Source organism: Nerophis lumbriciformis, linkage group LG25 (genome assembly GCF_033978685.3).
Source record: "Nerophis lumbriciformis linkage group LG25, RoL_Nlum_v2.1, whole genome shotgun sequence".
NCBI lineage: Eukaryota > Metazoa > Chordata > Actinopteri > Syngnathiformes > Syngnathidae > Nerophis > Nerophis lumbriciformis.
The window spans coordinates 30881572-30953660 of record NC_084572.2 but is presented as its reverse complement, the minus strand read 5'-3'; the positions used below and the strand labels follow the sequence as shown (position 1 = coordinate 30953660).

Below are 72089 nucleotides of genomic sequence, written 5' to 3'. Positions count from 1 at the left end.
CTGAAGCCGCATATAACATGTGACTGTTTGTATGATGAAAAAGCGAATGCGTCAAGAGGACGCTAAAGGTAGAGGCATCATGGCACGCCCTCAATATTGTTGTCCGGGTGAAAATCGGGAGAAATTCGGGAGAATGGTTGCTCCGGGAGATTTTCGGGAGGGGCACTGAAATTCGGGAGTCTCCTGGGAAAATCGTGAGGGTTGGCAAGTATGACACACTCACACACACACATACTGGTTATCATTTGCAATGGGGACCAAGTTTTTGATCATGACTTGTGGGGACCACCCTTTCTACAGGTTGTGGCGGCATAACAAAAATGGTGTAAAATGGCCACTGCCCAGTTAGCTCATACACGTCTTTAAATCTCTGGATTGATGAAGTAATGTGCTGGTCATTCTTACTGGGGACCCTGGGGAAAAAGAGTTAATATGGTTCATGGGGACCAAATTTAAATAATTTTGCATAATTCACACAAATGTGTACGTGACTACTGAGGACCATTTAAAAAAAAGCAGCGAGTGCAGTACCAGCGACAGCCCGATGAGGGGGCTGCTGTGCAAATGTCTCACACTCAAACTAACCAGTAAACATGTTTAATGGGCCGAAGCTTAAAAATCACTTAGGCATCTTCAGAATGGATCATTTAAAAAGGTTTCCCTTTAGGGGACCTGTTTTTTTGTCCCCATACCGTCAGAGGTCCCCTAAAGGTGACTGTGTAAACAGAGCCATGTCCCCATTAAGTAAGCATTGCCAGAAAACACACACACACACACACGCTCTAATTCACACAGAATGTTCCTACAAAGGCAAACAAAGTCAGAAGCTTTTTAGTGTGGATGCACATGAAAGGACCTGAACTTGCATTATTGTGTGTGTGTGTGTGTACATAGTTCAGAGTGGGACAGTGGCGTCTCTTCCTGAACAGACGCCAACTTCCTGTGTCCAACTGCGATACAAGCTGCCTACACACACACACACACACACGCACGCACACACACACTTATATAAGGCAGCAATAAAGAGTGAAAGTCAGCAGAAGAAGCGCGCGCACACGCACACGCACACGCACGCACACACACACACACACACACACAGACACCAAATTAAGCGTACAAGGACCCTAAATTATGCGCCTCATTAATATGCACGTGTAAGGCCGCGTTATTGGTTCCTGTGGGCTCGTTAAGAGTCTAATTAGAGACGATCACGTGACACGGCTATGGAGAAGAAGGCCAGCAATCATCTTCTGTATCATGCAGGAGGAGAAGATGGTGGGAAGAGAAGAAGAAGTCACGGGAAGTGAGCAAACTCAGGCTTAAAGGCCGGCCGATAGAATAGGAAGGGGTTAATTAAGTCATAAATCCTCTAGGACAGGGGTGCTCACACTTTTTCTGCAGGCGAGCTACTTTTCAATTGATCAAGTCGTGGGGATCTACCTCATTCAAATATATAATTTATATTTACTTATTTATGAAATATATGTTTTTGTTAACAAGTTAAAGGTGTTTAATGATAATACAAGCATGTTTAATACATATAGTTAATATTGTTAACAAGTTAAAGGTGTTTAAAGATAATGCAAGCATGTTTAACACATATAGTTAATATTGTTAACAAGTTAAAGGTGGTTAAAAATAATACAAGCATGTTTAACACAAATAGTTAATATTGTTAACAACTTAAAGGTGGTTAAAGATAAAACAAGCATGTTTAACACATATAGTTAATATTGTTAACAACTTAAAAGGTGGTTAAAGACAATACAAGCATGTTTAACACATATAGTTAATATTGTTAACAAGTTAAAGGTGGTTAAAGATAATACAAGCATGTTTAACACATATAGATTCCTTTCTTTCATGAAGACAAGAATATAAGTTGGTGTATTACCTGATTCTGATGACTTGCATTGATAGGAATCAGACAGTGGTGATGATAACGTCCGCATTTTCGAATGGAGGAGAAAAAAAGTCCTCCTTTCTGTCCAATACCACATGAAAGTGGTTGGTTTTTGGCATCTTATTTGTCCAGCTTCCGTACTCCTTTGTATACACTTTACAAGAAATACATTGTCGGCAAACTCCGTAGCTTGCTAGCTTGTGCACGCCAGCTTTCTGAGACTCTTATTTTGGTAGCGCAGGCAGGATGAAGCAGAGCTTTTATTGTGCAACTGTGCAGTCGGTCTTTGGAGTTTTGACGACAGGTACGGCGCCAGAGTCTGTTGAAATAAAGTGTTTCTCGCCTTCCAGTCGGTAATTTTAATGAGCTGGCAGAAGCCAGCGTCATCTCAGAAGACCCTCGGGTGCCGTGAATGTCAATCAAGTGACAAAAGTGACGTCATAGTGAAGATTTATGATCGCTCATTTTTAGGACTATTTTTTTAATGCCTGGCTGGTGATCGACTGACACACCCTCCGAGATCGACCGGTAGATCGCGATCGACGTAATGAGCACCCCTGCTCTAGGATGGCCGCAGTTTGACTCTGGAACAGATGAATCAAAGCAAAGTCAACATGGACTCACTTCTTCTTGCACTTGCATGCTAAGTTATAATAGTGACAGTTTTGACCCCGGAACAGACCATCGATGTCACAGCAACGAGGGACTGCATTTGCAAAGTTGAGGCTGAAGTTATTGTGCAAGACATGGTCGCGACAGAAGAAGCAGGCGGTTTGTTTACGTTTTGTCTTGCACGAGTGGAGAGGAGAGGGATAATAATTCCATTATGATTAGGATCTGTAGTTTATGGTTCATTTCCCTGGAATTAAACTACTACACTGTTCTGTGTAAGTGTGTGTGTGTGTGTGTGTGTGTGTGTGTGTGTGTGTGTGTGTGTGTGTGTCGGCCACCGACTCAAACGTTGTGCTCCGAATGCTATAAATAGCCGCCATTCATTTTGTGCACTGGATGAGGCGTACCCTCGCTTGTTGAAGACATCATGAATGAAACATCAGCAGCTTGAGGCGTGGCACTACCATCCACACTCCTGCCTCCTCTCCCCCCGCCCCAGGTGGTCTCTTTAATGGCCATGAATGATGCATCACGGCTGATATCCGACCAGGAGAGGACAGAAGGCGGCGGATGATCGAACAGGAAGCGATGAATAAATAAAAAAGGTGAAAGAGGTACGCTGTAAAGCCACCTTTTCACATACTAATAGATATTAAATGTGCATTATACAATTATTAAAACATCTAATTAATTATAATAAATAATAAAGAATTATCAAAAAAATACCATAAATGTAATTTATATTATGTAAATGATATAAATATATTCAAATTAGAGGGGAACATTATCACAATTTCAGAATTGTTAAAACCATTAAAAATCAGTTCCCAGTGGCTTATTATATTTTTCGAAGTTTTTTTTCAAAATTTTACCCATCACGCAATATCCCTAAAAAAAGCTTCAAAGTGCCTGATTTTAACCACCCGTCCATTTTCCTGTGACGTCACATAGTGAAGCCAACACAAACAAACATGGCGCATAGAACAGCAAGCTATAGCGACATTAGCTCGGATTCAGACTCGGATTTCAGCGGCTTAAGCGATTCAACAGATTACGCATGTATTGAAACGGATGGTTGTAGTGTGGAGGCAGGTAGCGAAAAGGAAATTGAAGAAGAAACTGAAGCTATTGAGCCATATCGGTTTGAACCGTATGCAAGCGAAACCGACGAAAACGACACGACAACCAGCGACACGGGAGAAAGCGAGGACGAATTCGGCGATCGCCTTCTAACCAACGATTGGTATGTGTTTGTTTGGCATTAAAGGAAACTAACAACTATGAACTAGGTTTACAGCATATGAAATACATTTGGCAACAACATGCACTTTGAGAGTGCAGACAGCCCAATTTTCATCAATTAATATATTCTGTAGACATACCCTCATCCGCGCTCTTTTCCTGAAAGCTGATCTGTCCAGTTTTGGAGTTGATGTCAGCAGGCCAGGGAAGCTAGGGTCGATATTCTTCTCTTGATCATCTTCGGTGGCATACGGGACGGTGTGAGCCAAGACATCCAGGGGGTTTAGCTCGCTCGTCTGCGGGAACAAACTGCCGCCATTGCTTGCCGTGCTACCGAGGTCCTTTGTCCCTGAATTGCTCACACACTCCGGCAGATTCAATGGGGGTCTGGCGGCAGATTTCTTTGACTTTATCGTTGGAAAAGCATCTGCTTTGAGTGTCGCAGGATATCCACACATTCTTGCCATCTCTGTCGTAACATAGCTTTCGTCGGTAAAGTGTGCGGAACAAACGTCCAATTTCTTGCCACTTTCGCATCTTTGGGCCACTGGTGCAACTTGAATCCGTCCCTGTTCGTGTTGTTACACCCTCCGACAACACACCGACGAGGCATGATGTCTCCAAGGTACGGAAAACAGTCGAAAAAAACGGAAAATAACAGAGCTGATTTGACTCGGTGTTTGAGAAAATGGCGGATTGCTTCCCGATTTGACGCCACGTTGTGACGTCATCGCTCCGAGAGCGAATATTAGAAAGGCGTTTAATTCGCCAAAATTCACCCATTTAGAGTTCGGAAATCGGTTAAAAAAATATATGGTCTTTTTTCCGCAACATCAAGGTATATATTGACACTTACATAGGTCTGGTGATAATCTTCTCCTTTAATCATCCATTCATCAAAAGTGTGTTGCATTTTCCCATCATGCTTTGTAATGGATTAAATGGGTGTAAATCAGATTTTTTTTTACATTTTTTTATAGGGTGCATGGAAATTTTTTCGAATATCCACAAATAGTGTTGTATTGTGTTATGTGCAGTGTTGGGTTAGTTACTGAAAACCAGTAACTAGCTACAGTTACTTGTTACTTTATTTCAAAAGTAACTGTTACTTACACCAAAAAGTAATGCGTTACTGTGAAAAGTAACTAGTTACTTTTTTTTTTTTTTTTTAAGGCTCCCATTAATGCCCTTTTAGCCTTCATTTCAGTACTGTTATTGCACTGGAGAATAATACAATGTGTTGATCAACTTGACATGCATTTGCATCACTGAACTCTGCTAAGCAATGTGGTCTACATACAACACACGAAGACAAAGATATGTTTCAAAGGGCCAATTTTTTTCAGCCCAGAACAAATTGACAAAACTATTTCAAATAGCTGCAACATAACATACCTAAGTAACAAACCGCATAATAACAACATAGCTGTAAAGCTGGCTTCACCCAAGGAAGGCACACATGACATACACAAAGCCTAACCAGGCATTTTTTTTCTCTCAAGGAATTGTGAAATAAAATCATGTATTGAGGAGATCAACACTGTACTGAAGCCCAGAAGACTCTACACATTTCCCCACTTTTAGTTTAGAGAAAAGGAAAGATTGGTCTGGCCCACTAGGATTCCTCTTTATGTTTGTGAACTTTATAGTCTATACATTTAGAGTGATGTGATAATCAAACACTCTATAAGTCTAGAATGAAAGAGTATAAGAGAATTGACAGAGTGTGTGTACCTTCAGTGCTGAATGATGAGCAGAGGCAGAGTTTGGAGTGTTTTCTTTAGCTTGCTTTCCATTTTTATGTACTCACTGTCCACTCTGTCCAGGTACTTGGAACATGTTTTCCGTGCCATTTGCTGTTTGACGCCGCTATCATGCTAATTAGCTGCCTGAAAGCGGGCGACTCCACTGTAGAGAAAGCCTGCATGTCTTCTAGCACATACGCTGCAATGGCTCTATCAATGTTGTCCTGGCTAGCAGTCCCTCTGTTAAAATTCTTAAGTGGAGCTGTAGTGGCATCGGAGTCTGTGTCCCTCTTTACTAGCTTCGTCGAAGCATGTTGCTTTTATAGCTGTTTCAGCAGATTTGAATTGCTGTTTTGGGCAGTAGATGGGATCTTTGATCCAAGACACAACTTACATTTAACTAAAATGTTATTTTCTTTGTGCTCGACAAAAGAAAAGTAGTGAGAATATCTCCATGTTAAGAAACTCGACTTCTGGCTCCGCCATGATGTCTTGTTAGTAAATACAGACAAGCCCCCCCGCGCCCCCCGCACCCACCCACGCAAAGCGCGCCTCTTTCCTTCTTTGTGGCACAGAAGGACGACACCGCAGCGCTCAAATAAAACACACTCAGATCTTCTCAGTTTCTAGCCGATACTACATAACAAATTACGTAAAATAACGCAGTAACGCATCATGTAGTAACGGTAGTTACTGAATATAAAAAACAACATGTTAGACTACTAGTTACCGCAAAAAATAACGGCTTTGTAACGCGTTAGTCCCAACACTGGTTATGTGTGACCATGTCTGTTGGCATTTTTTATTGGTTCGATTTATTTTATTGCACCATGACTAGGGGAGGTTGTTTGCATTGGGTCATATAACAAAATGTTGCCCTTTTAAGCATGATAATCGGTCCTAGTCCTAATTTAGTCATGTTGCCCACAAAATAGTGATAAAGCAGCGGCATATAATCTGACTTTTAAAGTGAATTGCGGCCTGATTCCTTATTAAACTCCCGACGCCGCCCGCACATGCTGTAGTTTGGACACCCCTGGTTTATGTTAAGTAAATAATAATATTTGTGATTAAAACATGGTTCTATATTGTTTGAAAATGTTGTAACCTGTAGCGAGGTTATATATAATTATTGAATTTAAAAAAAACGAAGACTAAGATTACTGATTCAGTGTTTATATTTGAGTGGGTGTAGTGGAAAATTTGGTCAAAAAGGTTTAGAACCCTTTATCTAGGCTTTGTGGGTAGAAGAACCACTCCTGTTCCGTCATGTTGATAAGCAGTCTGTGATGCCAACAACAATATTTCTGGAGATAGATGGCAAGATGGAGGCGGAGACGATGCCAAATAAAGAGAGGAGCGATCTGGAGATTAGTCAGTGAGAGTGTTTGCAGTGGTAATGTTGGGAAGGAAATCCAACCCTGTGACAGGAAATGTTCGGCGTGTGCCAGCTTGTTATTATGCAACATGTCTCCGAGGGACACCATCCTTGGAAAAACACCCAAAAGCAAAGGTTGCTTTGAGTTTGAGGCCACACTGTCACTTACGTACGCCATGTTTGCTCCACGTTTAAGGCGGCAGCGTTGATTCATCAACACCACTTTGGGCTTCTTTTGTGTTCCACTGTCAAACACAAACAAGTCGGCTCAAGGCCAGAAGGAAATAGAGAAGAGTGAGTAAGAAAAGAAGCCAAGGTGACAAATGACTGCGATCTGATTGGCTGACATGTAAGGAAGTTAAAAAGCTTTTACCTTTACTGCCTTGAGTGTCAATATAGCGGGCTAATATCCGATTAAAGCGAGCAATTGATCTCAATAACGACAACATTAACACTCGTCAGGCTTATTGGTGCTTCGATCAATAAGCACCAGCAAACACGTCGTTAAACAAATAAAGCTGGCAAGCAGGATCCGGAAAAGCCGCTGTTAAGACTTCTGAATGCAAAATCGACAAAAAAAGAACTCTGTTTACAATGTGCTAACAACTCCTACAAATACTAGAATGTTAGAATAATTATGTACAGGTAAAAGCCAGTAAATTAGAATATTTTGAAAAACTTGATTTATTTCAGTAATTGCATTCAAAAGGTGTAACTTGTACATTATATTTATTCATTGCACACAGACTGATGCATTCAAATGTTTGTTTCATTTAATTTTGATGATTTGAAGTGGCAACAAATGAAAATCCAAAATTCCGTGTGTCACAAAATTAGAATATTACTTAAGGCTAATACAAAAAAGGGATTTTTAGAAATGTTGGCCAACTGAAAAGTATGAAAATGAAAAATATGAGCATGTACAATACTCAATACTTGGTTGGAGCTCCTTTTGCCTCAATTACTGCGTTAATGCGGCGTGGCATGGAGTCGATGAGTTTCTGGCACTGCTCAGGTGTTATGAGAGCCCAGGTTGCTCTGATAGTGACCTTCAACTCTTCTGCGTTTTTGGGTCTGGCATTCTGCATCTTCCTTTTCACAATACCCCACAGATTTTCTATGGGGCTAAGGTCAGGGGAGTTGGCGGGCCAATTTAGAACAGAAATACCATGGTCCGTAAACCAGGCACAGGTAGATTTTGCGCTGTGTGCAGGCGCCAAGTCCTGTTGGAACTTGAAATCTCCATCTCCATAGAGCAGGTCAGCAGCAGGAAGCATGAAGTGCTCTAAAACTTGCTGGTAGACGGCTGCGTTGACCCTGGATCTCAGGAAACAGAGTGGACCGACACCAGCAGATGACATGGCACCCCAAACCATCACCCAACCATGCAAATTTTGCATTTCCTTTGGAAATCGAGGTCCCAGAGTCTGGAGGAAGACAGGAGAGGCACAGGATCCACGTTGCCTGAAGTCTAGTGTAAAGTTTCCACCATCAGTGATGGTTTGGGGTGCCATGTCATCTGCTGGTGTCGGTCCACTCTGTTTCCTGAGATCCAGGGTCAACGCAGCCGTCTACCAGCAAGTTTTAGAGCACTTCATGCTTCCTGCTGCTGACCTGCTCTATGGAGATGGGGATTTCAAGTTCCAACAGGACTTGGCGTCTGCACACAGCGCAAAATCTACCCGTGCCTGGTTTACGGACCATGGTATTTCTGTTCTAAATTGGCCCGCCAACTCCCCTGACCTTAGCCCCATAGAAAATCTGTGGGGTATTGTGAAAAGGAAGATGCAGAATGCCAGACCCAAAAACGCAGAAGAGTTGAAGGCCACTATCAGAGCAAGCTGGGATCTCATAACACCTGAGCAGTGCCAGAAACTCATCGACTCCATGCCACGCCGCATTAACGCAGTAATTGAGGCAAAAGGAGCTCCAACCAAGTATTGAGTATTGTACATGCTCATATTTTTCATTTTCATACTTTTCAGTTGGCCAACATTTCTAAAAATCCCTTTTTTGTATTAGCCTTACACAATATTCTAATTTTGTGACACACGGAATTTTGGATTTTCATTTGTTGCCACTTCAAATCATCAAAATTAAATGAAATAAACATTTGAATGCATCAGTCTGTGTGCAATGAATAAATATAATGTACAAGTTACACCTTTTGAATGCAATTACTGAAATAAATCAAGTTTTTCAAAATATTCTAATTTACTGGCTTTTACCTGTACATTATCACACAACTCTTGTGCTTAAGGGCCGTTGCTCTAGTTATTATCAATTGTGCTGAAGTTGGTATTTTTCTATCTGTGCAAAGCAGTGACGTGCGGTGAGGTTGATGGCTGGTGAGGCACTGACTTCATCACAGTCAGATTTACAAACATATGAACCCTAAAGAGTATCTTATTCACCATTTGATTGGCAGCAGTTAACGGGTTATGTTTAAAAGCTCATACCAGCATTATTCCCTGCTTGGCACTCAGCATCAAGAGTTGGAATTGGGGGTTATTAAATCACCAAAAATTATTGCCGGGCGCGGCGCCGCTGCTGCCCATTGCTCCCCTCACCTCCCAGGGGGTGATCAAGGGGATGGGTCAAATGCAGAGGACAAATTTCATTACACCTAGTGTGTGTGTGACAATCATTGGTACTTTAACTTAACTTTAACTTTACACATACAAACTGTAGCACACAAAAAAGCACATTTAATTAAAAAAAACGTTATTATGGTCTTACCTTTACTTATAAAATAAGTCCATGAGCCGCTGTTGTGCTGGATTAATGCACCCCCTGACGAGTGTTATATCAACTAAAGCCCTCACTTAAACTTTCCACGTGCAAGATTGAATCTATTTAAAAAAGTGTAACCGAGGGTTTATAAATGTCGCCTATACTGTATGAAACTACAAAATAAACACGGAGGCTCCAGTTTACACGAGGACCACTTTATTTACCTTCTTTCAAAAACTTCCGCTCCACTCCAACGTGTCATCACTTCCGCTCTTAGCGCCTTCAAAATAAGAGCTCAAGGCATATACTGTATAACAGCGCATAACAGGAACTTAACATCACAAAGAGGAAAGCCCATAAAAATAGGTTATAAAATTTATTTAATAAGAAGCCAAAAAGTGCAAAAACAATAATGTTCGTGTTGGAGGAGTTGTGAATTAGGTACACCTGCAGTCTGCAGGTGTACCTAATGTTGTGGCCCTGCAGTCATTCACAACTCCTCCAACACGAACATTATTGTTTTTGCACTTTTTGGCTTCTTATGAAATAACTTTTTTAAATAGATTCAATCTTGCACGTGGAAAGTTTAAGTGCGGGCTTTAGTTGATATAACACTCCCGTCAGGGGTTGCCGTGCATTCTACGGCGGGGGTGCAGGAGGCGAGCCTCAGCCAGTGCGTCTTTTGCAGCCGTTTTATGATCGCTCAGCACAAGAAATACTTTACACACATACAGTTGTTGACAAAATACACTGTACATTATATACCTCAGCTAACTAAACTATGGAAATGTATAATATAATTCATATAGCAATACGGTCTCACTGCACAGCAGGCCAGCAGTCAGCCGAGTCCGCAATCCATTGTGAGGCACAACTGAGTGACGTGCCTCAACTGGCTGCTGTTCACCGCACCGTCTCTTCTCAGTATTTGAACGGCAAATGTGAAAATTCAGCGATTTTGAATAAAAATAATCTAAAACTGGTGAAGTTAAATGGAAAATAACTTTATAGTATAATCACTGGATACATATAACAATTTAATAAAAATGTTTTGTTTTTTTTACTTTTTTTTTCTTTCCATGATGGCAGGTGCGGCCCCGCCTCACCTGCCTCTAGTGACCGCACGTCACTGGTGCAAAGCCAGTCTGGTATCAGTGCTTGTTTCCAGAATCGGCCTGCTGACTGCCAAGGCCGAACATCGAGTGCCGTGACGCAGACAGAGCAGAGACAGGGCGATACCACGAGTATCAACACATTTGCATTTCATTAATAATCATATATTGTGTTTAACTGGAGCTGTCGAGATTACCCCCTTCCCTCAGCGACAGCTTCAGTGATGTAACCAGGGACCTCCCAAATAAATAGAGGAAGCACGTGGGCCGGACTTTAGAGCGTAGTCTGGATCTGTAACTAGAGTACAGCCCAAATAACGTCTCCCCTCAATTGAGCAAAATTTTACTCTGTCTCTGCATGATTCCTTGCTTCTCGTCTGTTTAATAGATGTCATCAGTGTTTGAACCTGACATAAAGTTGGCCTGTTTCAAATCTGTGGTTAACAACACTCATAGAGGGTTATAAGTTATAACCAGTGTTCGGAATATTAATTTTAAAGGGTAATTCATTATAGTTACTTTACCAAAAAAGTATTTCAGGGGAATTACTCTTTATTGACAGTAATTAACGCGTTACTTCAAAAAAATAACTTCAAATATCTGGCATAAGCAGTTGAGTGACGTTTCCTGAAAGCAGAGTGTGTGTGCCTTTCAAAGGTTGCCAAGTGATGTGTGACGTCAGCGTGAGCGCACTTAGAGAGAGCAGGATTTTAGCTCAGCTGTGTTTGTTAGCTTAGCAGCAGCAGTTTCACAACACTGACGGCAGCTCTGGATTGAGTTACCTCTGGTCAATAAAAAGATTGAATTTGCTTCCATGGCTGTAGTCTCCTTGTCCACAAACAGGGTATTGACGTTTTGCAAGCTTGTCACCTCAATCATTGTTGTTCATTACTCCCTCGTAGTGGAAGTAATGTTTGCTGTGTGATGTTGCCTCCTTCGAATTTGATATCAAGTTCATCTCAGTGTTTTGCTGCTTGTTGCTTCCTGCATTGAAATTTCTGTGCTTCTGACGCAGTCTTGTTGACATACAACCGCGTCAAAGGTAGCGGGCCACGTTACAGTACACTCAAGAAATTAATTAGATTACTCATTGCTAGTAAAAGTAGCAAAAGTAATGCCGTTATTATGAACACTGCTTGTAATGCGCTAACAACTTTGATACATGCTTAGCCAGTTCTCCTGACGTCCACCTGTTACTATTTTTGGCTAACAATTCAGATAAACATTACAGTTAACCAACTATAATTATAGCGCTTGTTAACTTTTAATAATCTGCGGCTGACAATTTCGATATATAATACAAGTAAACGTAAAAAGTGAGGTTGGGCGGGGTAGGGGGTAGCGGGGGGTGTATATCATTGCGTCCCGGAAGAGTTAGTGCTGCAAGGGGTTCTGGGTATTTGTTCTGTTGTGTTTATGTTGTTACAATGCGGATGTTCTCCCGAAATGTGTTTGTCATCCTTGTTTGGTGTGGGTTCGCAGTGTGGCGCATATTTGTAACAGTGTTAAAGTTGTTTATACGGCCACTCTCAGTGTGACCTGTATGGCTGTTGACCAAGAATGCCTTGCATTCACTTGTGTGTGTGAAAGGCCGAAGGTATTATGCGACTGGGCCGGCACGCAAAGGCGCTCTGTACTTCTCCCTACGTCCGTGTACACAGCGGCGTTTTCAAAAGTCATCAACTTAACTTTTTGAAACCGATACCGACAATTTTGAAACCGATAATTTCCGATATTACATTTTAAAGCATTTATCGGCAGGCCGATATTATCGGACATCTCTCGTTAGAATTATAGCATGTGAAGGGAAGATAACTTCTCCTACAGCGTGTTCATTTAACCTCTAATGATCCTGTAAAATGTGCCAAAAACAGACAAAATGCAAGCTGCAAATGGCCCACGGGCCACACTTTGGACACCCCTGATGATTGCTAATGTTAACCTGTCACAACAATCCGCTCAGGCATGAATACATGCTAACCACGAGAGATGTCCAATAATGGCTTTTTTGCCGATATCCGATATTGTCCAACTCTTAATTATCGATTCCGATATCAACCGATACCGATATATACAGTCGTGGAATTAACACATTATTATGCCTAATTTTGTTGTGATGCCCCGCTGGATGCATTAAACAATGTAACAAGGTTTTCCAAAATAAATCAACTCAAGGTTTGGAAAAAAATGCCAACATGGCACTGCCATATTTATTATTGAAGTCACAAAGTGCATTATTTTTTTTAACATGCCTCAAAACAGCAGCTTGGAATTTGGGACATGCTCTCCCTGAGAGAGCATGAGGAGGTTGAGGTGGGCGGGGGTAGCGGGGGGTGTATATTGTAGCGTGACAGACTAGTTAGTGCTGCAAGGGGTTCTGGGTATTTGTTCTGTTGTGTTACGGTGCGGATGTTCTCCCGAAATGTGTTTGTCATTCTTGTTTGATGTGGGTTCACAGTGTGGTGCATATTTGTAACAGTGTTAAAGTTGTTTATACGGCCACCCTCAGTGTGACATGTATGGCTGTTGACCAAGTATGTTTGCATTCACTCGTGTGTGTGATAGGGCCGGCACGCAAAGGCAGTGCCTTTCAGGTTTATTGGCGCTCTGTACTTCTCCCTACGTCTGTGTACACAGCGGCGTTTTAAAAAGTCATACATTTTACCGATAATTTCCGATATCACATTTTAAAGCATTTATCGGCCGATAATATCGGCAGTCCGATATTATCGGACATCTCTACTAAAAATTAGCAATCTAGCCCGCTAAAGTTAACTTGCACGTACGGCAAACAGTTATTCCAGTTAACCTGCAGCTACGATCTGTCGACTCACATCGCACGGATGCTAATGCTGACGCTAATGTTACCTGGATGTGAGTCTTTTATTCTCTTACAAGGGGCGGACATTTTCCTCAGCCTGACTGTGGGACCTTGTGAGCGAGGCGAACGTCTCTGAAAAAGAAGAAGAGAGTCGTGAAGTTTAGTGGAGTTTATTGAAAGAAAACAACCATGCTGACTGAACACGATCACATGACAAACCCGAAGTTTAAAAGGCGTTCGGCCGCTTTGTTGTCGCTCAACGCTCAGACACGAGTGGGGGGGGGGTTAAATAGAATATGGATGAGCTCAGGGGGCCCGACTTTGTTCTCATGGCGTCCTCGCTGTGGCGGCGGCGCTCTGCGGTGACTCTTCAGAGCGACGCGTTAGCGCGCTGAGCCGCCACTCGGCGGGCAGACGGTGCTGCGGTCGAAGCGAGAGGCGGCCTAGCCGTCGGTGCGTATGACGTGGAATAGTGTGACGTTGTAGAGCACCTGGTGTCCGTTGTTCCAGGTGTAGAGCGCCCTCTCGCGGGGGTTGTAGTCCATCATGCTGATGTGCGAGTAGAGGTTGTGGAAGGGCACGTCCGTGTATTCGTACGTGGACGTGTTGGTGTTGTAGGCGTAGTGCACCTTGGCGCCCGCCAGGTGGGAGTTGGTGACGTAGAGGACGCCGCAGATCATGAAGGCCTCGCCCGCGCTGCGCTTGGGGAAGCCCGTGTCCCAGCTGCGCAGGACGTCCAGCGAGCGGGGGTCCAAGCGACTCACCTGCAGGGCCGGGAAGACATCACGACATATCATAGCAACTGACCCTTTTTTAAACCATTTTATCGCCACATTTTTTCTTGTTTTTCTTTCTTTCTTTTTTTTTTTTTAAAATTAAATCAACATAGAAAAAAAACACACGATACACTTTCAACTAGTGAATCAACCCAAAAAAAACAACCCTCCCTCCCCCATTCACACTCATACACACCCACTCACACAAAAGGGGTTGTTTCTTTCTGCTATCAATATTCTGGTTCCCACAACATGGACAACATTTCTGCAAGGGACACAACACAGTCCCTGAAGCACACTTGATTGTTTGTGCTGCTGGTCCACTAACATTTTCATTTAATTACTATTTTTTCTTTCTTTTTTCTCCCTTATGTAATTATTTTTATATTGTTTTACTTTCCCTTTTATCCAAGAAAATATTTATTTATCTTATCTATAAAAAAAAAAAAAAGGAAAGAAAGGACCTTATCTTCTTTCTTTCTTTCTTTAGTTTATTTCGAACATGAACACACTTACAGTATAATACATCACACAATTTCATATCATTCACTTTACATCATGTCCGAAAAGGAGTAGGAAGAAGCAAAGCTTATTTTGGGGCGGCATAGCTCGGTTGGTAGAGCGGCCGTGCCAGCAACTTGAGGGTTGCAGGTTCGATCCCCGCTTCCGCCATCCTAGTCACCGCCGTTGTGTCCTTGGGCAAGACACTTTACCCACCTGCTCCCAGTGCCACCCACACTGGTTTAAATGTAACTTAGATATTGGGTTTCACTATGTAAAGCGCTTTGAGTCACTTGAGAAAAAGCGCTATATAAATGTAATTCACTTCACTTTTAATCCTACTCCTTTCCCACTTCAGAGCGTTTACAAATATATACATCATTTACTGACCTTTGTATAATAGAATGACATCTATGAATTAGTGTATTTTAATATACTAATATTTTAATTATTACATTTGAGTAAACCCGAGGTTCAACCTCGATTTCAAACTATTGGCATTAAGAACATTACGCGTGACTTTGGCAAATCTCATGAGACTTCAGCTCAGTGAATATCTAAGATCAGTGGTGTCCAAACCACGGCCGGGCCTCTTCATTTTGGCCCGCTAGATGTGGCGCTTTCAAAATAATCTTAAACACCAGGCGGTCACTGAATGCTGCATATTTGCTGCCATCTTGTGGACAATGTGAGTAAATCAGATCAATGACCCTTGAAAATACTTGAACCTAAAGGCCTTAGTGGCCACATGCATGGATAGCACCTTTTAGCTCTTGTTTCAAAAATTTTGTACACTACTGAATTGGGGTCTTATAGTCGCTTATGTGGATAATTATACTGCCATCTGGTGGTGTCAGAAGAGTATAACACAATGGAATTTGGAAAGAAAAGTGTAACAATAAAAATTAGCATGTCACTACACATGAAGTACATGTTTGTGAACTTATGAACTAAGAACATCATATCAAAAGATGATTTTTAGTTTTTATTCTATTTAGGGTCCAATAAGACCAAATAGCAAAGAGCAATAAAAAAAAGCATGTAAACAAACAGCTTGGGCCTTAAGAGGTTAAGATAACAGCACAGCATTCACTTATACGACACAATCCAAACAACCTTCCCTAGTCATGGTGAAAAAAAATGCAACTAACACAAAGGTTAATTAATATACATGGTCACACATGAACATTGTGGATATTATGATATATTATGAAAAACGTACAAAAAAAATTTAAAATTCAAAATTCTAAATTAGACCCATTTAAATCCATTAGAGTGCATGATGGGAAACATTTAAAACACTCTCCACACTTATCCATGTTTGGCGCGTTTTAACGGCTTTGATATTTCTGATTGATTACAAAACTTTAAGAAGTAAACAAGGTAGGAGTCCACCTTTCAAATACTCTTAATATCCAATTGTATTAATTATATAGCCATTATATTAATTATATATCCAATTATATTAATGATATATCCATTATATTAATACCTAATGGGTTGACCTCCCTATGGACTGGACTCTCACATTATTAACCGTATCCACATCCATTGTACCGGTCCTTTCCAAGGTTTCTCATTGTTCGCATTGGGTTGAGTTTTTCTCTTGCCCTGATGTGGGATCGTAGTGGTTTGCACAGCCCTTTGAGACATTTGTGAATAAGGGCTATATAAAAAAAAATGTTAATTCTCACACACACACACACACACACACACACACACACACACACACACACACACACACACACACACACACACACACACACACACACACACACTTACTTTCCGTGCAGTTGGCTTTGGGCCCCCGGCCAAATTTTTTTTAGCTCAATGCGGCCAAAGAGTTTGGAAACCCTGATATAAGATCCATCCATCCATTTTCTACCGCTTGTCCCGTTCGGGGTCGCGGGGGTGCTGGAGCCTATCTCAGCTACAATCGGGCGGAAGGCGGGGTACACCCTGGACAAGTCGCCACCTCATCACAGGGCCAACACAGATAGACAGACAACATTCACATTCACACATTAGGGTCAATTTTACTGTTGCCAAGATGAATAACTTTAACCTCAAATGTTTGATTTTTACTTTTTTGTGCGTAAGGACAACGCAGAAGGAAACCAGTGTTAGCTAAAGACGAAGAAAGTGTGACGATAACCATAGAACAGGAAACAGAACTTCCTGCTAATTATGATAATAAATTTAACATGAATGACATACACTGACAAAGTACAATACACTTATTAGTGTCGAACTAGCTATACAACAACTTCCTGTTTCTTCTTCATTACGTCATTCAAGTGTCCTCAAACAGTGACTAGTTTTACTTTATTTCAGTTGCATTATATAGTAGGGCTGTGAATCTTTGGGCACCAAAAGGGTAACGATTCGAGTCAGAATTGATTCTTGATTTAAAAACCATGCTTTTTTAAAATAATATTGGGTGCCAGTTCTATGATTAACTACAGTCCTCCATAGAATTGATAAACAGCTCTGATACATTTCTATATTACTTAAAAGAAAACTGGTTTTGTTTAATAAAATTCTACCCAAACATTTAATAAAGTGGCTGGACAGGAAAAAAAAAAAGAAGAAAAAAAAGCTTTAATTATTTTTCGAATTGATTAAGAATCTTTACAAATAAGAATCACGATTCAATAAAAAACATATATTTTTGACAACCCTATGGTATAGTACACTTCTTTCACTTGTATGACAGATAAGAACACTCAAATGCGATTTTTGTTTTTTTTAGTTTGCCCCTGGAACAGATTAATTCCCTGTCGACTGTTACATTTAATGAGTGCTTAAATAAGTAGTACAGTGAAACCTCCATTTATGAGCCCCTTTTCGATTTACACACTTTTAGATGGAGCCGAACATGCCTCCGTATGTGAACCATGTCTCTGTACGAACGCTTCATTCATTCATTCATTTTGTGTCGCGCCTGCAGGCAAAAAGCAGGGCACAGCATTATAGGGGAGGCGGACTTGCTGTGCAGTGCACTATAGTCCCTTCTCAGTGTGCCTTTTCTGTGTTTTTTGACAATTTTTGTCCATTTTGCTAACTAAATAAGAGTCCTAAAAAGACAACAGACCAGCGTGAAAAAATGGAGGGAATTGCTGGAGAGTTAAAAAAAAGTCTATTTGCAAGGAGTACATTAACGGCGCTTGCAACTACGGAAAAATCGAGAAAGCAGGCTTTGTACAAAAGCAGGTTTTAATTGTGATGAAAACGGACTTTACTGGGAAAAGATGCCAAAACAGACTTATTTCACTGCGGAGAAAAAGACTACCTCTGCAAGGTTTCTCATAGTCATTCACATCGACGTCCCATTGGGTTGAGTTTTTCCTTGCCCTTATGTGGGCTCTGTACCGAGGATGTCGTTGTGGCTTGTGCAGCCCTTTGAGACACTTGTGATTTAGGGCTATATCAATAATCACTTCCTTGTTATGTATTTTTGATATATAGGTGTAGCACTTTATATTATGTTCAGTCTACAAACCTTCACTAAAATATGGACTTTTGTCAGAGCTGGAACCCATTATTCATATTTACTGTCATGATCTGGCAGCTCTTCTGCCGCTGGTCTGTTTTTTGTTGCAGTGCCTGCTTTCTGGGTCATTAGGCAGAGCCACATGCGCGCTCACTTCATACCCATTTCCTCCTGACAACTTAAGCTCTCCAGTCCATTCACTCGGCGCCAGTAGATTCCTGATGGTTCAACCTTCCAGTAGTCCTCTGCTTTGGCTCCACTCACGCTTCTCCTTCCTGTGGCTCAGCCCCGGCGCTGCCATGTAGTGCTATCAGTTTCCTCTCTACACCTTTTGTGTGTTTAGTTATTTTCCCTCACTCCTTTTTGAGTGCTCTTTTTGTTATTATTCTTATTATTATATCAGTGGCCTAGTGGTTAGAGTGTCCACCCTGAGATCGGTAGGTTGTGAGTTCAAACCCCGGCCGAGTCATACCAAAGACTTTAAAAATGGGACCCATTACCTCCCTGCTTGGCACTCAGCATCAAGGGTTGGAATTGGGGGTTAAATCACCAAAAATGATTACCGGGCGCGGCACCGCTGCTGCCCACTCCTCCCCTCACCTCCCAGGGGGTGATCAAGGGGATGGGTCAAATGCAGAAGATACATTTCACCACACCTAGTGTGTGTGTGACAATCATTGGGACTTTAACTTTAACTTAACTTAATTTCTTCTCTGCGTTGGGGTCCTACTCCGGCTGAAGCCCAGCGTAACATTTACATAGTTTTTTTTAATGGAAAAATGAGCTTCACTATACAAACTTTTTGATTTACGAACCTTACTGAAGAACCAATTAAGTTCGTAAATGGAGGTTCCACTGTGTAATTATTAGGGTGCTAAAAAAAATTGATTCATATCCCAATTGCGATTTTTATTTATTCCGATTCTAAATCGACTCATAATTTTCAAGAAATTATTTAAAAAAAATTGTTGAGCATTTTTTTCAAAGAGAATCAGTTTTTGGATTTAAAGCTTTAAACAACCATTATTTATATTATTATTATTATGATTGAGTCTTGTTCACGAGTGAGGGAAGAGTGGATCGTGAGATCGACAGGCGGATCGGTGCGGCGTCTTCAGTAATGCGGACGCTGTATCGATCCGTTGTGGTGAAGAAGGAGCTGAGCCGGAAGGCAAAGCTCTCGATTTACCGGTCGATCTACGTTCCCATCCTCACCTATGGTCATGAGCTTTGGGTCATGACCGAAAGGACAAGATCACGGGTACAAGCGGCCGAAATTAGTTTCCTCCGCCGGGTGGCGGGGCTCTCCCTTAGAGATAGGGTGAGAAGCTCTGCCATCCGGGAGGAACTCAAAGTAAAGCCGCTGCTCCTCCACATCGAGAGGAGCCAGATGAGGTGGTTCGGGCATCTGGTCAGGATGCCACCCGAACACCTCCCTAGGGAGGTGTTTAGGGCACGTCCGACCGGTAGGAGGCCACGGGGAAGACCCAGGACACGTTGGGAAGACTATATATCCCGGCTGGCCTGGGAACGCCTCGGGATCCCCAGGGAGGAGCTGGACGAAGTGGCTGGGGAGAGGGAAGTCTGGGCTTCCGTGCTTAGGCTGCTGCCCCCGCGACCCGACCTCGGATAAGCGGAAGAAGATGGATGGATGATGATTGAAACTCTTTCTTTTATCAATTTTTTGGTTTTCCTTTTTTCCGTATTGTATTTGTATGTATTCTCAATTGCTTTGTACAATTCTATTTCAATTGCGTTGGAGTTGCTCTATGTTCTTTTATTAGATTGACATAATATAATAGACATAATATAATATAGCTGTATATATATATATAATACTGTACACATATTATGTATATATTCGTATATATGTTATATTTTATATCGCTATATTTAGTCTATTTATACCTGCATTGTCCTTTCCATCCTTACACTTTCCATCATTGTAACTGAGCTACTGTATTGAACAATTTCCCTTGTGGATCATTAAAGTCTAAGTCTAAGATTGATCAACATTGTAGGATTTTTGTAAATAATAATAAAAAAATAAGTTTTTTACACCAACACTGTACAGATAAGTTGTATGTTAAGTTAAAGTACCAATGATTGTCACACACACTAGGTGTGGCGAAATTATTCTCTGCATTTGACCCATCACCCTTGATCACCACCTGGGAGGTGAGGGGAGCAGTGAGCAGCAGCGGTGGCCGCGCCCGGGAATAATTTTTGGTGATTTAACCCCCAATTCCAACCCTTGATGCTGAGTGCCAAGCAGGGAGGTAATGGGTCCCATTTTTATAGTCTTTGGTATGACTCGGCCGGGGTTTTTGAACTCACGACCTACCGATCTCAGGGCGGACACTCTAACCACTAGGCCACTGAGTCAGCAGCCAAGAGGACCTTTTGTAACCTGAAAATGTTTTATTATCATTTACATAACAATTATATATATTAAAAAAAACTGTGTTGGATTGATCACCCCAAGAATCGGAATCGAATCGTGAGGTGCAAAAAGATTCCCATCTATAACGTTAATAGCTAATAATGTGTGAGTCTTACCACGATGTTCCCAGCGTTGGGGATGGAGGTGTAGACGGCCCACAGGCCCGTCTCGTCGGCCATGAGGTCAATGTCAGAGGAGCCCCCCCAGCTGTAGGGGAAGGTGTTGTTGTAGCCCGCGCCGCTCAGGCTGCGCTGGAGCATCACGCTGCGCGAGCGGAAGTGATACTGGACCTGGAACACAACGAAAACGCATTGAAATTAATTCACGGTATTTATGAAGGCGTGCGAAAACTCGCAGGGTTGACTCTGGTCATGCGTTTTGCTTTGTCTTCCAAATCAGGAGAAGAAGGCGGCGAGAAGAGAAGAAGATGAATAATATAAAGTCGACCCCTGCTAGATGTAGGGGTTATGTTCCAAGACCCCTCATGAATACAGAAAAGCTGTGAATAATAAAATAAAAATGTCGATTTGTGTTACTGTAAACCAGGGGTGTCCATTTGCAGAATTTTTTTTTATTGGCCAGCGACACATTCCGAAGACAAAATAAAAAGCATTCCGGATTAGAACATTACACTGAAAAACTACAATATGCAATTTGGGGAGATATGGCGTGTCAATGCTGAAGTGTGCACGCCGCTGATATGCGCAAGTGCTAACGTTAGCATGCTAGCAGTTAGAATGTGTCAAGTACCATGTTATATGACTCCGAGGCCTTCGGCTGTAAAATTGGCTAAAAAAGTTAGCATTTTAATGTTAGAACGCTAACATTAGCATACTAACAGTTAACATTATGTCAGGTACCAAGTTATATGACACTAAGGTGTTTGACTGTAAAATTGGCTAAGTTAACACGCTGGAATGCTAACTTTAGCACGTTTCAAGAATGCGGCTGAGATAGGCCCCCGGACCCCCCATGACCCCGTGAGGGACAAGCGGTAGAAAATGGATGGATGGATGGAAGTAACAGTCATATGACCCTGAGGAGTTCAGTTGTAAATTGTAATTGATTGTGAAACTTGGTTTAAAGAGTTGGCACCGACAGCCAGCATGGGTCAAATGCCAAGTTAAGAATACAAGGCGTTCCGCTGCAATATTGGCTAAAAAAAGTTAGCATGCTCACAGTTAGCATGTGTCAAGTACCATTTTATATGACTCGCAGGTGTTGGGCTGTAAAATTGGTTCAAAATGTTAGCATTCTAATGTTCAAACTGTGTGCAATGTAACAGTGGCCAAAATATCAAAAATACTTCTGCTTTGTTTTAATTAATATTTAGACCTACTGCACTACTGTATTTTAATGTTGGTCATTATGGTGGTACTTGGGGAAAAATGTATATAATATATAATAAATTATATAATATAAATGTATATACATATATATAAATATATATACATATATACACGTATATATGTATGCGTGTGTATACAGTATATATACATACAGTATAAACACACATATATATATATATCCATACATACATACATACATATCTATATATACATATATAATAAATATATATATACATATATAATTAATAAATATATATATATATATATATGGCCCTGTGATGAGGTGGCGACTTATCCAGGGTGTACCCCACCTTCCGCCCAAATGCAGCTGAGATAGGCTCCAGCACCCCCCGCAACCCCAAAAGGGACAAGCGGTAGAAAATGGATGGATGGATATACACACACACACACACACACATATATATATATATATATATATATATATATATATATATATATGTATATATATATATATATATATATATATATATATATATATATATATATATATATATATATATATATATATATATATATATATATATATATATATACACCAAGGTTCAGATTGAGGCTAGCGAGCTGGGAGAGGAGGAAACTCGCTAGCCTCAATCTGAACCTTGGTATTTACCGTGATGACGGACTGGCAGTGTGTCGCGCCTCACCAAGGAGCAGCGAGAATACCAAGAAGCGCATATGCCAAATTTTCAAAGAGAACGGCCTACGGATCACGATTGAAGCCAACAAGCAAACCGTCAACTTCCTTGACGTCACTTTCAACCTGAGAAATAACAGCTACCAACCATTCACGAAACCCAACACAACACTCCAATACGTGCACCATGACAGCAACCACCCACCCACCACCACGAAAAGAATACCTACCGGAATCAATAAAAGGCTATCGATGCTGCCATCTAGCAAAGCTGAATTTGACCAAGCAACCCCCCCGTACCAAAAAGCCCTTGATGAAAGCGGATACAATTTCACCCTCACCTTTGAACCCACGCCAGGAAACCAACCAAAAAAGAACAGAAAACGAAACATCATCTGGTACAACCCCCCATACAGCAAAAACGTCTCAACGAACATTGGACACAAATTCCTCAATCTGATTGACAAACACTTCCCCAAAGACAACATCCTAAGAAAAGTATTCAACAAGAACAACATTAAATTGAGCTACAGCTGCATGAACAATATACGACAAATCATCTCAAACCACAACAAAACAATTGCAAATGAGCCGTCGACCCTCAGACAGAGCGACTCCAAAACCAACAAAGGATGTAATTGCCGAAAGAAACCTGATTGCCCCCTCAACGGGGGGTGCTTACAAACATCAGTTGTCTACCAATCTAAGGTAATATGCAAGGACATTAACACATCCGACACAAATGTAGGATTAACCGAGGGAGAATTCAAAACCAGATGGAACAATCACAAGGCTTCTTTCAGGAACAAAAACCTGCGAAATACCACAGAACTCAGCAAACACATTTGGGACCTCAAAGACAATAATGTTGAATATTCAATAACATGGCAAATTCTTGCATCCAGCACACCTTACAATAGTGGTAATAAAAGATGCAACCTATGCTTGAAAGAGAAACTGTTTATTATTTACGGTCCAGACCTGTCATCCCTCAACAAGCGCAGCGAAATTGTAACAACATGCCGCCATAGACGGAAACACCTCCTAGGTAACACATGAGCCAATCACCACGCCCCTAGGCCAGCCTGTACCCACCCACTCTGTGCCCTATATAAACCATGGTATGCGAATGCTCCCATTAAAATCTCCTGACGATTGAGGGTACCCCCCCTCATGAAACAGGCCTGTAGAGATGAAATAGTCTTGTGATTTTTTTCCCACACATACATATATATATATATATATATATATATATATATATATATATATATATATATATATATACACATACATATATACACACACAAACCCTGTTTCCATATGAGTTGGGAAATTGTGTTAGATGTAAAAACAAACGGAATACAATGATTTGCAAATCATTTTCAACCCATATTCAGTTGAATATGCTACAAAGACAACATATTTGATGTTCAAACTGATAAACATTTTTTGTTTTTGCAAATAGTCATTAACTTTAGAATTTGATGCCAGCAACACGTGACAAAAAAGTTGGGAAAGGTGGCAATAAATACTGATAAAGTTGAGGAATGCTCATCAAACACTTATTTGGAACATCCCACAGGCGTGCAGGCTAATTGGGAACAGGTGGGTGCCATGATTGGGTATGAAAACAGCTTCCCAAAAAATGCTCAGTCTTTCACAAGAAAGGATGGGGCGAGGTACACCCCTTTGTCCACAACTGCATGAGCAAATAGTCAAACAGTTTAAGAACAACGTTTCTCAAAGTGCAATTGCAAGAAATTTAAGGATTTCAACATCTACGGTCCATAATATCAAAAGGTTCAGAGAATCTGGAGAAATAACTCCACGTAAGCGGCATGACATTCGATCCCTCAGACGGCACTGTATCAAAAACCGACATCAGTCTCTAAAGGATATCACCACATAGGCTCAGGAACACTTCAGAAAACCACTGTCTCCAAATACAGTTTGTCGCTACATTTGTAAGTGCAAGTTAAAACTCTACTATGCAAAGCGAAAGCCATTTATCAACAACATCCAGAAACGCCACCGGCTTCTCTGGGCCTGAGATCATCTAAGATGGACTGATGCAAAGTGGAAAAGTGTTCTGTGGTCTGACGGGTCCACATTTCAAATTGTTTTTGGAAATATTCGACATCGTGTCATCCGGACCAAAGGGGAAGCGAACCATCCAGACTGTTATCGACGCAAAGTTCAAAAGCCAGCATCTGTGATGGTATGGGGGTGCATTAGTGCCCAAGGCATGGGTAACTTACACATCTGTGAAGGCACCATTAATGCTGAAAGGTACATACAGGTTTTGGAACAACATATGCTGCCATCTGAGCGCGGTCTTTTTCATGGACGCCCCTGCTTATTTCAGCAAGACAATGCCAAGCCACATTCAGCATGTGTTACAACAGCGTGGCTTCGTAAAAAAAAAAGAGTGCGGGTACTTTCCTGGCCCGTCTGCAGTCCAGACCTGTCTCCCATCGAAAATGTGTGCCGCATTATGAAGCGTAAAATACGACAGCGGAGACCCCGGAGTGTTAAACGACTGAAGCTCTACATAAAACAATAATGGGAAGAAATTCCACTTTCAAAGCTTCAACAATTAGTTTCCTCAGTTCCCAATCGTTTACTGAGTGTTGTTAAAAGAAAAGGTGATGTAACAGTGGTGAACATGCCCTTTCCCAACTACTTTGGCACGTGTTGCAGCCATGAAATCCTAAGTTAATTATTATTTGCAAAAAAAAATTAAGTTTATGAGTTTGAACATCAAATATCTTGTCTTTGTAGTGCATTCAATTGAATATGGGTTGAAAAGGATTTTCAAATCATTGTATTCCGTTTATATTTACATCTAACACAATTTCCCAACTCATATGGAAATGGGGTTTGTGTATATGTATATATATATATATATATATATATATATATATATATGTATGTATATACGTATATATATGAGTCTAGACTAATATGAATGCCGCAATATGGAGTGTGTGTGTGTGACTGCATAGGTAACAAAACAAGGTGAGCTCATCTCTTCGAGCAGAAGGAGGGTCAAAGCTAGTGATTTCTAAGGTGTTCTATTCTGCCAAAAGGTGGGAAAATATTCCTCTAACACGAAGAATAGTTCATGTCAATTCAATGGGAAGTATTGCAACCTACCAGGATGTTGCTCTGGTGCTTGTTGTAGTACAGCGAGCCGTTGTAGACCACGTGACCGGTCCCGGCCCAGGGGTGTGGCAGCAGGTGCTGCACAAAGTTCTGGCCCTTGGTGAAGTCGGCCATGGTTCTGTACTCCTGCACGCGCCTGCCCTTGTAATAGCCGTCCATGGACCACACCTGATGCAAACGAGATCCAATAGAACCGATGAGGATGAGGAAGCAGTGAAAGGACGCTCTCTTCTACCAACATCAATGTGCAGTGTCAGCACATCCCCACTAAGGCATATAGACACAAAGGTGACAGATTGCAGCACTTCTTTCGCAACACAGAAACATGTTTTGTGCTTCGTAAAATCCAAAATACCAACTGATTTCTCTCCTCTTTGAACTGCGTATCCCTTTCTTCTCCTAAATAGGACTCCATCATCTCCAATTTTCCTAATGGCGCCACTCTCACATTCGACTACGTGCTCATGAAAGCGCAACACAAATCAAGTTGAAACTTGCCACCTTGTATCCGGACACATTGGCAACAAAGGATATTTTTAACAAATTTAATTTAATTTTTAATTTTATTAAATTTAATACATTTCCCCCAAAAATGCGACTTATATATGTTTTTTCCCTCTTTATTATGCATTTTCGGCCAGTGTGACTTATACTCCGAAAAATACGGTACTTACAGCGTGTATATACAACATTGATGGAGGTTTTTGGAGGTTTTTAAGAGCGCTTTATGGGCACTATAGAGCAAATACCATTACCTCCATTTATAGCTGACTTTTGCTAGCGTTTATTTACGATGCATTACGGATTGTGAATGACAGGCAAAATTCCAAAAAAGTGCAGTTCCCCTTTAATATTGTTTGGTGTGAAAAAAAGGCTTTATAATCGTTCTGAGTCAATGTCATGCTAAAAAATGGTAGCTGCAACCGGGAAAGACTTGGAATAAGTGGGAATATTCTGGATGTTGCTGCTGTGCACCACTCCTTCACCTCTCCAGGGAGGCGCTCCAGCAAGCAACAGGCGCAGGGTCACCATGGTGATATAAATCACACCTTGAAACTGGGAGACAGTTGCCTTGACAACTGCCTTAACATGCGCCCTCAACATAAAAAGCGGAAATGTGCGTGCGTGATTTTTAAAACAACCATTTCGTTTTACAACCAAATGGCTGCTGAAATATTTAACAGCAGATGTCGGGAATGGCGAAAGCTTGTAGCGGCCGAGTCGGGAAAAAAATACATTTAGAGAAGAGAGAGCATTTGACAAGGATTTTAACACTTGCTCCACTTGTCAGACACACACACACACACACACACACACACACACGAGTGCAGACCCTAACACGTACCCTGCTGTCAGAGCTGGGAATCATGGCGTCAGTCATCCAGGAGCCAAAGCGGGACCCGGACGCCTTAACGGTGATGGGACCACTGACGGCTGTCAGACGTCCGCAACCTGCTCAGAAAAAAAACAACATTGTCATGTTTACTCTTTTAAAAACAAAAGAGAAAGAAAAATGGATGATCTAAACTAGGGGTGTCAAACTCATTTTAGCTCAGGGGCCGCATGAAGGAAAGTCTGTGCACACAAATCATGGCAATAAAACTAAAAAATAAAGACAACTTCAGATTGTTTTCTTTGTCTTTTTTTGGCCAAAAATAAAATAAACACATTCTGAAAATATTACAGTAAAAATATAAAAGAAAATACCGGCAGCGGTAAATTTTAGATCCATGAAGGAAAGAAGAAAGTGAATGAATGTTTATAACTTATACATTTTTGTTTCATCTGACATCACATGGACAAAGATAAGACCTTCTGAAGGAAAGTTCTGTGGTCAGATGAAACAAAAATGTAGCTGTTTGGCCACAATACTCAGCAATATGTTTGGAGGAGAAAAGGTGAGGCCTTTAATCCAAGGAACACCAAGCCTACCGTCAAGCATGGTAGTGGTAGTATTATGCTCTGGGCCTGTTTTGCTGCCAATGGAACTGGTGCTTTACAGAGAGTAAATGGGACAATGAAAAAGGAGGATTACCTCCAAATTCTTCAGGACAACCTAAAGTAATCAGCCCCAAAACAATGACCCCAAACACACGTCAAAAGTGGTAAAGTAATGGCTAAATCAGGTTAGAATTTGGGTTTTAGAATGGCCTTCCCAAAGTCCTGACTTGAACGTGGTGACAATGCTAAAGAAACAAGTCCATGTCAGAAAACCAACAAATTTAGCTGAACTGCACCAATTTTGTCCAGAGGAGTGGTCAAAAATTCAAGCAGAAGCTTGTGGATGGCTACCAAAAGCGCCTTATTGCAGTGAAACTTGCCAAGGGACATGTGACCAAATGTTAACATTGCTGTATGTATACTTTTGACCCAGCACATTTGCTCACATTTTCAGTAGACCCATAATAAATTCATAAAAGAACCAAACTACTTGAATGTTTTTTGTGACCAACAAGTATGTGCTCCAATCGGCGGTATAGCTCGGTTGGTATAGCGGCCGTGCCAGCAACTTGAGGGTTGCAGGTTCGATCCCCGCTTCCGCCATCCTAGTCACTGCCGTTGTGTCCTTGGGCAAGACACTTTACCCACCTGCTCCCAGTGCCACCCACACTGGTTTAAGTGTAACTTAGATATTGGGTTTCACGATGTAAAGCGCTTTGAGTCACTAGAGAAAAGCGCTATATAAATATAATTCACTTCACTCACAAAAAAATAAGAGTTGTAGAAATTATTGGAAACTCAAGACAGCCATGACATTATGTTCTTTACAAGTGTATGTAAACCTTCGATCACGACTGTATATATATATATACATATATAAATATATATTTATCTATGTGTATGAATATATATTTGTATATGAATATACATGTATATATACACATACACATATATATATATATATATATATATACACACATATATATATATATATATATATATATACACACACATATATATATATATACACATATACATATATATATATATATATTAGGGATGTCCGATAATGGCTTTTTGCCGATATTCTGATATTGTCCAACTCTTTAATTACCGATACCGATATCAACCGATACCGATATCAACCGATATATACAGTCGTGAAATTAACACAATATTATGCCTAATTTGGACAACCAGGTATGGTGAAGATGAGGTACTTTTAAAAAAATAAAATAAAATAAGATAAATAAATTAAAAACATTTTCTTGAATAAAAAAGAGAGTAAAACAATATAAAAACAGTTACATAGAAACTAGTAATTAATGAAAACTGATATCAACCGATACCGATATCAACCGATATATACAGTCGTGAAATTAACACAATATTATGCCTAATTTGGACAACCAGGTATGGTGAAGATAAGGTACTTTTAAAAAAATAAAATAAAATAAAAGATAAATAAATTAAAAACATTTTCTTGAATAAAAAAAGAGTAAAACAATATAAAAACAGTTACATAGAAACTAGTAATTAATGAAAACTGTTAAAGGTTAGTACTATTAGTGGACCAGCAGCAAGCACAATCATGTGTGCTTACGGACTGTATCCCTTGCAGAATCAGAATATTAGTAACAGAAAGAAACAAGCCTTTTGTGTGAATGAGTGTAAATGGGGGAGGGAGGTTTTTTGGGTTGGTGCACTAATTGTAAGTGTATCTTGTGTTTTTTATGTTGATTTAATAAAAAAAACAAAAAAAAAACAATAACGATAATAAAAAAAAACGATACCGATAATTTCCGATATTACATTTTAACGCATTTATCGGCCGATAATATCGGCCTGCCATCTCTAATATATATATATGTATATATATATATATATATATATATATATATATATATATATATATATATATATATATATATAGACACATACACATAGAGGGAACTCTCCTGAAGGAATCAATAAAGTACTATCTATCTATCTACATATATATACATATATTTGAGGGAACTCTCCTGGACGAATCAATAAAGTACTATCTATCCATCTATATACACACATATATATATATATATATATATATATATATATACATACATACATACATACATACACATACACATATATATATATATATATATATGTACTGTATGTATGTAGTTACATTACTTTCGGCCCTCAACCAATTTTTTTTTTTTAACCCAATGCGGCCCCCAAGTCAAAAAGTTTGGACAACCCTGATCTAAGGTTTCATTTGGAGTTGTCGTCTTGCAAGGCAATCAGTGTTTATTGGACACTTGATTAGGTACACCGGCACAATGCAATTTAATGTGGAAATTCTGTGTACGAAAATATAATAAAGCTCACTTTTGATTGACACTGCCAGATTGTTTAAGATACTGAGGGAAAAATTTACGGTGGGAAAATTAGTGAAATAAAAACATAGAAAGCTTCCTCAGCCGAAAATGACTTATAATTATGACCAACATGAAGAAGCTGTATTTTCATTTGCACTTTAATTTTATTAATAATTTGGTTAGGAAACATATTCATGATTAATTCAGTTTATTTATTTTAGCACATAATAATTTTATGTACATTTATTTTTCGTCGGTTATTCATGAGTCCCTTCTTATGCAGTATATTTGCTTAGTATTTATTTTTCTAATCAACCTGACCTAAGTCTAAGGTTTATGTGATAAATAAATAATCTTGGTGATTAACACTTGGTTTCAAATTATTTGACAAGGTTGTACACCGTAGGTTATATATAATAATTGAATATTATTAAAATCAAGAGTAAGATTACTTATTCAGTGGTAATATATGTGTGGGCCCTGGGACCCTCTATAGTGGAAAAGTTGTTAAATGTTAATGTTAATGTTAAGAACCACTTGAATTGTATTTATGAACTACACCAGTGATTCTCAAACTGTGGTACCGGGCGCCATCAAGTGGTATGCCAAAGAATCACCTAATTAAATATGGTAATGACGTGACTCCAGCTGTTATCAAAGGTTTGTCAGCCTTCAATGGAAGTCGTTACAATCCGACCACAGTCGGCCATGGTCGACGCCAAAATAAACAAAACACAAACAGAACCGTCTTACTCCGTCATTTCTATCACACAACGCGCGTGGGAACCGAATGTTCTCCGCATTTCCCGCCCTTTCCCAGCCAATCAACACGCAGGACACATGTAAACAAAGAAAAACATTGGCAGATAAAGCTGCACGAAAAAATGATGCCTTTAAGGCCATGGGAAACCACAACATCTGTTAAACATTGAACAAACTACATTTGAAACTACACTCAAGAAATGCCAAGAACTGCAGCTATGCATAGCCTGTATTATTTTTTTTCAAGTACAGTATTTTTTTACCTTTTAAGTACATTTTCATTTAATCTTTAAAAACTGTATTTTGATATTTATTTTAGTACAATGTTTATTTAACTCAGGGGTGTCAAATGTACGGCCCGAGGGTCGGATCAGGCCCGCGAACAGGTTTTGAGGTGACTGCGAGATGACTTTGCTAAGTATAAAAATTACCCTGAAAATTTTGTATTTCTAAATGTGTCCACTGGATGTCGCAATAGCAATTCTTTGTATCTTTATAGATGATGCTACATATGTACAAAATAAACCACATGATGTTAGTACACCAGTCGAGGAAAATGATCTAACTACATAAATAACCAGTCTGTGGAATGCTCTCCCTGACCACCTGAGGGCACCACAAACTGTGGATGCTTTTAAAAAAGGCTTAAAAACCCTTCTTTTTAAAAAAAACAACAAAAAAACCTTTTTATAGATATATACATACTAGTTCTAGCTATTAGGCTGTACTAGTTTTTATTTTTATTTATTTATTTATTTTATTATATATTTTTTTCTTCAATACACTGTAGCACTTTGAGGTTGTTTGCTCAATGTAAAGTGCTTTCTACAAATAAAATCTATTATTATTATTATTAACATCCTGTAATTTGATTTTGATATAATTTTTTCATCTTGATGGATTGAAAATTAACACCAATGAGTTGACTGATGAACATAATTCATTCCGAAAATATAAATAACAACAAATAAATTATCAACCGCAACATGTAAGTGTAAAAAAAAAAAAACAACAACATTATGATTTGTACATGTTCAGAATGTGCTTGATTTATTTTTAAACAAAGAAAACAATCTGAAGTTGTCTTTATTTTTAAGTTATCGTGCCGTGATTTTACCAGTTCGGCCCACTTGGGAGTAGATTTTTCTCCATGTGGCCCCTGATCTAAAATGAGTTTGACACCCCTGATTTAACTTTTATGTGCAAATAATTTTATTTGAATAATTACTTACTTAGTGTTTTATTTTCCTGTATTCAAACACAGCGTTACTGTTCAAACTGTGTGTAATGTTACAGTGGCCAAAAATATTAAATATACTTGTTAAATAAAACCCTGCCTTGTTTTTAGATGGATAGATAGATAGATAGATAGATAGGTAGGTCTTTATTGTCATTGCACAAGTACAACAAAACTTTGTTTTCAGCACAAACCCGTTCAAGATTAGACAAACAAACAGTGTACAGCGTTACAGAACAGGAACGCTGATGAGTCACCACAAGGCGCCCCGTAAAAAATGGGGGAAAAGGTAAAACGCTGGGGAAGGATGAGTAAAAAATACAATCTAGACTGGGCTCCTAAGGGGGCCCAGTCTGGAGTGGGAAAAAACCTCCATAGCAAAGCACATATACATATTACAACATACATCTCGAGATATCTAGCAATAGAGGGAAGGGAGTGCGGGGTCATGGTGGTTGGCCGCAGCTCTCAGGCGCTGACCATCCTTTCATCACCTCTATGGGATTTGCGATTAATGAATACTTAGGCCTACTATGGAACTGTATTTTAATGTTGGTCATGATGGTGGTATTTGGAGAGCCAAGTTTTTCTGAGGTGGTATTAGGTGAAAAAAGTTTGAAAACCACTGAACGATACAATTCGATCAGGAATAAAACAATATACAGTGAATTTTATAGTGCATATTTCTAAATTGTATTTCTTGGGGACACAAATGATCTGCCGTGTGCTTTTGGGCGTCGGTGTTCCTAATGTTGTGGCCTGCATGATTGCATGTAAGTTTCGAGTTCGCTAGACTCATTTGAATATCACAGTGACTCACGCACGGCCAACCGCGCTAAATTCTTTATAAACTTGTCAGTGGCAGTCACGTCAGGAAGCCAACAACAGCCGAAGACGGACGGGATTGTTGGCGCGGAATGTATTCTACTGTGCAGCACAAATCCGATCGGGTTGTGGCGGCGGCGGTGGTTACCTAGTTTGTTCATGCAGCTGTGCAGTCTGGTCTCCAGCAGCAGGACCCTCTGCTGGAGCTCCTCGTAGTCGTACGCGCCAATCTCCTCCTGAATGGCCGTCAGGATGACGGACAGGTTGAGCAGCTCCGCGCGCAGGGTGGCCAGTGTCTGCAGGTCCGACTTGTACTGGCCCGCCGTGGACAGCAGGGGCTGCAACTGGGTCACCTGCCCCTTTAACTCCTGAGGGGACGGGAGGGAATTTAGTCCGGTTCACTTCACGGTGAAATGGTAACTCCTGCTGTGTTTGTGTCTGTAAATAGTGTGACATGGCGTTGCCAAAGCAGTCATCAAAGAAGAGCAAACTTCAATAGAGCAGTGTTTTTCAACCTTTTCTGAGACAAGGCACATATTTTTCATTGAAAAAAACCAGAGGCACACCACAAGCAGAAAATGTTAAAAAAAAAAAAAAAATCAGCAGCCGATATTGACAGTAAAAAGTCGTTCTCGCAATTGTTGGATATGAATTCAAACCATAACCAAGCATGCATCACTATAGCTCAAAGTAGGTGTACTGTCACCACCTGTCACATCATGGCGGGATTTATTTGGAGTTTTTTGATGTTTTCCTGTGTGTAGTGTTTTAGTTCTGGTCTTGCGCTCCTGTTTTGGTGGTATTTTCCTGTAGCAGTTTCATGTCTTCCTTGAACGCTATTCCCCGCACCTGCTTTGTTTCAGCAATCAAGACTAAGTTGTTTTTATCCTTCTTGGTGTGGACATTGTTGATTTTCATGTCATGTTCGGATGTACTTTGTGGACGCCGTCTGCTCCACGTGCTGTAAGTCCAGCGTTCTGTTTTTGTTTACTTTGTAGCCAGTTCAGTTTTAGTTTAGTTTTGCATAGCCTTCCCTAAGCTTCAATGCCTTTTCTTAGCTGCACTCATCTTTTGTTATTTTTGGTTTAAGCATTAGATACCTTTTTACCTGCACACTGCCTACCTGCATATTGTGATCACGACAAACATTTATCAAAGCAATTAGCTACCTGCTGCCACCTACTGATATGGAAGAGTATTACATGGTTATGCAGCCAAGCTCTAGACAGCACAGACACTCAACAACGGCACATTTGCGGTTTGCAAAAAAATATTTTTAACCCAATTAGGTGAAATTACACAATCTCCCACGGCACACCAGACTGTATTTCCGTGGCACAGTGGTTGAAAAACACCGCGGTTACTACCATTCTGGTAGAACCGCTCTCCGTCCACCAATCAGCAAGCAGCACTGTCGAGCTCCGCCTCTTTAGCTACGGTACTCTCCCACAGTTTTTGTCAACAACAAAGCAAAGTTTCAAAAAGTAGGAGACAGTGGAACCTCTAAGGTCGAGTACAACCGCTTTGTTCGGACCTTCCACATTGGCCAATACCCACATTGATCCGATACGATATCAGCACGAATTGTACATACAGTACCTGTATCATTTTGTAGTGTGCAATGTTAGAAAATCAGGTAAAATTCCTAAAAAAACAATACCTTTGTATTATTAACTGTCTGGAATGAACCTATGCTGTCTTTAAGTTGAAGTGGAATGGTAATTGTTTTTTTCGCCGACACCTAGTGGCCACAATAATTCATGAAGTTAAGCTCATGACGCTGTTTGGCCGAGTGATGCGGACACGTTTGTTACTGGATACTTTTTTGATTCTGCCTTGGAGACTTTGTAGGTGTAAATAATATACTATTATAATTATCATATTTTTCGGACTATACGGCGCACTTAAAATCCTTTAATTTTCTCAAAAATCAACAGTGAGCCTTATAACCCGGGGCATCTAATAATGTGCTTATTAATTCTGGTTGTGCTTACCGACCACAAAGCAATTTTATTTGTTTAAGTTTAATGATAGGTGTGACCACACAGAGATATTTGGACTGCAAGTTGACGCCTGTTCAATAAACGACGCTAGCAAGCAACACCAAAATGTTGATGTTTCATTGAGACTATAGAACATTACATACGGTGCGCAAAGATCTGCTAAAATGTTTCAGTACGACTTTGGTAAGCTATGAGGCCGCACCGCTTGATGGATTGTCGGAGCATTACGGCTACAGTAGTGAGACGTACCGTACTTCAACATACAGGTATTATTATGGTGCGAGTATAAAGACCTCAAATTTGCACCTACTGTATTAGGAGACATATTATCTGGTATTTTGTTTCGCAATATTATGCAAAACCAACTGTCCGTACCTATTGGTACCTGCTGATGTGTATTTGGGATCTGCATTGGTCCCGAAAATGTGTGCGTGTCCATCACTGTAGTCCATTAAGCTCCTTCTTTTTCTCTATCCTCTTGTTGTGGGACATTCATTCTCCACTGTTGCCATTTGTAATGCAAAGTAGCATATACTTCTAACATTAATATCTGTCAGCGCTAGAAACTACTGGGATAATAAAAACCAGCGGAGAGAGGACGCATTAGAAGTGGAGGCACATAAATAAGACCGCCCACAAAGTGGAGGCATGTAAATAAAACCGGCAAAAAAAACGGCGCATCCTGTAGAGACGGTCAGAAGGCGGTTTAAAGATGGTCTGTTAAACATCATCTATGCAACATTTTGACCAAAGAACCACCATTACATGTTATGTAGACCACAAGGAAGTGTTTTAAAGGTAGGAAAAAAAATCATAATATGACCCCTTTAATGCGCCTTATAATCCGACCTGACTAGTAGGGGTGTGGGAAAAAATCGATTCGAATTCGAATCGCGATTCTCACGTTGTGCGATTCAGAATCGATTCTCCTTTTTAAAAAATCTTTTTATTTTTTTATTTTTATTTATTTACATTTTTAATTCTTTTTAATTAATCAATCCAAAAAAACAATACACAGCAATACCATAACAATGCAATCCAATTCCAAAACCAAACCCGACCCAGCAACACTCAGAACTGCAATAAACAGAGCAATTGAGGAGACACAAACCAAAAGTAGTGAAACAAAAATGAATATTATCAACAACCGTATCAATATTAGTTATAACTTAAACATAGCAGTGATTAAAAATCCTTCATTGACATTATCATGAGACATTTATAAAAAAAATTAAAAAAAAGAACAATAGTGTCACAGTGGCTTACACTTGCATCGCATCTCATAAGCTTGACAACACACTGTGTCCAATATTTTCACAAAGATAAAATAAGTCATATTTTTGGTTCATTTAATAGTTAAAACAAATTTACATTATTGCAATCAGTTGATAAAACATTGTCCTTTACAATTATAAAAGCTTTTTACAAAAATCTACTACTCTGCTTGCATGTCAGCAGACTGGGGTAGATCCTGCTGAAATCCTATGTATTGAATGAATAGAGAGTCCTTTTGAATCGGGAAAAAATCGTATTTGAATCGAGAATCGCGTTGAATCGAAAAAAAAATCGATTTAGAATCGAATCGTGACTCAAGAATCGATATTGAATCGAATCGTGGGACACCCAAAGATTCGCAGCCCTACTGACTAGACCCGCTCATCAGCAGTGCGCCTTATAATCCGGTGTGCCCTATGTTCCGAAAAATAGGGTGTTTGATACTTTTTCAAATAAACAAATTTGCTGTTTCAAAGTGTAATATTGTACACTTAAGGACAATTATGACATACGTCTAGCATGTGTGCTGTTGTCTTCTGAACTGTTGTGTAGCTGCTAGATTCTAGTAGCCTATGGCCTACCATGTTTATCTGTCCTAGATGCACTAAAACAGGAGTCGCCAACCCGTCGATCTTTGGGACCCTACTGGTCAATCGCGAAAATATTTGATTTTTTTTTTTGTAATATCACATCAGTGACCAACAGACAATCAGGCAAGCATTTTAACCCCCGGACACGCCCGCACGCCGCTGCCTCTCTCTCTTCAGCCTCACATCCCGCGGCTCTCGACACCACCGCCCCACAACCCCGGAGCACAACACCTGCTCGTCTCGCAAACGCGCATTTCATGACGTGCTCAAAAATCATTAAGCTGCAACAATGCATTAAGGCTGACTGTTGCAACAGAGCGGATCGCTAGCCTATGGCGGAAAGCTAACAAGCCAAATACTACATTGCTCCAAAGTACCGTTTTGTGTGGATTTATTCAAGTTAAAGTACCAATGATTGTCACACACACTAGGTGTGGTGAGATTATCCTCTGCATTTGACCCATCACCCTTACCCCCTGGGAGGTGAGGAGAGCAGTGAGCAGCAGCAGTGGCCGCGCCCGGGAATCATTTTTGGTGATTCAACCCCCAATTCCAACTCTTGATGCTGAGTGCCAAGCAAGGAGGTAATGGGTCCCATTTTTATAGTCTTTGGTATGACTCGGCCAGGGTTTGAACTCACAACCTACCGATCTCAGGGCGGACACTCTAACCACTAGGCCACTGAGTTGTGAATACAAGAGTAAAAATTTACTAATGCAAAGGAAGTAATATATGGTAAAACGAGGCCGCAGGTAAAGGATTTCCCCCTTTATCCCCTCTTTTATCACACAGGAAAAACCCGCCAGAAGAACAGCTGATTTTACTACTTAAGACAACCACGAGCAGCACGGTGGAGAGGGATTAGTGCGTCTGCCTCACAATTAGGTCCTGGGTTCGATCCTGTGCTCGGGATCCTTCTGTGTGGAGTTTACATGACCTCCCCGTGACTGCGTGGGTTCCCTCCGGGTACTCCGGCTTCCTCCCACTTCCAAAGACATGCACCTGGGGATAGGTTGATTGGTAACACTAAAAAAAAATACAAAAATTGGCCCTTGTGTGTGAAGGTGAGTGTGAATGTTGTCTGTCTATCTGTGTTGGCCCTGTGATGAGGTGGCGACTTGTCCAGGGTGTACGCCGCCTTCCGCCCGATTGTAGCTGAGATAGGCTCCAGAGCCCCCCGCACCCACGAAGGGAATAAACGGTAGAAAATGGATGGATGGATGGAAGACAACCATGTGACACGCGTCCTCCATATGTGACCATAACATGAACAAATATACTACAGTACTAAGACTATAGTGGTCATAGACAGTTAGCTTCTACAGCAGGTGGTGCCCAAAGTTCGGCATAGGGGCCATTTGTGGCCCGTGACTCGGTTGTCATTGGGCCTAAGCACACACAAACAAAACAAAAAACACCAGCAAAAATTGGGAAAACACAAAGAGAAAAAGCCACAATGTTGAAGTCAGACAATAATACCAACACAAACCTTTGTCTTAAAAAACAAAAAACAAAAATATATACATATATGATCAAATTCTGATTCCTGGGGTGTTTTATCGCTTCTTCTTTCGGGGTTGCAGGGGGTGCTGGTGCCTATATCAGCTGCCAGAAGGCGGGGTACACCCTGGACAAGTCGCCACCTCATCGCAGGGCCAACACAGATAGACAGACAACATTCACACTCACATTCACACACTCCGGACCATTTAGTGTTGCCAATCAACCTATCCCCAGGTCCGTGTCTTTGGAGGTGGTCGGAAGCTGCTGGAGTACCAGGAGGGAACCCACGCAGTCACAGAGAGAACATGCAAATTCCACACAGAAATACCCTGAGCACGGGGATCGAACCTAGGACCTTCGTATTGTGAGACACATGCTCTAACCCAAGGGTAGGGAACCTATGGCTCTAGAGCCAGATGTGGCTCTTTTGATGACTGCATCTGGCTCTCAGATAAATCTTAGCTGACATTGCTTAACACGATAAGTAATTAATAATTCAACTGGTAATCACAGTGTTAAAAATAACATTCAAAATATAAAATATTCTCATGCATTTTAATCCATCCATCCGTTTTCTACCGCACCTGTTCAAGAAGTCGCATTAATGGTAAGAAGCATTTTATTTATTATTGGTTAGCTTCAGAATAACAATGTTATTAAAAAGAATAAGAGACTTATTATACTCTAAAAATGTTGGTCTTACTTAAAAAGGCATGCATTTAGTTGTATTCAGTGTTAAAAAATATGATATGACTCTCACGGAAATACATTTTAAAATATTTGGCTTTCATGGCTCTCTCAGCCAAAAAGGTTCCCGACCCCTGCTCTAACCCCTGTTTCACCGTGCCACCGACCTCAATTCAAACCGATTCTCGCAAAGAATTATTTGGTATATTTTTAAACCTGATTACTGTCACGCGGGGGGTCGCAGCTCACTGCGGGGTCGTTCTCCCGGGATGCAGAACGGACAACTCCGGACAAAGCGTGAAGGTAGGAGTATGGTTTATTGTCATAAATCGTAGCTTAAACCAAAAACAAAAAACAAGCAAAAGGAAAGCGTGCCGTTCGCACGAGAAGCTAAAGAACCACAACTTAGCACTGGAATCATGAACTACAAAACTTACTAGCTGTGGCATGAACAAACAAACTTACGTGGACCAGGCATGAAGCGACTGACTGGCAAAGGCAAGCTTAAATAATGCCTCTGATTAGTGCTCGCAAAGCAGGTGAGCGGGCGAACACTAATCAGAGCCAGGTGGAAATAATAAGTAACCATGGTAACAAACAAGGGTGCACAGAAACAGGAACTAAGGGAGTCCAAAACTAACAGAACATAACAAAAACATGATCCAGACCACGGATCATGACAGTTACAGGTTCGTATAAAAAATGTATCCTCTTGCATGGAGATGGCCTAAAAAAATGATGATTCCTCTAAAAAACGTATTTTTTTAAAAAGATTTTTGGAAATTATGAATTGATTTAGAGTCAGGAAGAATAAGAATCGCGATTCGGATGTGAATCCAATTTTTTGTGCACCCCTAACATCATACTTGCCAATCCTCCCGGATTTTCCGGGAGACTCCCGAAATTCAGCGCCTCTCCCGAAAACCTCCCGGGACAAATTTTCTCCCGAAAATCTCCCAAAATTCAGGCGGAGCTAGAGGCCACGCCCCCTCCAGCTCCATGCGGACCTGAGTCCGCTTTCCCACAATATAAAGAACGTCTACAGTAAAGCAGTCTGTCTGCCGTAAACAGCAATGTTGTGACACTCTTAAACAGGACAATACTGCCATCTAGTGCATTTGATGAAAGCACTTTTGTGCATGCCACACATCAATGCATAATCAGAGAGGGTGTTCAGCATGGTTAGAAAGATAGTGACAGAGAATAGAACAAGGATGGACAATTCAACCCTTAACTCAACAATGAGTAGATGAGTGTGTGTATATGTGTAAATAAATGAACACTGAAATTCAAGTATTTCTTTTATTTATATATATATATATATATATATATATATATATATATATATATATATATATATATATATATATATATCTATATCCATCCATCCATCCATTTACTACCGCTTATTCCCTTCGGGGTCGCGGGGATATATATATATATATATATATATATATATATATATATATATATATATATATGAAATACTTGACTTGGTGAATTCTAGCTGTAAATATACTCCTCCCCTCTTAACCACGCCCCCAACCACGCCCCCCGCACCCACCCCCCACCTCCCGAAATTGGAGGTCTCAAGGTTGGCAAGTATGCCTAACATTTAGATGTTTACTGCAGGACTGCTTAATCGTAGATTATATCAGACATGTACGTATACATTTGATACAATCCCATGCTTGATTTTTTTCCCGTATATTGAACCGATATCCGATATCAATCAAATTGAGTCAGTCTGTGGCCATCTTGAAAGCGTACAAGGCTACAAGTTTTGCGTCACATTTAGCTGTCATGCGAGTGTAAAAAGAAGTGCACACAGGATGGAAGAGGTGTGGGCAAGTGTGGACAGGAATATTGACACTGGAGGCAACATCCTGTCCGCATACTTCCTCTCCTCTCATCTTCCTCTTCACTCGATGAGGCGTCTTTTTGGAAAAAGTGTTGGGGGGGAGGCAGGGCGTGCAGGCATCTTACTTATTTAAGCATCCTCTGAGGGTGTACGCAACAAAGTGGAGACTCCAGAGGAGACTTGAGTGCCTTTCCTATCCTGGCCAATTACTCTCCTCCGCGTCCCTGCTCTTTAGCTTGCGACCTGTGAATTCATAATAAATGCCAACTGCTCAGCTTGCGGCGCCGTGACTCTGCTCGGCCAAGGGAACACCTCGCGGTCAAAAAAATGTCAGGCTTTGGCAACACGATTGACACAAATATGATCGTCAGAGGCACGTTGGGTTGTCATTATTCCGAGAAGAAAAGCACTTGAGCGGGGCTAATCTCCTTACACTCAGCGCTTGATGGGCTAAAAGGCTTAGTTTGCGTCTTAATTCGTCCTCGTCGAGGAAAGAAATGGCAGCTCAATCACAGCCACACACTCTGGATTAGGTTGAGAACAGTGCTCTATTTTTCACAGCATTAGGCAGCGCACTACATCACACTGAATATTGTCTGGCATATGGTTACATTAACACATCTGTGAAGACCTATTTTTGTGTCCTGTATCTCATTATGTTGTCGACTGACGTGTGAGAACTCTCAACATGAAGCTCCGGATTAAACCCTCCCTGCTGGGAGGTGCGAAAAAGACACTCAAGCGAGGAGCCATGGCGGCGGCTAAATGGAAAAGCGGCCTTCGGAATACCCGCCGGAGGGACGGCGCGGCCCATCTGCTGGGTAATCCCACAGGAGGAGGTGGAGGACGCACAGTGAGGACTACTCAGGATATGAATTCTGAGTGGAGACGATGCTTCACTTGTGCAACAAGAAGACGGAGAGCTTTTTTCCCCCCCCGTAATGACTACACACAACTTGGCTGGGAAGAGCCTCTTAAGTAGGGCTGAATCGAGGCCAACTGGATGCGGTTGAGGATGCTTGAAGATGTTTTGCCTCGGCGGAGTCCTAGTTGAGGTCTTATGTTGGCACTCTCGTCTGTGGAGTCGTGTGAGGGCTCCTTGGAGGGAACTAAAGCAAGGTTGTGCATCGGCCCGTTGTAAAGGGAACCCAAACAACAGATGCGCAGCACTTTTTTAACACCCGATTGTCAGTGTGAAGTGCGGTGGTTAGCCGCCTGGATCCGCATCCTTCACACTCCCCAGGGAACAGACTGGAGATTAACGGTCGAGAGCATGAGCCAAGAAGGCAAAAGGTTGTTGTCAAGCGCGACTTTTAAAGGGCTGACAACATTGGCGCTTATTTCATAGTTCTGGACCTAAAGATTCCCCCCAAAATATATCGTATTTTTCGGACTATAAGACGCAGTTTTTTTCATAGTTTGGTCGGGGGTGCGACTTATACTCAGGAGCGACTTACAGTATGTGTGAAATTATTAACAGATTAGCGTAAAATATCAAATAATATTATTTATCTCATTCACGTAAGAGACTAGACGTTTAAGATTTCATGGGATTTAGCGATTAGAAGTGACAGATTGTTTGGTAAACTTATAGCATGTTCTATATGTTATAGTTATTTGAATGACTCTTACCATAATATGTTACGTTAACATACCAGGCACGTTCTCAGTTGGTTATTTATGCCTCATATACTTATTCAGCCTGTTCACTATTCTTTATTTATTTCAAATTACCTTTCAAATGTCTATTCTTGGTGTTGGCTTTTATCAAATACAATTACCCAAAAAATGCGACTTATACTCCAGTGCGACTGATATATGTTTTTTTTTTCCTTCTTTATTGTGCATTTTCGGCCAGTGCGACTTATACTCCAGAGCGACTTATAGTCCGAAAAATACGGTACACAGTCATAATTTTAGGCTGCTTTTCTTTTTTTTTTTTATAAATGTTTTTATTAACTTTGACAGGTATTACAATATACAATAGAACAGTAGTCACATTTTCCCCTTTTTTTCCCACCCACTTCCAAGAACAGCAACCCAACACATACCCCATACACACATAACCCCCCCCAGGTCCTACATACAGTAAGTTAAAGGTACAGTCATAAATGGAAAATAATTAGTACATCACTTTCTTCTCAACATAGGCAGATAGTAAATATACACCCAGAATAAATATAAATAAAAAACAAAAAGGAAGCTGGTTTATGGAAGGTGAACTTTTCATGTGTCCTGTAGCGTCTTTAATTTAGCTATGTAGTCAACCACACAACCCCAAACAGAATAAAACTTCTAGGCTGCTTTTCTAACGGGCTTCAGCATCTACTTTTAGGGCCTGCATCAGCCTGCTGACGTCACCTAGAGAAGACGGTAAACAACTGCTTGTATTCCGACAAGTGATGGATGCACTCTTCAGCAACTACATGCTGCCGCTAGGTGACATCTTACGCAAATACGGTGTTAGCTTTCACTGTTACACTGATGACACCCAACTCTACATGCCCCGAAAGCTGACCAACACGCTGGATTGTAGTCAGCTGGAGGCGTGTCTTAATGAAATTAAACAACGGATGTCCGCTAACTTTTTGCAACTCAACGCCAAGAAAACGGAAATGCTGATTATCGGTCCTGCTAAACACCGACATTTATTTAATAATACCACCTTAACATTTGACAACCAAACAATTACACAAGGCGACTCGGTAAAGAATCTGGGTATTATCTTCGACCCAACTCTCTCGTTTGAGTCACACATCAAGAGTGTTACTAAAACGGCCTTCTTTCATCTCCGTAATATCACTAAAATTTGTTCCATTTTGTCCACTAGCGACGCTGAGATCATTATTTATGCGTTCGTTACGTCACGTCTTGATTACTGTAAGGTATTATTTTCGGATCTCCCTATGTCTAGCATTAAAAGATTACAGTTGGTACAAAATGCGGCTGCTAGACTTTTGACAAGAACAACAAAGTTTGATCATATTAGGCCTATACTGTATATACCTTTATATACCTACAGTATATACATATATATATATATATATATATATATAAATACTGGCTCACCTGCACTGGCTTCCTGTGCACTTAAGATGTGACTTTAAGGTTTTACTACTTACGTATAAAATACTACACGGTCTAGCTCCATCCTATCTTGCTGATTGTATTGTACCATATATCCCAGCAAGAAATCTGCGTTCAAAGAACTCTGGCTTATTAGTGATTCCCAGAGCCCAATAAAAAAGTCTGCGGGCTGTAGAGCGTTTTCTATTCGGGCTCCAGTACTCTGGAATGCCCCCCCGGTAACAGTTAGAGATGCTACCTCAGTAGAAGCATTTAAGTCCCATCTTAAAACTCATTTGTATACTCTAGCCTTTAAATAGACCCCCCTTTTAGACCAGTTGATCTGCCGTTTCTTTTCTGCTCTGACCCCCTCTCTTTCGTGGGGGGGGGGGGGGGGGGGGGGCAGAGGTTCGGTGGCCACGGATGAAGCACTGGCTGTCTAAAGTCGGGACCCGGGGTTGAGTTTTTCCTTGCCCTGATGTGGGATCTGAGCCGAGGATGTCATTGTGGCTTGTGCAGCCCTTTGAGACACTCGTGATTTAGGGATATATAAGTAAACATTGAAACATTGATGGTGAAGTGATGGTCAACCAAGACAAGACGGCTGTTGCACAGCAAGCAGCGCGCAAACTGTCTGAGTACACAAGGGGCCAAGATCTTCCTGTAAAAAGCAGATACGAGCAAAAAATCCAACTATGCAATGGAATAGATCCCCATACTTTATCAAAAAATGATTTGTCGAGTGCGTTCAAGGATTATTTGTCGGTGTGGTTCCCAGACACTACAGTGTGGTCCAGACGCCAATCTACACGACAAAACGGGTGTCGTGGCTTGGTTGGTAGAGCGGCCATGCCAGATACTTGAGGGTTCGATCCCCGCTTCCGCCATCCTACTCACTGCTTTGGTGTCCTTGGGCAAGACACTTTACCCACTAGCTCCCAGTGCCACACACACTGGTTTAAATGCAGCTTAAAAAGATGGAGGTAATGGCTTTCACAATGTAAAGCGCTTTGAGTCTCTAAAGAAAAGTGCTATATAAATATAATTCACTTCAAAACAGATGGAAACTTGGAAAAACATGGGAGGTCTGCAACTTCTTTGTGTGTGGCAAGTTGGTATCGTTTTTTTCTCGGGTAAGGTTGCATTTCCTGCTCTGTTCCGGTGGAAGGACCCGGGTCACAACCTGCGTGACACCATAGGCCAGAGTGTAGCTCTACCCACAAGGTTTAAATGTAACTTAGATATTGGGTTTCACTATGTAAAGCGCTTTGAGTCACTAGAGAAAAGCGCTGTATAAATATAATTCACTTCACTTCTTGTTTTTTTTGTATCAGTTTACCTCTAAGCTGGAGATAAATTGACATGCACCTCCAAAAAGATGTGATTGGTTGGATTTTAGTCCATAATTGCTGGTGCGTAAACAACTCATACATGTTGCGTCCAGTCCGCCTGCACCTCCGATTTCCAATCAGCAAAAAAAGTGATTGTTTTAGCACAGTGGTTATGTCCAGCTGCAATAACACCCCCCGTCTCTCTTTAAAGGGGAACATTATCACAATTTCAGAAGGGTTAAAACCATTAAAAATCAGTTCCCAGTGGCTTATTTTATTTTTCGAAGTTTTTTTCAAAATTTTACCCATCACGCAATATCCCTAAAAAAAGCTTCAAAGTGCCTGATTTTAACCATCGTTATATACACCCGTCCATTTTCCTGTGACGTCACATAGTGATGCCAATACAAACAAACATGGCGGATAGAACAGCAAGGTATAGCGACATTAGCTCGGATTCAGACTCGGATTTCAGCGGCTTAAGCGATTCAACAGATTACGCATGTATTGAAACGGATGGTTGTAGTGTGGAGGCAGGTAGCGAAAACGAAATTGAAGAAGAAACTGAAGCTATTGAGCCATATCGGTTTGAACCGTATGCAAGCGAAACCGACGAAAACGACACGACAGCCAGCGACACAAGAGAAAGAGAGGACGAATTCGGCGATCGCCTTCTAACCAACGATTGGTATGTGTTTGTGTGGCATTAAAGGAAACTAACAACTATGAACTAGGTTTACAGCATATTAAATACATTTGGCAACAACATGCACTTTGAGAGTGCAGACAGCCCATTTCAGGCGCGCTAAGAACATATATTTTTCCACGATTTCAGCACTCAGGTTAACCATACCTAAATAGACACAAAATACTGCATTACACAAGACTACTCGAATGATTGAAAAAAATAAATGTTTTTAAGCTAAATTATTGGTAAACACAGTTTATGTATAATAATTCACGTAAAACCGCGAGTAATGAATAAAGTTTTCATCAATTAATATATTCTGTAGACATACCCTCATCCGCTCTCTTTTCCTGAAAGCTGATCTGTCCAGTTTTGGAGTTGATGTCAGCAGGCCAGGGAAGCTAGGGTCTTTATCGTTGGAAATGCATCTGCTTTGAGTGTCGCAGGATATCCACACATTCTTGCCATCTCTGTCGTAGCATAGCTTTCGTCGGTAAAGTGTGCGAAACAAACGATTGACCATTTCATCGGCTTTCCCCACACCCTCGTATTTTGAACAAATTTCGTCCAATTTCTTGCCACTTTCGCATCTTTGGGCCACTGGTGCAACTTGAATCCGTCCCTGTTCGTGTTGTCACACCCTCCGACAACACACCGACAAAAGTGAGAAAATGGCGGATTGCTTCCCGATGTGACGTCACGAGAGCGAATAATAAAAAGGCGTTTAATTCGCCAAAATTCACCCATTTAGTTCGGAAATCGGTTAAAAAAATATATGGTCTTTTTTCTGCAACATCAAGGTATATATTGACGCTTACATAGGTCTGGTGATAATGTTCCCCTTTAATTGCCACAAACTAGGAAAAAGAAGGCGGAAAAGAAAAATGGCATGTGACATACACATTTTCTGAATTATGAATGTTTTACTTGCTAATTCCTGCCTGTGGCTAACCTTTTCAAATTCCTTCCGCACATCCGTCTTCCCGCAGAGAACCCCTCCCTCTCACCCTCTCCCCATGTGGCTAAAAATAGAAGGTGGTTATTGATTATTTAAGTTATTGAACATAAATATTCACCAGCTCTGCTTCTCAGTGTGGGTAATGACGGCGTGGCCACCTTGCACACACACACACACACACACACACACACACACACACACACACACACACACACACACACACACACACACACACACACACACGTAATGCATCAGCGCCATAATTACTATTTGGTGCTGACGAGGGTTTATTTGGCGGTTCTGTGAGTCAATTTGCAGAAGGATGAAGATGGTGATGCCGTATCCTTTAATAGAACAAGCGACGTGAGCCAGTGGCTGGCAAAGCGTGAGAAAAGGAAGGCTTTCAGCGTGAACAATGTGTAATTGAGGTACAGAACGCCGAGTGTGAGCGCTCCCATGCAAGTCGGTTCTGCTTACACGCGACTTTTCTTCCTCGGTTTCATGGTTCTCCCCTCGGACTTGAGCTTGCAGCTGGAATGCAGAATCCCCGCTGAGTTTAAACCTCTTAAATTAGGACGCTCGACACACACACACACACACACACACACACATTTGGACTTTATATCTCGGTAAAAGGCAAGAATTATCCGCGAGTGCAAAAGAGCCAGCTCTAAAAAGTGCTGCTTTTTGGCGGGTTTCATAACTCAACATTAATAATACAATTTCGCATTCATCCCCAACTGATTCTTGCTTGTTTAATTTATTTTCCTTCCATCCAGAGCTCAATGGTCTACTTAGTGCAGTGATGCAGGCTCCAGCAGGCCGCCGGCTTCCAGTCGCCCCCCCCCACCCAAATTCGTCACGTGTCTGAGAGCGGGCGGCACACGTCCGCTTGGCATGCGTGAAATCAATGTTTTCACACCAAGGCTCGTATCCCCCCGACAGCAGCTGTCTCACACTGTGTGTAAGTGTGTGTGTGTGTGTGTGTGTGTGTGTGTGTGTGTGTGTGTGTGTGTGTACCTGCAGACCCTTGGATGTCAGTGTGCGGGGGCTGCCCACATACGTGTGCAACCGTCCATCCACCCCCCTCAGGAGTGGCTCAGACTCTCGGAAGTGCTGTAAGTCTCTGGAGGTCCGCAGGTGGACTCCCTCCATGGACTGACTCACGTTCTGGACCTGCATGACCAACATATTTCATCATTATCATCCTCATGACGTTACTTTCTGTCCATTTTCTACTGCGCTTAAAGGGGAACTGCACTTTTTGGGGTGGAATTTTGCTTATCATTCATAATTAGAGATGTCCGATAATATCAGACTGCCGATATTATCGGCTGATAAATGCTTTGAAATGTAATATCGGAAATTATCGGTATCGGTTTCAAAATTATCGGTATCGGTTTCAAAAAGTAAAATGTATGACTTTTTAAAACACCTCTGTACACCAATAAACATTAAAGGCACTGCCTTTGCGTTCCGGCCCAGTCACATAATATCTATGGCTCTTCACACACACAAGTGAATGCCATGCATACTTAGTCAACAGCAGAGGTGGGACCAAGTCATTGCTTTGCAAGTCACAAGTAAGTCTCAAGTCTTTACCCTCAAGTCTCGAGTCAAGTCCCGAGTCAAGACAGGGCAAGTCCGAGTCAAGTCCAAAGTCAAGACTGGAAAGTCTCAAGTCAAGTCCCAAGTCCTGCATTTTGAGTTTCGAGTCCTTTCAAGTCATTTAACCACAGACTAATATATTTACACAGATTGTGTATGCTTTTAAAACGCTGTATTTATTTATTAAAACAAGTGCATTTGAAATTGCAGGGAAAAAGATAGTGCTGACATTGCACTTCAAAATAGCACTATTAACCAGTCATTTTAAACATGTAACTCATTCCTTTACAGAATAAACACATTTGAAAAAAAAACAAGTGCAACTGTACTTATTTGCACAAAAGTGTTAACATTGTATTTCCATGGCATATTGCATTGTAACTAGTTCCACAGCAGTTTCTATCCTGTTCTTACCTTATCTCATTGATCTCATCTCATACTGTATGTGTGTTTATGTGTGCGTACACATGAAAAACATAACAAATATATGAACATAACAATGAACAGAGTTGTACTTTTTAGATGTCAGGACCCTATGCAATATGTACACATATTCTTAATATAGTATACATTTTAACTGACCTTTATTTGACTATGTTTGTCTTTTTGTAGGTGGCTAAAATACGCGGTGCTGCTGACTGCCGTCTAACGTTACGTTACTGTGTGTGATACATTGACTAACGTAACGTTATGTGTAGGTACCTCATGAAACCCTGCTTAAAAAAAAATCACTTGACAAAAAGTATGAATAAGGTAGCAAACTGCAGTGGACGCAACAGATTGCCGTGTTTGCAATGACGTTATAACCATAGACATCTTATAAGTAGACGCAGCATTGGTTGCTGTGACGTGAGCAATTTGGCCGCCATCTTGAAGTGCTGATGAGGAGCCGGCGAGCAGCCGAAACTGACAGATGACAGGTAGAAAACAAAGATGGTGGTGTTCACCGTTTTCCTGCTCAAATGAGCGGACTGTTGAAAATAGGAATCGGGGGATTACTTTTCACAAGTGAGATTTAACATTAACGTACTATTGGTTGTATTTTATGAAAATAATATTACCACAGAGTTGAGAAGGATCAAAGATCTTCAATATTTGTATGTGAAAATCACAAAGAAATCTTCTGGGGGAGGATGACGCCCCTACAGGGGTTTGGTTTACAAACTTTCAGCCCCACCTAAAACAAAATTCACCAGCCGCCACTGATTATGATGCATTCTCATTTTAGGCAAAGTATAAGACAATACTTTCTTAACAGTATAATTGTAACCAGGAATCAGTCTTCAAGTAACAATATTCAAATACTAACATTGTTGGGTTGAACAGAATTTGGTTTTATTCTGAATCCAGTGAAACAGATTGGTGGTTTTAGCTGATATGAAGACTTTCAGGTGTTTATATATGTTTAAGTATTTGGCAGACGCTTTTATCCAAAGCGACTTACATAAAATAATACATATAAAACAATCACTGCAAACATTATCATTTAAGGGAAGAATGTAATAGAAAATATCAATACAAAGTGTCAAGACAGAATAAACTCTCTGCTGCTGAAGCAACAGAGATACAGTCTATAGGTCCCTAAGATATATAGATATCTAATGTATTCATACATTGTTTATGTAGGATACACACATATGTATATATAACCTAATCATATTGTTTCTTCAATTTAAAAATAGATTACCGTTTTTTTCCCCCTTCTCTGGGATTATATTCCCAGTTTTGATCTCGGACGTCTGGTCACTTATAGCATATAAGAATATTATATTACTGTTAAGCAAACTATGAATAATAAAACACGCCAAAACATGTGTCTGTTATCATAGCTACACGTATGACAAAAAAGGGGGTGAAAATCAGTCGTATTCAGTGAGGTAAAATGAATTAAATGCGCTGACAGTTCATTGCTCCTGCCAAATGAATTGCACTGAGTGGAGTGGATCACCACTCCAAGATGGCGGCCACGCGCCTCGTCTGCGCCAGTAGCGCTCGATGCTGCGTCTACTTATAAGATGTCTATGGTTATAACGTTAGCAGGGAGTTTGCAGCCTCACTGATTTAACTACACAGCAAATAAAAGTCACGTTACTTAGCCAATAAACGTTATCTTACATTCAAAACTTACCCTTCTTTGTGCAACTTCAAATGTCGAACGAAGTTGGAAGTTGTTGCGTCTCCGTCTGTAATATTCGAACTGCGTGATTTGCATACCGCAATTCGTTTTTTGTTGACCAAGTCGTAGTTTTTATACCCGAACGAAACCAACTTTAACAATTGTTTATCCCTGGCACGTTGTTGGACAACTCTAGTTCATTGGTTGTCCTGCAATTTGATTGGATGAGAGCTGTGTGATGAAAACAACGTATATCTAATTTGATTGGCTGTTGTACTGACAGCACACCAGCTGACAGGAACAACACGCTGATAGACAGACGAAGAAAATGAAAAATACGAAGCGCTCCCAAATAACTTTTTAAGCTTTGGATTTTGGGGAAAGTGGCAAGTCATGTCAAGTCATGTCAAGTCAAAAGGCTCAAGTCCAAGTGAAGTCACAAGTCATTGATGTTAAAGTCTAAGTCGAGTTGCAAGTCTCTTCACATTTTGTCAAGTCGAGTCTAAAGTCATCAAATTCATGACTCGAGTCTGACTCGAGTCCAAGTCATGTGACTCGAGTCCACACCTCTGGTCAACAGCCATACAGGCCACACTGAGGGTGGCCGTATAAACAACTTTAACACTGTTACAAATATGCGCCACACTGTGAACCCACACCAAACAAAGAATGACAAACACATTTCGGGAGAACATCCGCACCGTAACACAACATAAACACAACAGAACAAATACCCAGAACCCCTTGCAGCACTAACTCTGAGACGCTACAATATACACCCCCCGCTACTCCCTACCCCCCCACTTTAATCCCGCCCACCTCAACCTCCTCATGTCCCAAATTCCAAGCTGCTGTTTTGAGGCATGCTAAAAAAAATAATGCACTTTGTGACTTCCATAATAAATATGGCAGTGCCATGTTGGCATTTTTTTTTCCATAACTTGAGTTGATTTATTTTGGAAAACCTTGTTACATTGTTTAATGCATCCAGCGGGGCATCACAACAAAATTAGGCATAATAATGTGTTAATTCCACGACTGTATATATCGGTATCGGTTGATATCGAAATCGGTAATTAATCGGCAAAAAAGCCATTATCGGACATCTCTATTCATAATCCCTATTCATGTTTTTTTCTTTTTTTACGCATTCTAAGTCGTGGCGAACCATGTAGCTAATGGGAGTACACTACAACGGCCAACAATAATCCATTTACATCTCATGACCTGAATATTAACCAAGTATTAGCGATATTGTTGTTACGTGCACTAACGCAAACAAACTACTTTTAGTGGTGCCGTGATCGCAAAGCGCTAACTAGCTTATACGGCTATATTGACATATTGAGCCAGTGAGCTGCTGTGTCGCCTCTGAGTAGGTGAAAGTTAGTTCTAGTTTATAAATCATGCCTTTTAAGTGGATAGTAGAAGGATGTAGACATAAATCGAGAAGTTGGTCAACTTTGACATTGAACTCAAACCCGGAGACACGAAAAGATGCTTGTTTGCGGCACCTTTTTTTTTTTTTCCTGTGTGAGGTTTATTACTAATGCTTCATCTTAACGGAAAGATATAAACATCCCATGCAGCTGAGATAGGCTCCAGCACCCCCCGGGACCCAGAAAGGGACAAGCGGTAGAAAATGGATGGATAGATGGATCAGTCGGCATCCTAGTGAGAGCAGACATTGTATATTCCTCTCATTAAAAGCCCCCAGTGTATATCTCGGGTATATCTCAAATTTATTAAAGTATGTCCACGCTTCCTCCGCTCCAGACAACCCCGTTTGTATGGCTGGTGTTAGTTAATGTGTATGTTAGTGTGCTATGGTGGTCATTTTTCCTATGGTCTGTGAACACACCGTGTCGGCGGAGAATGAACAAATGTATTGTGTGTCCAGAATTGAGGCACGGAGGCAGACGTGTGTGCACGGAGAAAATACTTGTTGGAATTGGGCCCGTTGTTATCATAAAATTGGCAATAAAAGTTAAAAAGAAAGTCAGACTTTGTTTTTGTTTTTTTCAGGACGCTACAATACTTTATTTAGTTAGGTGTGGCACCTATATGAAGCCCGTACATGAAGGAGAAACCCCTTAATGTAGTTCAACCGGATGTAGAGTGTAGCGCTTTTATTTTGAAGCCGGAAAAGTGTGTTATTGGTTTGAGAAAGTGTCTTGACTGTTTGCAATAAAAAAAAGTCTCCTTTCGACATCCTGCCGATCGTCTTTCATTTCTGTTGAGCTTTTATGTCATCTTACTTACTAAATCAGTCACTGTAACAATCTAAATGTCATGTTAAAGTTAAAGTTAAAGTACCAATGATTGTCACACACACACTAGGTGTGGCGAAATTATTCTCTGCATTTGACCCATCACCCTTGATCACCCCCTGGGAGTTGAGGGGAGCAGTGGGCAGCAGCGTTGGCCGCGCCCGGGAATCATTTTTGGTGATTTAACCCCCAATTCCAACCCTTGATACTGAGTGCCAAGCAGGGAGGTAACGGGTCCCATTTTTATAGTCTTTGGTATGACTCGGCCGGGGTTTGAACTCACAACCTACCAATCTCAGGGCGGACACTCTAACCACAAGGTCACTGCACCTTAACTGTAATCTGAACACGGAAGTGAAGCACCACCCACCTCTAGAACGACACGCGCAGCAGGCGTTTGCTGCAGGGATGTCGTCTCTTCTCACGACAAAAAAAAGGTCCTTTTATGTCGGGAGAACAAAGTGCTATGGCTTTGAGCCTGATATTTCCGTAAGGTAGACTTTATTTTGTCCATTTCTGCTCACTTCTGGCTCATTAGTAGCAAGTGAACTGCAGCCAAGTTCCTCCAGCTACAGCAGGAGGGTCAAAAAGGAAGTGTTCGCGTTAATCCGCCGTTAAAAAAATTAGCGCCGTTATTGAAATTTATAGTTAAGGCATTATCTTTGAAAGCCCATATATACTTACAGCATGTACAGTAGAAAAAACGGAGATGGATGTTTTTGGATGTTTTTTAGAGCGCTTAATAGGCGGAATAGAGCGACTCACACTGGCTCCATTATTAGCTGACTTTTGCTAGCGTTTATTTACAAATTAGAATGCATTAAAAAAAAGAAAACCACGTGTGTTCTTAGCCTACATAAGGATTGTGAATGATAGGCAAAATTCCAAAAAAAAGTACATCTTCCATTCAACCTCTTCTGGATCTTAAAGGGGAACATTATCACCAGACCTATGTAAGCGTCAATATATACCTTGATGTTGCAGAAAAAAGACCATATATTTTTTTAACCGATTTCCGAACTCTAAATGGGTGAATTTTGGCGAATTAAACGCCTTTCTATTATTCGCTCTCGTTGTGAATTCACATCGGGAAGCAATCCGCCATTTTCTCAAACACCGAGTCAAATCAGCTCTGTTATTTTCCGTATTTTCGACTGTTTTTTGTACCTTGGAGACATCATGCCTCGTCGGTGTGTTGTCGGAGGGTGTAACAACACGAACAGGGACGGATTCAAGTTGCACCAGTGGCCCAAAGATGCGAAAGTGGCAAGAAATTGGACATTTGTTCCGCACACTTTACCGACGAAAGCTATGCTACGACGGAGATGGCAAGAATGTGTGGATATCCTGCGACATTCAAAGCAGATGCATTTCCAACGATAAAGTCAAAGAAATCTGCCGCCAGACCCCCAGGAAAAGAGAGCGGATGAGGGTATGTCTACAGAATATATTAATTGATGAAAACTGGGCTGTCTGCACTCTCAAAGTGCATGTTGTTGCCAAATGTATTTCATATGCTGTAAACCTAGTTCATAGTTGTTAGTTTCCTTTAATGCCAAACAAACACATACCAATTGTTGTTTAGAAGGCGATCGCCGAATTCGTCCTCGCTTTCTCCCGTGTCGCTGGCTGTCGTGTCGTTTTCGTCGGTTTCGCTTGCATACGGTTCAAACCGATATGGCTCAATAGCTTCAGTTTCTTCTTCAATTTCGTTTTCGCTACCTGCCTCCACACTACAACCATCCGTTTCAATACATGCGTAATCTGTTGAATCGCTTAAGCCGCTCCGAATCTGAATCCGAGTTAATGTCGCTATACATTGCTGTTCTATCCGCCATGTTTGTTTGTATTGGCTTCACTATGTGACGTCACAGGAAAATGGACGGGTGTTTATAACGATGGTTAAAATCAGGCACTTTGAAGCTTTTTTTAGGGATATTGCATGATGGGTAAAATTTTGAAAAAAACTTAGAAAAATAAAATAAGCCACTGGGAACTGATTTTTAATGGTTTTAACCCTTCTGAAATTGTGATAATGTTCCCCTTTAAGAGAAGCTGCTGGAGCCTATCCCAGCTGACTCAAAGCGAGAAGCGGAGTCACCAAGGACGCTCTCATGATGACAAACATTCACATTTAGGCACAATTTACTCCTCCTTGAAGCCAACGTTCAGGTGCATGTTGAGCTCCACTCCAAAGACACGTTAAACACACGTAAACAAATGTGTTTTTTGTCCACTTCAAAGACAATTTGACACCAACGTCTTACGATGTTTTACAAAAAGGAAAATATTTACTCTTATGATCACTGTCATTATGCACTATGCCAACATACAAACCAACACTCCCACACACTTCCTCCTGGAAAACACATGCTGGGGACCAGTGTGAAAAACAAACACACACACACACACGCACACACGCACACACGCACACACACACACACACACACACACACACACACACACACACACACACAACAGGCTCTGGGAGTTCATTGTAATTCATAAATACAGAAGTCTCCCGTCAACGGGAACGGCGCAAGGAGGGATTTATTATTGTTTGTGTGCCTTTTCCTGCTGTTTATGTGTGAAGATGCGACTGGGGCGCTTAATAATTCAACATGACTGTCATAAATCACTCTTGTGCCGCGTCTCAGATGGAAAACTCCAGTCGGTACACTTCAATAACTGCGGCGAGCACGCTGCGTATTTGCTTCCTGAAGTGGAGCGCGTTCCCAAGCCTGGCATTGCTCATTGTGCACAATCGCAATACTTTTTCATATTTATATATATTTTTATTTGGGTGACTTGCAACCACTCGACACTAGGAATGCGGCGATATAAAAAGTTCTTATTGTGGTTATCATTACTACACAATAGAGATGTCCGATAATATCGGACTGCCGATATTATCGGCCGATAAATGCTTTAAAATGTAATGTCGGAAATTATCGGTATCGGTTTCAAAAAGTAACATTTATGACTTTTTAAAACGCAGCTGTACGGAGTGGTACACGGACGTAGGGAGAAGTACAGAGCGCCAATAAACCTTAAAGGCACTGTCTTTGCAATCACATAATATCTACAGCTTTTCACACACACACAAGTGAAAGCAAGGCATTAAAGTTAAAGTTAAAGTACCAATGATTGTCACACACACACACTAGGTGTGGCGAAATTATTCTCTGCATTTGACCCATCACCCTTGATCACCCCCTGGGAGGTGAGGGGAGCAGTGGGCAGCAGCGGTGGCCGCGCCCGGGAATCATTTTTGGTGATTCAACCCCCAAATCCAACCCTTAATGCTGAGTGCCAAGCAGGGAGGTAATGGGTCCCATTTTTATAGTCTTTGGTATGACTCGGCCGGGGTTTGAACTCACAACCTACCGATCTCAGGGCGGACACTCTAACCACTAGGCCACTGATGCAAGGCATACTTGGTCAACAGCCATACAGGTCACACTGAGGGTGGCCGTATAAACAACTTTAACACTGTTACAAATATGCATTTCGGGAGAACATCCCCACCGTAACACAATAGAACAAATACCCAGAACCCCTTGCAGCACTAACTCTTCCGGGACACTACAATATACACCCCCCCGCCCCCACCTCAACCAACCCGCCCCAACCCCGCCCACCTAAACCTCCTCATGCCCCAGCATGTCCCAAATTCCAAGCTGCTGTTTTGAGGCACGTTAAAAAAAATAATGCACTTTGTGACTTCAATAATAAATATGGCAGTGCCATGTTGGCATTTTTCCCCACAACTTGAGTTGATTTATTTTGTAAAACCTTGTTACATTGTTTAATGCATCCAGCGGGGCATCACAACAAAATTAGGCATACTAATGTGTTAATTCCACGACTGTATTTATCGGTATCGGTTGATATCGGAATCGGTGATTAAGAGTTGGACAATATCGGAATATCGGATATTGGCAAAAAAGCCATTATCGGACATCTCTACTACACAATATTGTTGGACGTGCACAAAAAGTACTTTCGGCCCTCGATCAAACGTTTTTAGACCAAGGGCAAAAAGTTTGGACACCGCTGATCTACCGCATGGTGATGTAGCACACAAAGTATATTTACAGTCAGTCCTATCATCTTCTTTTTGTCACTAAAAAAACCCCGAGGACATGACCTCTGTGTCTTCAATGGTAGTTACGGCCACGAGTGTGTCAGTGCGCCAATTCAGTAGGTAAGGTTGTATTTTTGCTCATTCCTGTGAGAATCCTGCGTGTGACTGAAGCATTATCCGCATGCATGCTCAAACAACCACCATGTAGCATCTATGAGCAGATAATACTGTATCCTCTCTTTCTCTTTCGGGCTTATCAGGTCGGTAGTGCGTTTCTTCTCTCACACTGCGGCAAAAACTAAGCCAAAACGACTGGACATTAGGCACACTCACCTGTTCGGTCAGCAGGTGTAGTTGCCGACCGCGAGGGTCTCGTTTGCAGATGTTTCGCGCGGGGGCGACCACCGCGCACACGCACCTGCCGTCCGGGTCTGAGGCGGTGCTGTAGACCTGCCACACCTCCTCTGAGCCCGGGTACAAACCCTGCAAACACACACTTTTCTCTCAACTCGGCACAATACAAGGAGGCTGGAAACAATCATTACACAATGTTTCTTATCACATATTGGGAGTGTGCTAGAAACGTTGTTGGCTAATTGTGCTCCTGTTTAAATCATCGCACTCATACATACACTGGGAATCTCTCGCAGCTAAAATAAGCTCTCCCTCGAGTCTCTTAGCGGGACGTTTGGCCAGGACGCGTCTGTCGTCCTCACGTCCAACTGGAGCCAATGTTGCGTTCAAAAAAAAAGCTTCCACTTCATTATGGAATCTATCTGTGGGATTATTTTTGTCCATCGTTCTTATTCTTCCACACCAAACTCCTCCATGTATGCCTTTACGGAACTTGCTCCTAAACGGGTCTCCATCAAAGAGTTCCCAACAAAGTAAAACAAACACACGTCTTGCTGAGGGTTCTACCAGATATTTTTTCAAAATGATATTGTGTAAAAATCCTCACAAATGCCTCGTGTAGCTCATTTGATGCGAGATAACCAGACTTTGCAGCGCACGCTGACCGAGATAAGCAACATTGTTCAAAAAAAGGCCAGCGATCCTAGACTGATATTAGTTGGTAAAAAAATATATAATTATACAGTATACAACTGATGTCTTACGTTGTTATGATATCTTAAGTTGTTTTTTATTTTAAAATAAAATTGAGAGAACAAATTTTCCATGGGTGCACAAAAAAAAATCGATTCACATCCGGACCGCAATTTTTATGTATCCTGATTCTAAAATCGATTCATCATTTTAAAAATTGTTTGAAAAAAAATAAAAATTGTGTGAGTCAAAAATTTAAAACATGTTTTTAGGCCATTCTTATTCATCCCGATTCTAAATTGATTCATAATTTTCAAAAATCGATTAAAAAATAAACTATATATATATATATACGGTACACTGTATGTATGTGTTTTTTTTAAGAATGCCACAAATACATTAGCCTTTTTCCACCTCAAACAAAAAGGCTAAAACAGATCAACAAAATAAGGTTGGAAGGTTGGGACGTTCAAACTTGAATACTTAAGAGCAGGAGAGTCCAAATTGAAAAGTGCTAAAAGCATGCAAAGGCACTTTTTGTTTATTTATTCATTTATTTATAAATGATAAAAACAGACATTATATATATTTAAAGACAAAACTTTTTGTCAACTTTGTGTTATAGCTAGCTATTGTATTATATTAGGACAGTACCTATATGTACAAAAAAGTAATATATGTATATATATATATATATATATATATATATATATAGATATAAATGTATATATACGTGTATGTATATATATATATATATATGCATAGATACATACATACATATATACACACACACATATATATATATATATATATATATATATATATATATATATATACACACACAGATACATATATATGTATATATACACATACATACATATATATACACATACATATATTGTGAATTAATTTTTTTGTGCATCCCTAATATTTAGAATAAATAAATAATCGTTTTTAAAACAAGGAGGTGAAATTGGATAATTCCTGCCAAATTATTTCTCATGACAAAACTAATGTGCTGCGACCCCAGTGGGTCGAAATCCCCAGAGTATACAACCCCTGGCAAAAATGATGGAATCAGCAGTCTTGGAGGATGTTCATTCATTTGTTTCATTTTGTAGAAAAAAGCAGATGACAAACATGACACAAAACTATAATCATTTGAAATGGCAACTTTCTGGCTTTCAGGAACACTAAAATAAATTAAGAAAAGAAACTGTGGTAGTCAGTACCAGTTTAACTTTTAGATTCAGCAGAGTGAAAAAAATATGGTATCATGACAAACAAACAACCAAAAAAACTCTACAACCCACCACTAGTACTTTGTTGCACCACCTCTGGCTTTTAGAACAGTTTGAAGTCTCTGAGGTATGGACTTAACCACCTCTGACTTTTAGAACAGTTTGAAGTCTCTGAGGTCTGCACTTAACCACCTCTGACTTTTAGAACAGTTTGAAGTCTCTGAGGTATGGACTTAACGAGTGACAAACAGAACTCTTCATCAACCTTCCTCCAACTTTCTCTGATTGCTGTTGTCAGACCAGCTTTGCATGTTGGAGTCCTGTCTTGGACCATTGTCTTCTATTTCCACCACACATTTTACATTGGACTGACATCTTTCTTCACTGGAGGTTTTTACACTATTTGTTCTGTGGCAAGATGCATTATCATGTAGAAGAATGATGTCATCGTCCCCAAACATCCTTTCCATCGATGGAATACGAGACACAAAGTAAACGTGTGCATTTATTGTGTTGACGGCCATCGTTACCTGACATGCAGCACATATCATCAATGACTGTGGAAATGTGCACCTTTTCTTCAGGCAGTCGTCTTCATAAATCTCATTGGAGCCAAAACCAAAGAAAAGTTCCAGCATCATCATCACTTTGTCCAAAGCAGATTCATCCCATTCATCACTGAATATGACTTTCATCCAGTCATCCATAGTCCACGGTTGCTTTTCCTGAGCCCATTGGAACCTTGTGTTTTATGTTTAGATGTTAATGATAGCTTTCCTTTAGCTTTTTTTGTATCTAAATCCTGTTTCCTTTCGGCGCTTTCTTACAGTTCGTTGACTTTCCGCCCAATTCTTCTTCTTTTTTCTGTTTTCAAGACATATTGTTTGAAGTTTTCTGAGATGTTCCTTGGTCTACCAGTATGCTTGCCTGTTACAACCTTCCCATGTTGTTAGTACTTGCTCTACGTTATACACACAGCTGACTGAAAACAAGCAACATATTTTGCAACATTTTACCTTCTTGAAGAAGTATGGTAATCATCTCCTTTATTTCAATCAACATCTCTGGTCTTGTAGCCATGATTCATGTCAATCCCCCTGCTGCAACAGCTCTCCAAGGTGAGAACATTCCTTTTTAACTGCAGATTAAATCTGATGCAGGTGTTAGCTTCGGAAATTAAAATTTACAAGGCGAGTCCTCAGAATTTAGTAATTCCAAAATAGTTTCACGCCAAAATGTTTACTGGCTACCACAATTTTTTTTTCTTGATTCCTTTTAGTGTTTCTAGAAGCCAGAAAGTTGCTATTTCAAAATGATGATAGTTGTGTTATCTGCTTTTGTCAACAAAATTAAACAAGTGAATGAACATCCTCCAAGACTGCTGATTCTAACACTTTTTCCAGAGGTAGTATTAAAAAAAAGTCCCACTAAAATTATTGGGGATCCAAAAATGCCCCACTCATAAAAGTGTTAAAAATAATCATACATTTTCCTTTACGGTACTTTTAATATTTAAGCCTTGAGATCAACTTCAGATCTATCCGTTGATTATAAGTTTTTAACATTTTTATGTATAATTTATGCCCTTTTTGTGAAAGAAAACTTTTGTTTTTTATATGGCGAACGCACAAAATATGCAATATTTACTCCCCCCCCCAAAAAAAAACCCGTTATGGTGGAATATTTGATGTGAGGTAATTGAAGCCTTAAATAGTTCAATAATTCATATCGACATTTATTTTAATTCTTTTTTTAATTTTTTAACAATGACAGGTTATAAAAAAACAAATCCCACTAAGATTCTTAGAGATCCAAAAGGGTCCCACTCATCACAGTGTTAAAAACAAGTCACATACTTGGAAAATGTAGTAAGCTAAGCTACAAGTTACTCACGATTAAATGTACAGGGGAAGCTATCCCCAGAAAATTGTAGAAAGCTACACTACAAGTTAGATGGCAAAAGTAGCTTGTAACATCAAAGGTACATTTAACAGCATTTCTATTTATGGTCCCACATGTATAATACCAATGTTCATGTCACCGAGATTGTACCCAATAAGGGTCCATTACTATTAACTATCTGTCATTTAGCTGGGGACACCCTACAACTACATCGAGGGGTCCTCGCACCCCACTGTATGTATTTATTTAGTTTGCCTTTTCTTTGGCCCACCCCTATAATGTTATTCACTTTCTCTCCCTACAGTAAAAAAACAGCATCTATCAATATCTTGACAAAAAAAAACAATGACTTGTGCGTTGTTTGGGAACAGTTGGTAGTGCAATATATGTATCTGTACAGTAATCTATTTATTTGTATCTGCACCTTATTGCTCTTTTATCCTGCACTAAAACAAGCTAGTGCAAAAATGTTGTTCTTATCTGTACTGTAAAGTTCAAATTTGAATGACAATAAAAGGAAGTCTAAGTAATGGTTATGAGCAGTAAAACTTTACATGAACTCAACTCAACTTAATGTTTGTTCCTAAATTTGTGTTCCATGTCTTCGATGAAGAGAGCAGTTATAATTTTGGTTTACAGAGTAAACAATGGCCAAAACTAAGGTTTTCTCTAAACGCATACATTTGTCTAAATATGGCCAAGAACGGTTTCCTGCATGTCGTCTTCATCACTAAAGGAAATATCTAATCTGCGGGAAAGAATTTCTCTGCCATTTTTGAGTATGTTTTTTTGTTTTGTTTTGAGTGGTCACCTCGAAACGTCCCTCTGTCTCGGAGTCCCTCCCACCCAATCTTGTCTTTGATCGGCCAGTCCGTAATGTTTCGCCCTAACTTTAGCCCATTGTGACTCATCATACGAACGCCAACCAATCATCATGGATTTTCTCCGTATGTATGTATGTTCTCATTCATCCAGGTCATTGTATTTTCTCCATTTTTTGGAGGCTTGGAATTATAGCCTATTTTTTATTTTTGTAGCGATTAACTTAGATGTAAGCTACCTCGCTACATGGGTCTAAAAGTAGCTAAGCTACAAGAAAAGCTACTCGTTAAAAAAGTAGCTAACAGCTACTGGAAAATGTAGCTCAGCTACGTAGCTTGTTACTGCCCATCACTGCATATACATACATGCATATTTATATTTATATATATATATTTAAATATTAATATATAATTAATATATAAATAAATAAAAAATAAATAAAAATTCTACTTAAATCCCTTAAACAACTTCAGATCTATCCTTTGATTATACAGTTTTATTATTTTTTCTTCTTGTGGTCAAAAACACAAAATGTGCAATATCCCTCCCTAAAAAAATCGAGGTGGAATAGTTTATATGAAGTAATTGGAGCCTTAAATAATTCATATAAACATTGATTTTGATTCATTATTCAGCAATTAGTTTTTATTTTTTATTTTTTTTGAAGTATGATGTTATATATGTCAACAAAATTACTTTTTAAAAAATGGGCCAACAAGGTTTTTGTTGTCTGACTGTGACACCAATGTGAGCCTAAAATGTACAAAAACACAACACTACTAACTGTCAAAAGTGTCACTGAGGTGCCTCACTCCGCCTCTGACAAGTCCATCTGTCCTTGGCTAACATTTGCGCGTGTGTGTGTGTGTGTGTGTGTGTGTGTGTGTGTGTGTGTGTGTGCGTGCGTGTGACTTTGCTGAACTCGGAGCAGCTGCGCGGCGCCTCTCCAGAGCCAGAAAGTTAAATCATGCAAAGAAGCCCAAATATGAACAGGGGTAGAGAAAAAAACACACAAACTGTGTGCGTGTGTGGAGGTTGACAGCATCTACATGGGTTGTCAAGGTTTGTTGTTGCTATGGTAACAAATAGCCAGATGTGTCATGGGTAAGTCAGCCTTCCCAGAGAAATAAATAAATAAATCACCCTGGTATAATTTGTTTGCGCACAAACTGATGATTGATTTTTCGGAAATACAAGCCAGCTCCTGCGAAAAGTCTTACCTCTAATGGACGCCTGGTATTCGCTTCAGTTGAGTAACCTGGCCACTCAATGAAGAACTACAGTATTTGTTGAGCTTTTATGAATATACTGTCATTGGCCACTTCAATAGGTACACCTGCCCAGTCTAACAGGCTACAGTATCATAATAATAACTAGAAGAGGCAATTCCCAAAGGAATTGCATTTGAATGCTCCAATGCTGAAGTTGAAGTGAAATGCTGATAGAATGTCGTATGAATGTAAGAATAGTTTGAATGTTGGAATGGTTCGAATGTTGAAGAGTTTGAATTTCCAGGAAAACTGGAATTTGGTTTGGAACTTGGAAAAGTGTTGGTTGGATGAGTGGAATGTGTTGATGTTGGAATGGTTTGAATAGGTAAAAAAAATGTGGGGATTATGGAAGTGTGAAAAATGGATAATTCATTTTGAATGGGGAAAATGTCCCTGAAAACTGGGAATTCTTGGAAATCCGGGAATTTTTTTTTAATTGTTGAAGGAGAGCACACAATTTTTAACGGGCTGAATATTTTGAAGTTGGAACGGTTTGAATCGGATAAAAAAATTGGGAGTTGTGTAACTTTGAAAAATTTTGCCATTCTTTTCAATGGGAATTTCATGGAAATTTGGGAATTTTTTAGAAAAATGCTAAAAGAAAAACAACAACTTGTTGAACAATGGTTGGTGTTGGAATTTTTCAAATTGGTCGAGAAATGTTGAAGTAGTAACATTTTTAATTGAGAAATTGTATCACGGAATTCCTGGAATTTCGGGAAAACTGGGAATTTTCCAGTTCCTAAACCAACTTTCTTTTTTGTCCTGATTAAGAGGAATTATTTGACAGTGGAACTGTTGAAGTAGGTTGAAAAATGTGGACGGAGTAGTCGACAGAAAAAAGGGTGAAAAAAGGGTTTGAAAAAAACGGGAATTCTGGAAATTCCTGGAATTTTTTTCAACTTGAAAAAAACAATAGTTTGAATGTCCAGGATGGTAGAATTAATTGAAGGTGGAATGGTTTGAATCGGTTGAAAAATTTACAAATGGTGGAAGTCTGAAAAATGGCCCATTCATTTTGATTGGGAAAAATGTCACGGAAAACCTGGAATTCTGGGAATTTTTGGAATGTGTCAAGTATGTGTATTCGCGATTCCCGAATAGGCTGAACAGTTTGAAGTTGGAACGGTTTGAATCTGATAAAAAATTGGGGAGTTGTGTAACTTTGAAAAATGTGCCATTCTTTTCAACGGGAATTTCATGGAAATTTGGGAATTTTAAGAAAAATGCTAAAAAACTTGTTGAACAATGGTTGGTGCTGGAATTTTTTCAAATCGGTCGAGAAATGTTGAAGTAGTAACATTTTTAATTGAGGAATGGTATTACGGAATTCCTGGAATTTCGGGAAAACCGGGAATTTTTCCAGTTCCAAAAACAAGTTTGTTTTTGGTCCTGATTAAGAGGAATGATTTGACAGTGGAACTGTTGAAGTGGGTTGAAAAATGTGGACGGAGTAGTCGACAGAAAAAAGGGTTTAAAAAAATGGGTATTCCTGGAATTTTTTGGAACTTGAAAAAAACGATAGTTTGAATGTTCAGGATGGTAGAATGTATTGAAGGTGGAATGGTTTGAATCGGTTGAAAAATTTGCAAATGGTGGAAGTTTGAAAAATGGCCCATTCATTTTGAATAGGAAAAATGTCCCGGAAAAACTGGAATTCTGGGAAATCTGGGAATTTTTGGAATGTGTCTAGTATGTGTATTCGCGATTCCTGAATAGTCTGAACAGTTTGAAGTTGGAACTGTTTGAATCGGGTGAAAATTGTAAGGTAGAGCGCGCCAAAATCTGGAGAAGAAGAATAATAATAAATAGATGAATTTTGGTGTAGAAAACCATATGTGTGAATGCTTTGGAGCATTCACACAATAATAATAATACTGATAATAATGGTGGAAGAAAATCTGGATCTGTTGTATCGTCTGACATGAATGCATCATGAAAGAATAATGAACTTGCATAGTGTGTGTGTGAGTGTGTGTGTGTATAATACATACACTGACGATGCGCTCATGGTTCCCCTCAGGGGAGATGACGGTTCCGTTGAGTCCGACCAGGGAAGGCAGCGTCTGGGACATCCAGTTGGTGACCATGGCCATGGTGCTGAGCACGGCGCCGATCTTTAACATGGGCACGCTCATCTTGACACACACACACACACACGCTCACACACACACACACAACAGCTGGTCGAGGTGTTCCAAACTGTTGACAGCGGCAGTCCCGCTGATTGAAATCAAATGTTACTTTTCAGCTCCAAGTGTCCAAAAACGGACGGTTTCGATCCTGACGTGTCCATGGGAAGAAGACGCCGCCCCCCCATCCCACCCCGCTGAGCACAGGAAGCGTGTCCTGGATGGCGTCCTGTCTGGCAGGAGGATGCTGCGAGATGCTCTCATGGATTCTCTCTCTCTCTCCGCCTTTCTCTCAGACACTCGCCCATCCCTTGCTCTCCTCCTCCTTCCAAAGCGCCATCGTCAACCTGAGATGTGACGTCAAAAAGACAAAACATGTGCCCTCCTTTCTTCTTATTATTATCTCGCTGCCTCGAATAGTCAAGCCCTGCCTCCCTTCGTCCTCCTTTTGTGGCCCTGCAGCCTCCTTCCTGTCCTTCTCTCTGCCCTCACATATTGATTGATTGCCTGCGAGAGAGCCCGATGCTGTGAATTGATCAGCTGCTGCTCTGTCATTATGCATGGTGTGTGTGTGTGTGTGTGTGCGTGTTGTTTTGCAGCTCAGGAGCCTCTGACTGGTGCAACACTGCCACCTAGTGGACAAAAGGGATGAAGATGATGGGTGGACAGTACATAAAGTGGGAGTCGTTGCTAAGTGGCGCTTGATTAAAGATCATCTTCTAGTCCAGGGGTGCATAAAATTTTACACTGGGGGCCACACACTGGAAAATAAAAAGCCATTTTGATGATCAACACCGTTACAATATATACATTGTTTTAAGCTTTAGGGCTCCCCTCATGTTTGGTCCCAGAGAGTTCTGTCATAAAAATAACCTATATATTATTGTATTCTTTTATTCAACGTTTAAATCTCTCGATCAACTTCAGGTCAGTCTATAGATATAAAGTGTTGTTGTTTTTACATGTTTTATGCCCTTTTTGTAAAAACCCTGTTTTACAAACACACAAAATATGCAATATTTCCCCCCGCCCACCAAAAATGTTTTATTGTTTAAAAAGAAATATCCCACTAAAATTATTGGGGATCCAAAAGATCCCCACTCATAAAATTGTTTAAAAATATATCATAATTTTTTGTAAAACTCGAGATCCACTTTAGATCTATTTGTTTAAGTTTGTATCATTCTTATGTATAATTTGTTTAATTTATGACCTTTTGGTCAAAAAAGCTTATACGGCAAATACACAAAATACGCAATATTTTCTCCCCCAAAAAATTCAATTGATGTGAAGTAATTGAAACCTAAATAAGTCAATAATTCATATCAACATTGATTTTAATCTTTTTTTTTTTTTTTTTTTAATAACAATGGTAGTTAAAAAAATCCCACTAAAATTCTAAGGGATCCAAAATGGTCCCACTCATAAAAGTGTTTAAAAAAGTCACTTGCATATATACATATACATACACACACACACATATATATATATATATATATATATATATATATATACATACACACATATACACACATACTGTATGTATATATATATATATATGTACACATACAGTGTATATATATATATATATAAATATATATTCACATACATACATATATAATATATATATATATACATAATATATATATAAATATATATATATATTCACATACATACATATATATATACATACACATATACATACACACACACATATACATATACATATACACACATTATACATACATACATACATACATACATATATATATACATACATATATAATATATATATATATATACATAATATATATATATACATAATATATATATAAATATATATATATATATACACATACATACATATATATATATACATACACATATACATATACACACACATGTATATATACATATACACACACACATACATACATACATACATACATACATACATACATATATATATATATATATATATATATATATATATATATATATATATATATATATATATATATACTTCAGATCTATTCGCCGAATATACGTTTTTATTATTCTTTTATGTTTTATGCCCTTTTTGTCAAAACACTGTTTTTTTATAGCAAAAACACAGAATGTGCAATATCCTATTTTCTCTGTTTCTCTTTTTTTTCTACTTTCAACACTTATGTCTCTAGATCAACTTCAGATATATCGTCAATTATATGTAGTTTTTTAGTGTTTGTTTTATGCCCTTTTTGTAAAAAAAAACATGTTTTTTTTATATGGCAAACACACAAAACATGCAACATTGATGTGAAGTAATTGAAGCTTTGAATAGGTCAATAATTCATTACAACATTGATTTTAATTCATTATTATTTTTTGACCAACGACAGCTTTAAAGCTTTATAGGGTCAACATTGCAACGTTTTCTCGCAACATTTCACCTGTTTGCTCTTTTATTCCAATTGTATTAAATGACAGTGTGCCATAAGTAACAAAACTGTGATGATAACCATTAAACAGGCAATTAAAAACAAGTTTTCGGGGGAATAAAATACACCAAACAGGTGCACATGCACAACAACGTATCTTGTAAAATACTTCAGCTAAGTGTTTTTTTTGTGACGGCAACAAGTAACGATGTTATATGATGCCACTGACTGTCATACAAGCCAAAAACAACTGTGAATATTAAAAAGTAATAGGATATAACGCTCAGTGTTAACTAATTTTAAGTGAGGAAACTCAGCAGGCACATGAAACAACGTTAAGAACTTGTCGAATTAGGTCCTGACGTTGAGCAACTCAAACTTTACATTGAAACAACATGCTTTTGGACGACGTTTAATCAATGTCTGGTTCTGACGTTGATTTGACCTTGAATTTTGGTCATTTTCCAACCAATATTTTACAACACAAATACAACACTGAAACAACATGCTTTTTGATGACGGTTATTCAACGTCAGGTTGTGACGTTGATTTGACCATTAAAATTTGATAATTTTCCAACCAACATTGTAAATCCAACGTTAGACACCAACGTTGTCTCAGTTTACAAATACAACTATTTTGCGACATTGTTTCAAAGTCAGTTTTAAAGGACATGCGCGTATAATCAACATTGTATCAATGTCTTCTGCCAGCTGGGACTAGCGCCGTTATTTTCGGTGGTAATTAGTAATCTAACGCATTATTTTTTATATTTAGTAACTCAGTTACCGTTACTACATGATGCGTTACTACATAAAAAAATAACGTAAAATAACGCAGTATCAGCTAGAAACAGAAGATCTGAGTGTGTTTTATTGGAGCGCTGCGGTGTCGTCCTTCTGTGTCACAAGGAAAAGAAAAGGCGTGCTTTGCGTGGGTGGGGTTGGGGGGGCTCCCAGACCGTAGTTGAGGAGCGCAGGGGAGACGTCCCTCCAGGGCCTATGTACTTCGGGGCTAACAACCTTCACTTTACCCGGCAGTGGGTCTTTACAGCTCCGGACTCGAGGGTGAATGACGAGACCGGCGGTTTGTTGCAACTTTGTGAATTTATCGGTGTCTTGCACGCAGCCATCCACCAAGCTAGAGCACCTGCACGCACTCACTGTTGCCACTCACCTCACATGTGTCATATCTTAAATGGACACACACACACACATACTCTACTCTCATAACAACTAACAAGACATCATGGCGAAGCCAGAAGTCGAGTTTCTTAACATAGAGATATTCTCAATACTTTTCTTTTGTCGAGCACAAAGAAAATAACATTTTAGTTAAATGTAAGTTGTGTCTTGGATCAAAGATCCTATTTACTTAAAGTTAAAGTACCATTATGTTGCAGCTATTTAAAATAGTTTTGTCAATTTGTTCTGGCCTGAAATAAATTGGCCCTTTGAAACATATCTTTGTTTTTGTGTGTTGTATGTAGACCACATTGCTTTCTGAGTTCCGTGATGCAAATGCATGTCAAGTTGATCAACAGATTGTATTATTCTCCAGTGCAATAACAGTACTGAAATGAAGGCTAAAAGGGCATTAATGGGAGCCTTAAAAAAAAAAGGAAAAAAAAGAAGTAACTAAATAGTTACTTTTCACAGTAACGCATTACTTTTTGGTGTAAGTAACTGAGTTAGTAACTGAGGTACTTTTGAAATAAAGTAACTAGTTACTGGTTTTCAGTAACTAACCCAACACTGCTGGGTAGTGACACTTACTGTCAAAGAAAAAGTTCACCTGACATTTTCAGCCCCAAAGCGAAGTCCAATTTCTCTGCATGTGATTACTTTTAAATTTGTATCGGTTTTTTTTTGCACTTGGACGTGTTTTTTTTTTTTTTGCAGCCTTCTTACCGCACGAGGAGATCAAGCAGCTCAAAATGTCCATGACTTTGTTGACTGTTACTTAAGTACACTGTCACTTCCTTATGTGTGTTTTGGCGCAAATTAGAAAATATTAATACGAACGTTCCGATATTTTCATCACCACTGTAACTTCACAAACCTCCTGCCTTCGCTTGTGGATGATGGGAGTGCTTCCTTCCCATTGCGTCTTTATGATGCATGCAAACAAAAAAACAGAAACATGAATGAAAGCGAAATCATTTGTTATCTATACACTATAATATTTATATAATAATAAATATACAATGCAACAAAAAATTAAGAGCATTAGAATTGACAATACCGATCTAGTATCGGGCTTGCGTCGGTACGATAGCGATAACATCCTGGTATCGATAAGATCAACATGACTCGATCCACTCACCTGGAGCATTCTCGACAGCCACTTTATTAGGCACACTTGGGCGAGCTCGGTAAGAAAAAAAATACTTTCTTTGAGGGAAGCAATCTTCTTTTCTTCGTAGCTGGAACATCCTAAATAATTATTTATCGTTGTGTAGACATAAATATATATGTAATTAGAAATATATGCACCTGGAGTCCACAAGATGGCGAGGCTAACCAGTACTACTCGTGCTAACAAGTTCATTTTCCGAGTCGAGTCATGTTACAACACACTCACGAACTGAACATTAATCATATTAAAAACTTGGTTTTGTTTGATTCTGAAGAAAGCTTATTTAATAATTTATCCGCAAAGCACAGCAGTTAGTTAGCCGGTTAACTCGTTCAATGCTGCTCTTTATTTTTTGTAGTGGACCCCGGCGGCGCCTGATTATAAATCTGCGTCGAACCTTAAAATATCTCATTCGGTACATACTTGACGTTAGAGGGCACAAAACGCATTAAAATTCTGATTTTGACACACAAAATTTAAATTTGCATTTTTAACAAACTGTACGCTACACGCTTCTTAAGCTAACGTTAGGACATCGCCCACTATTATTACTTACGTAATTAATTTATGAACAAAAACATAATTGAAGGGGTATGATATTAACTCATTAAACACACATTATACTTGATTATCATAGCATGTGTCGCTATGAAGCAGTTATTAAAAGTGTTAGGCAAATTTCAGGACACCAATTTTTACCAAATATGGTCAGACACCGGGGGTCCAAAGTGTGGCCCTAAATACTAAACTACTATTACAAAAAAAAAAACGTAAAAAATTTGAATAATAGTGTCGATAATAATAACACAACACTACCATGTAGGCTGGTTTTTTTAATGTTTTTTTTTTTTAAACTATCATTGCTAAAAAAATTAAAAAAAGAATCAAAATCAATGTTATGAATTATTGGCCTATTCAAGGCTTCAGTTCACTTCACATCAAGTATTCCATTTTCAAATATTTTTGGGAAAAAAATATTATATCGCATATTTTGTGTTTAAAAAAAAACCTTAAGTTGTATTCAACAAAAAGGACATAAAACAAAAACAAAAATTATAAAAACTGGCGAATTGATCTGAAGTTGAGCTTAAGAAGTGATTCTCAAACAGTTTTACTGTTTAAACTGTAAGATATTAAATATACTACTTAAATAAAACCGCTGCCTTGTTTTTAATGATTAATGAGGCCTACTACGCTACTGCATTAATTGGAGAGCCAAGTGTTTTCTGAGTTGATACTTGTTGGAAAAAAGTTTGAGAACCACTGATCTTGAGACTTCAGTGTGGAAAGTAAACAAACATTTATTATTTATATGAGTGGAACCCTTTTGGATCTCCAATAATTTTAGTTGGATTTTGTTGTTTTTTTAAGCAGTCAATGCTCAAAAAAATAAACATGAATCAAAATCAATGTTGTTATGAATTATTGACCTATTCGATGCTTCAATTACTTCACATCAAATATTTAACTTTTATATTTTTGGGGGTGAAAAATATTGCATATTTCCTGTTTTTGCAATAAAAACAGGGCTTTGACAAAAAGGACATGTATAAAATAAAATAAAATAAAAAGTAGATTAACTATATTAACAGATGTACTTGAAGTTGATCTAGAGATTTAAGCGTTGAATGAAAAAGAAAAAGTAATAATGCATAAAATATTTTTTTTACATTTTTATGACTGAGACTCTTCCAAACTTGAAGGGAGCCATAAAGGCTAAAAAAAAAATTATATTATATGCACTGCAAACACTGAAATCTAAGTAAGATGAAATATCTCAAATAAGGGTGCTTC

At 39.8% G+C, this 72089-nt stretch overlaps 1 protein-coding gene across 3 annotated transcripts; it reads right to left on the bottom strand.

Annotated features, from left to right (window-relative positions):
- Positions 1-13115: 13115 nt before the first annotated feature.
- LOC133621808 (noelin-2-like) lies at positions 13116-70601 on the bottom strand. Of its 3 annotated transcripts, XM_061984182.1 has the most exons (11): positions 70433-70601; positions 70263-70362; positions 69999-70046; positions 65380-65864; positions 57436-57585; positions 48042-48197; positions 33208-33427; positions 27274-27380; positions 25920-26096; positions 20876-21049; positions 13701-14310 (listed from the first exon to the last, which is right to left on the bottom strand). In XM_061984182.1, exons 4-11 carry the CDS (start codon positions 65521-65523, stop codon positions 13990-13992), a joined length of 1449 nt encoding a protein of 482 aa, XP_061840166.1. In that variant the 5' UTR covers positions 65524-65864; positions 69999-70046; positions 70263-70362; positions 70433-70601; the 3' UTR covers positions 13701-13989. The 3 variants fall into 3 exon arrangements, 2 of the variants coding, with proteins under 2 accessions (XP_061840166.1, XP_061840163.1); XR_009817698.2 differs by lacking the exons at positions 69999-70046; positions 70263-70362; positions 70433-70601 and adding an exon at positions 13116-13678 and having other exon boundaries at positions 13766-14310; positions 65380-66138; XM_061984179.1 differs by lacking the exons at positions 69999-70046; positions 70263-70362; positions 70433-70601 and having other exon boundaries at positions 65380-66138.
- Between the last annotated feature and the right edge of the window lie 1488 nt (positions 70602-72089).

Excerpts from the sequence above, each read along its gene's own strand:
- LOC133621808 (XM_061984182.1), bottom strand. The coding sequence starts at position 65,523 with ATGAGCGTGCCCATGTTAAAGATCGGCGCCGTGCTCAGCACCATGGCC. Across the intron at positions 57,586-65,379 it reads ACCATGAGCGCATCGTCAGT|GGTTTGTACCCGGGCTCAGA; the intron begins GTATGTATTATA and ends GTGTGTTTGCAG. Across the intron at positions 14,311-20,875 it reads CCAACGCTGGGAACATCGTG|GTGAGTCGCTTGGACCCCCG; the intron begins GTAAGACTCACA and ends CCGGCCCTGCAG.